This window comes from Acomys minous (assembly GCF_964271855.1).
Source record: "Acomys minous genome assembly, chromosome: 14".
In the NCBI taxonomy this organism is placed as follows: domain Eukaryota; kingdom Metazoa; phylum Chordata; class Mammalia; order Rodentia; family Muridae; genus Acomys; species Acomys minous.
This window is the reverse complement of record NC_140496.1, coordinates 101,183,556-101,255,644: the sequence shown is the minus strand read 5'-3', so window position 1 is coordinate 101,255,644 and position 72,089 is coordinate 101,183,556. Positions and strand designations below refer to the sequence as shown.

Here is a 72,089-nt window from a genome sequence, read left to right as displayed (position 1 = left end):
TATGATACACTGCACATATGATAAAACTGCACAGACTCAAAGTATACACTTGATAAATTTGGTGCATAACAGATATGAAGCCATTATGAAAGCCAAAACAATGTATATAAGCATCATGGACACACATTTATCAAGGTCAGTTATGACTCCCTTCTTTGTGTGTCTCATTACCCTTGGCGACCCTCCTTTCCCAGCGACCACCAAGCTTCTGTGATTGCTTTTCTCTGTTGTCAACTTGACACACATGGAAAGAAGAAATCTAAATTGAGGAATTGGCTGTGTCAGACTGGCCTTGAGTATTCTGTGGGGGTGTTCTAGATTATTAATTGATGGAGGAGAGCCCAGGCCACTATGGGCAGTGCCATGTCCAGGCAAAGCCTAGGTAATTAAGAAAGGTGATCCTTGGAGCAATCCAGTGAGCAGCCTTCCTCCACGGTTTCAACCTCAACTCCAGCTTGAGTCCCTGCCTTGTCTAAAGCAGAAGATGGACTGTAACCTGTCGGATGAAACAATCTCTCTACTCCTCAGGTTGCTTTCGGTCATGGTGTTTATCACAGTAATGGAAGCAAAATAAAACACCTCTCTATAGACCAGTTTGCATTTTCATGAGTTTATTTTTTTTCTCTGACATTACCACAATTAGAGGCTCGTTCATGTATTCACATTTATCATGTCACAAGTTTGAAGTTAACTTCCTTGAAATTTCACACCATGCAATGTATTGAGTTCATATTCATTCTTCATGTTTTCATCCACTTCCCACTCCTGGCAAATCCCCTCCTTCCCACCCTGTCCCTCTCCTACTTTCATTTGTTTTTAGTTACTGAGTAATGTTCAATTGTCTGGCTATACATATCCATTAATATGCTTAATGAATAGTTGAGTTCTTGTCAGACTTTGCCTACAACACATAAAACTGCCACTGTTTTCTGGCGCACTAGGTATGCATATGTTTAAATTTCTAAGGAACTGTCAAAGTGTTTATAAAAATAAATTGTCAATTTTACATCCTCACCAAAAATACACACATACATTCTGGTTGTTTTGTTTCTCACTAGTGTGTGATGTGATCAGAGAATTTTTTAAAAGTTTTTTTTAATGTTTAATTTATTACAATTTATTCAGATTACATCCTGATTGTTATCCCCTCACTTGTGTCTTCCCATTCTCACTCTCCCTACCTCTTCTTCCCTATTCTCCCTGCCCTCTTAGACCCCTTACAGAAGGGGACTTCTTCCCCGACCATATGACCACAGCCTATCAGGTCTTATCCAGATAGCCTGCTTCCCCTTTCTCTGTGTGCAGCCAGCCTTCCCAAGCAAGGGGAAGTGATCAATTCAGGGGCACCAGAGTTCATGTCAGAGGCTGTCCCCGCTCTCCCCACAATCGTGGGGAAAGAGCTGTCCATTGGCTAGATCAGAACAGGGAGTCTTGCTTTACTACATACATTGTCCTTGGTTGGTACAGTAGTTTGTGCAGGGCCCCTTGGGTCCAGATCAGCTGGCCTTGATGGTCTCCTTGTGGGGCTCCTGAACACTTTGGATCCTTCCATCTCCCTGTTCCCCACACCACTCTTGCCCAGAGTCCAGCAGTGAGTCCCAGCATCTATATAGATCCCCTGCTAGGTAGAGTCTCTCAGAGGACATCTATGTTGGGCTAACATCCACTTATAAGTGAGTATATACCATGCATGTCTTTCTAGGTCTGAGTTACCTTTCTCAGGTTGATCATTTCTAATTCCATCCATTTGCCTGCAAATTCCAAGATTTCCTTGTTTTTAATAGCTGAGTAGTATTCCATTGTGTAAATGTATCATAGTTTCTTTTGGTTGAGGGACATCTAGGTTTTTTCCAGATTGACTATTCTAATATGTATGTTATTTTCTTATTGGGATTCAATTCTCAGTTGCCTAAAAAGCTATAATATTAAACATGTTTATATGTTTACTTGATATTTACCTTTTTGATGGAATATTTATTCAAATTTTGCTTATTTTATCATTGAATTTTGAAATTTCTTCGTATATTTTAGATGTCTTCCATTGGATATGTGTGTTGCAAAAATTTTCTTCCCATATGTGCTTCTTGGTCTATAGCTTTCTCATGATGTGTTTGAATAGCATATCTTCATGTTTATGATTTAAGGAAATCATAAACATGAAAATCATAATGTTTCATGATTAAGGAAATCCAGTTAACCAGCCTGTTGCTTTATAAATCATGAATTTGATGCAGCACCTAAGGACCTTGCCTAACTTTAGGACAAAGATGTTTTTTCCTACATTTAAAGTTTTAAAGTCATGCTTCTGATACACTTTGAATTGATATTGTACATTGTACATGTATATAAGTATGAATCAAATCTCTCTCCCCACACCTCTCTCTCTCTGTGAGTGTGTGTGTGTGTGTGTGTGTGTGTGTGTGTGTGTGTGTGTGTGTGTGTGTGTGTGTGTTTGGCCCAGGAGTATACGGCTAGGAAATAATACAGGATTGCTTAAGGACACTTCACCACCTGAACTGCATTTATCTCTCCTTAAAGTAAATGTCTGCAAGGTGTGCTTTCTCAAACTCTTCCACAAGTCTCTGTGTCATTCCTCTGGCACAGGAAAGTCACCTCCGAAATGAATCTTGTCTTGTTTCAGACAGAGGGTCAGAAAGGGCCATGGTGTCAGGGTGATGTTTTCTGTAATGCCAAGACATATTTGGAATAACCTGTCCAGTAGCAGATTTGAGGTTACAGTTTCTGTGCTTTTGATCTTCACATTTGCACCTAAGCCAGTGGTTCTCAACCTTCGTAAAGCCATGACACTTTAATATAGCTCCTCATGTTGTGGTGACCCCAACCATAAAATTATTTTGCCGCTACTTCATGACTATAATTTGCTACTGTTATGAATTGTAAAAATAACTATCTGATATGTGGGATATCTGATATGTGATGGGGTCCTGACCCACAGGTTGAGAATCATTGCCCTAAGTGTTTCATCTGTCCTATACTGTTACTAATAAGGAGTTTTCAATATTTGTTTCTGTTGCTTGTTGATTCTACATAGAAGCAAACATGATTTTGTGTATTGTTCTTGTATCCTGTATTTTTGCTAGCTCTGTGCTTCAGTTCTAGTACAGCTGTGTCTTGTTCACCTCATTTCCTCATAGATAACTACATTGTAAGGTCCACACCTTCTTTTTCAGAATGGCTGCTTTTCTGGTCATTTTGTTGTTGTTGTTCTTTGTTTGTTTGTTTAATCTTGAGTCATTGGCTAGAAACCATAGATCAAGGGTGAGTGGAACTAGAGCCAGTAGCCACATGTGAGGACATTATCTGGTGCTGAGGGAAGGTCTTTATTCCAAGGACACAGATGTTACAGAATTCTGTCCACTTAGAATGTTAAAAACGCAAAGAGTAGAGACTTCATAATCCACGACAGGTGGAATAGAACACTCAGAAAACACGAGCAGAAGAAATAAAGGACAAATACCACCCTCATCTTGTCTAATAAATCTTAGGGAACCTGAGAAAATTAAACCATTGCAGGTAAATTAGCTCAACATATTGGATTTGTGAGGGCCCTAGGACTCTAGTCTGACAAGCATCTGGCAAGCTTAAGAGTGTCAACAGGTGGTGTTTGGGTGAGAGGCTAAAAAATATGAGAGAAAACATTGTAAAATCAGGGTAATTCAGATAATTTACAGTTCCACCATGTTCCCGACACAGCTGACGAATGTTGAGGAGGGCAGAGTGGCTGGACAGAAACTGCCAAAAGCTACAAGGGGGAGATCAGGGCAGGAGCGAGGAGCAGATAATGGGAGACCATGAAGGGTATTTTAAGATTTAATTTTAACTAATGTTGGAAGCCCTTAAGAGGTTTTGAGCAGAAAAGTAACTTCATCGGCCTTGAAGTAAAGGTTGGAGGTAATTATTTTTTTTTTTAAGCTGGGAAGTGCTTGTGGAAGAGCTGAGAGCAACACCAGGGCCCTTAGAATCCCTCTCATTCTGGATTTTGTCAAAGTTGAACTAACAGTGTTTGCTGATGGATCGGAAGGCCAGTGTGGAGTCTCACCAGAAAGCCGTTACATCCACTCCTATATGAACTGCAGGGCCATGTTTAAAAGAAAGAGGTGAGCGGCCCTAAGCTCAATGACACCCCTTTCCAGAAAAATTTAAAATGCCATTTTTAAAAGATGGTTAATACAGTTTTATAGCAGTTAAAGAGATAGAGAGCCCAAAGTTAACAACATAAACCCTTAGAGACTTTATTTTAAAAGATTCTAATTTAACCTCAGTGATTAGCACCACTTTACCTAAAGCAGAATGCAGTTGTTGATATGGGGGAGATTGAGGAAAAGAAACTAATAGTCCAAACCTTAGACACTGCTTTGTCCTTCCTTCTTACCAGCATCAGTATCTCAAATATTCAATTTTAATGACCTTTGTCCATGTTAAGGTTAAATGTGTCTCCTGGCTTCAGATACTGACCTTGACTTAAAATGAAGTCCCTGGGTGGAAGCCCTGAGTCCCAAGCGACTGCCTTCCAGAAGTTTCCTGGAAGGCTGGAGAACTTTCCCCTCGAGTTACAAGCTGCTTCTCAACCTCAAACAGCGTCTCCATTTGTAGACACTTGGGGGGACCCGAATATACCTCGTCGACTAGAAGGAGAAAGTGAAAGTCTTTCCTTTTTCTTTCCCAAGCATGTACCTTATCTTTGTCTCAGTTTTTAGAAAACCAAATATCATTTGGTCTCCAAAAATATTTATATTGGAGCTTGGAGGAAATTCCTAGCTGATGAGAAAGTGTTCTTCCGGAGAAGGCAGGGAATAAACCTCCCAACTGGGCAGACACTCTGAGCAACTTCAGACGTTCAGTTAGCAAAGGCAGACCTCAGCGTTCTGTTGCCTCTCCCATCTAACCGAAAGCCCTTGGGAGGAGATCTTACCTGGACGCATTCCAAGAGGAAGCCAAAAAAAGGCCCAGTGGGAGCTGCAACGGCCTATTTTCAATTACCAATCAAGCCGACACTCAGCCACTATATGCCAAAGGAGCCAGGAAAGTGGTGAACTGATATTTATTCCCACAAAATGTATACATACGCACTCTCTCTTGAAAGATTATTTGAAACCTGGTGGCCAATAAATAATTGTGAGAACCTCAAACTGTATTTTGACCCCCCCTAGTCGTCCTCGCCCTATGCTTGATGGTCACCCAAAGAACAAAAAGCTTTCCTGCTCTTGGGAGTAGAAATAGCTAAAATCTGGGTCTCTCACTTCCAGCCTGAACCTATCAAGTAGGATTCCTGAGACCTACAAATGTGTTGAGATTTTTTTCCCACTTTGTTCTTTATTCTATTCATTTGCAGTGGGCTTTTTTTTTCATGAGTTTGCTGTGAAGAGAAAACTTAATGGCCTTCCTCCTACGCCAGATTTTAGAAGTTAAATCCACAACCCATATATAACGCCAGCTGAAGTGGCTACAACCTAAACCTGAGCGATATGAATTGTTAAGTATTACAGCTCCGAGTGTTTAGTTATGGTTAATTTATAACTAAACACACTAGTATTTAGTGGAACAAAAAGGTCATTAGTGTCTTACTAGGAAGCAATTAAATTAACAGCTTAAAGCCATTCATCAAATCACAAAACAGATGCTGAACTTTTCTGTAGGAAATCAGATTCTATAATGCAAAAAGAGCTAAATTCAAAACACAGCAAAGCAATACCACCCCCTTCAGCTTGTCATTCATCTGTAGCCTAGAGCTGAGGGGGAGAGAGAGAGAGAGAGAGAGAGAGAGAGAGAGAGAGAGAGAGAGAGAGAGAGAGAGAGAGGCAGAAGAGCTAAAGGGGTCAACCAGAACAAGTCCCCAGACTTACCCACGAAGTCATATTTCCTGCCCCATACCACCCAGGGATGGAGGTCTGCTCATTCACTGTGTGCAAGTCTTTGTCTCTAATTCATGAGAAGTAGGATTATTGTCATGTAATAAAACAATATATTCAAACGATGTGACTATTTAAAAATGGGAGGTGATTCATAATAGCATGATACCCCAAAATTAGTAATAGTAGGCTTCCCATAGTCTATGGGTAGAAGGGAGGACACAGTTTCTAAATTCTAAGAGGCCACTGTAGATCAGGCTGCCTGACTGAAACTTGAAGTAGCCATTGTTGTTAATTCATGGTGATTATGTGCTTTCTCGATCTCCTGCCTGCCTTTCCCACTGACTGAATCCAACATTGTCTCTTACTATAGTGGCACATATCCAAGTACACAGAACCAGTGGGAAGAACGCTGAAAATAGGTCCCAAACAGGATGACAGTTGACTGACAACACAAATTATACAATCTGGGGTAGCTAACATTTGTCTTAATACCAAAGTTTCCAGTAACCAGGCTATGTGTTTAGTAGTATAAAGTTGTTTTAACACTTGGTAGTATAAAAAAGAGACAATCATTATTTCCAAACTATATAAAATACAAAGTAATATTGAATAATTTTAGAAGTTATTAAGGGCATGGACATTTTCTTCATACCCAGATTTAACTGCCAGGTTTATGCCCAGGCTCCTGCCTTGTCTCCTACAGTAGATAGCCACTCTTGATTAATGCTACTAAGGTCTCCTATAACATTTAATCTGGGCTTGCCACATCACACAGTCACTAGCTTTCTTGCAATAACCAAGCCATCACCTTTGGGTCTGAGCACGGGTTCACTGACTTGGATAAGTATTTAAGGAAGTCCTTAAGCCTGGCCACTCGCACTGTGGGGCCCCTTTTAAAATGCAATGTGGACTATGGGACTGCAGGTTATTGTTGAGGGCGGCTATTTCATCATAAGGTCCCCTTCCCTACTCTGCTGTCACCTCTGTATGACTGTGTAGCAAACCACTTAACCTTGCCTCCTTAGCTTGTCTCCTCACCAGTTAATGGGCAAAGCTGAGGAAGAAAAACAAAGTGGATACAACAGCCTCTAAAGTCCGCACTCCAAGTGTCCGCTTACGTCTATTATCAGCTTTTACAAGCTTTGAAAGAGTCACATTGCAAATAATCATGCAGCCATTTCTCAGAGCAGGTTTCCCCTGTCAAGAATCAAGCTTGACATTGATGAGAAGATAATATGTTTTCTAGTGCAACTCATTCACCAAGAGAAGCCTGTCCCAATATACATATCACACACAGTCAGAAACCAGCCAAGTCCCTGCCTATAATTGAAAGACAAGAAAGGAATTGTGAAAGGAAAATGAAAAACTAAATTTTCTAAGTGTTTAGGACATAGCAAATGTTGCATTAGGTGTGTATGTTTTCCATGACTCAGTCATGAGATAATTAAATGAAGAAACAGGCAAGCCATGCTAACTAGGTGTGGCTTTCTTTTCCCCTAACCAAGCCAATGTTAGGAGCCAACTGTCTGTGGAAGCTTCACACTCTATCATATGTTGTCAGAATAGTGTGGTTAGCTTATTTCTGCAAATGCCTCACTCTGGGTGACAGACAGGACAACTTCCAGCACAGAGGCTATAGGTGTTCACTGCTGGTTATAAAAAATTCTGGTTCTTCAGGTCCTCAGCTCTGACGCAGCCCTCTGTATGCACGCATGCCAGCCACTTGCACAGTCCTGACATTGTTCCCACATGCTGGAGGATCAGAGAAGAGAGTGGAGGAGATGAAGCCAATAGAATACTCATGCAGGAGGACATGGCAGAAAAATAAAGTCCTGTTTCTGACCCGGTGGTCTCATGGAAGTCACACATTCATGAAAAAAAAAAAAAGAGCAAACTCATTTGAAAGTGTAAGAGATCAAAAACATGGCCCTCAGAATTCATTTTTTCCCTTCTAGAACTTCTCACTATAAATAAACTTTATTTCAGAACTTTTGTTTTTTCTGACTCTGTCTTTGAAAAATATTTTAAGTGACATTTCTTAAAGTTTCTGTGTATAGCAATTAATTTAGAAAAACAGTATGTTTGGGATTGCAATATGAGATGAGAATTTGGCAGGAAAAACAAACAGACATTGACCACCCGGGCTGCATCAGGCTCTCATCTAAGTAGAATATAAGTGAAGTAAAAGTTTGTAAAAAACATACATAGTGAAAAATGAAGTTGTGATAAATATGAAGAAGGTGAAACAAGCAGAATGGAGATGCAAGTGGAGGGGACTGTCACTTTCAGTAGCATGGCCAGAAAGGACTCGGATCTAGAACTGAGCAGGAGAGCAGAACATGTGACTACCAAGATGAAAACAGTGGGTTAAGGAAGGGGAGGAAGCCTCAGTCCTAGGATGTGAGCAAGCTTAGCGTGGACTCATGCTGATGATCCGTGTAATGATCCTGGCAGCTGATCCTCCTAAAACTCAACTCTTCTGTATTGTCTTCCAATACACATGCAAGCACACATACGAGCACACACACACACACACACACACACACACACACACACACACACACAAATGCACACATGCACATACATATACATGCATACATATCACAAATATATACACATGTACACACAAATATACACATATACATACACACAAACAAACATAGATGCATATAAATATAGAGACATACACAGTTTCAAAACTTAACATACTAGTTTTAGTTATTGTTTTTGAGTGCATATCTGAGATATATTCAGGCAAGCAAATAATAGATTCATAAAATCTCCCTATTATTCTTTGACTCCAATGCTGCATTGAGCTTCTGTCAACTTTGTCCTTGTAGAATTGTATTGATAAACTCTGATATACCTTGTTAGTTTTCTTTAGGCTTAATTTAAATGAACCTCCTTTACTAGGTAACAGGAAGGGACAGTTTGAAGGAAAGGGTTCTGTTCTGAATGTGCTGTCCACATCTTGGAAATTATTTTTACTTAAGCTTTTTAGAATTTCACATCTGAGCACTATTTACACCATTTCCCCTGCTTCTTCCCCACTCCCTTCCAAGTTCATGACCTCCTTTTATTTTTTTCAAGACTACCAGAAACCTAAATGAGGTTGTATTTTTCACCGTTCATATAGTCTGTTGAGCTGACAGATGAAGTTTTGATAAGGGGAAATCTACGAAGAGGTGGAGGGAAAAGGAGAAAGAGTAGATGGAGGGGAAACTACGCTTGGGAAGTATTGTATGAGAGAAGAACCTATTTTCAATAATAAAATAAAATACTGAAAAATTAAATCTACTCAAATGTGGAGTAAAATAATCATTGCTTTGAATTGGTAATAGAAAATTTTCAGTACATCTGAAGAGCCAGCCAAGCTCTTTGGATCCTCTTTACTCTGGAAATGGGATATATGTAAAATATTTTCTATTGATTTAGGAGAGATGATTAAAATATGTGTCTATTAACGTCCTTCAAAGGAAAAAAACACAGGCTAAAGAGCAAAGAGAAGAAAATTCTGGTAAAGTTTATAAAAATATTTAGAAAAGTCTCTGGAGACTCTTGGCTCACACCAGATGTGGTTAAATTCATCTTCCACATGCAATGATAGAGTCTTAGAAATATCAGAAATCAGATTTTGTCAGAGTTTAAGCCAAAATAGCGAACATGCTCTGTGTAGCTTCTGGAGGGCCAATCAGAAACAAGGCTAAAGAGTTTAGCATTTAAGTCATGAAAATGTCTCTGTGTTTAAAGAAACACATCAGTCTGGTAAACGGCTGGCTTGAAATAACCTAGCCAGCTTCACCACCAATCTGTTTTCTATTAGACAGAGCAATATTAAGGCTTTTTGGCACAGACTTCTGCAGGAAGTAAATACACAATCTCCGTCAAGCAGCAATCGTAACTTCTTAGTAATTTTGAAGAAAAGTTGTACAACAGGAGTGTTCTATGTTGCCGTGCTCCGCCTAGAACTTGGCCAAGGCCATGGGACTATCACACAGGAATTTGATCACTGACCTCACGCCAACACGTTGGAGCAATTGGCAGCAGCGTCTGAGGTGTGCTCTGTTGTCACTCCCTAAAACTCTCTGGCTCCTATGCTGGGTTTCCCAATGTAAGAAGCCAGTTGGCTTAATGGTACTTAAAACCTCAGCATTAAAGATCCTAGAATTGGAGACTGTGGTGTCCATCATGCGCCTGTTGATTTACAAGCAAAGTTAAGAAAGGCTAGAATGAAGCAGTCAAGAGAGATGCTATCGCCAGCCGAGGGGGTCGGGGGTCCTCAAGTCTGGCTCCGCTATTTAGACAAGTTGTCTCCTTTGCTCCAATTTTCTCATTTAAGAAAGGGAAGGTGATCACCAAAACAGTGTCAAAAGATGAACTAATAGGATAGAAAGATTTAAGTTAGGGGCTTGTGTATAGCAGAGTAGGGTATAAGTGGGATCTAAAGATGATCAAATGAGTCCTTCTAAGTAGAAGTGAGAGTTCCCCCAGGCAGAAGAGAAGAAACACATACTATGAGAGTGACACAGTGCCATCAACCAACAGAAGTGGAACTTATCTTGCAAATCAAATATTACAGAGGGTGACATTGTGTCAGCTCCAAGAACAGGTCACCTTATGCTTCCATTTCCCCTCATTTACATATTTTTTTAGTTTAGTTTTGTTTTTAGTGTGTGTGCATGCACGTGAGCACATATGTGTAGATGCCTGTATGCATGTACATGCGTATGTCCATCTCTGTACATGCATGAGTAGGTTGGAGAACAGCCTCTGGCATTGCTCCTTAGATATGTCCACATTAGATTTTTGTGACCAAGTCTCAGACTGCCCTTACTCACCAGATCACTAAGCTTCCTAGTCAGTGAGGCCCCAGGGAGTCTCACATTTTATTAGTTCTGGGATTAGAGGAGTGTGTCACCCTGCCTGTCTTCTTTTTGCATGACTTTGTAGGGATCCAACTCATGCATGTATGGTGAACACTACCTACAGAGCCCATCTTCCCGTCTTTAGTTCCTTGGTTTGGGGCTATATGTAAGAAAGATATACCACAGACAATCTACTAGTAGTAGGACTATGAAGAAGTTGAGAGAAGATGTGAAGTAAACTGAGAACCCACTGCCAAACTTAAACAAGATGTGCACAAGTGAAAAACAAGGGACTTTTTCATTATCCAACCACAACTGGCTACTACTATTATTATTGAGATACTGGTGATAGATAGAAAAATTGAAGTAATGGGCTGTGTTTGTCTCTACCACCCTTCTAGAATGTCTAGGTGGTTAAAGTAGGATTATTTATTATTCAACTCACCTAAAAATGTGAGACACAATCTAAGCATCCCATCTCATGACATAAAACATAATGAGGAAGAGTAGCCTACTCATCTCTCCATTTAGAATGTGGTTCGAATGACTTAGTGACTGCCAACTCCTTTTAAGAAGCCAACGGTGTCAGAAATGATTCTAATACTCCCCTGGTATTCCAGTTGCTTTTATTTCCCCTTTACTAAATATGACTCTCTTCAAATTTCTTTACAGGTTGAAATCATGTCAAATTTATCATGAAAAAGATATGGTGGCTTCAGGTTTTCTAGACTGATAGATAAAAGTGCTGTGACTCATGTTTTATCTCAACCTGGCTAGGCTGCAATACTCAGTTATCAAGTAAGTTACTAGCATCAGTGGATTGTGAAACACATAAAGATATGGCTGCCACCCATGATCAGTCAGCTTTCAAAAAGAGTAACCTCGATTGTCAGTAGCCCTCATTCAGTCCATTGAGAAGCTTAAGAACAGTCACTGGACTTTACAAAGCAGTAGGAGTTCAGCCTTGGTGTATGAGTTCAAGCCCTGTTTAGTTCCTTGCCTCTGCTGTGCCTACATGTGTGAATCTCATAGTTCCCAAACTCAGTATCCAATTCCTGACTACAAGTCTCTTAAGGAGCATTAGTCAATGTGTACATCCTAATTATTAATTATGCATATGCTGATTCATTATGTATGTGATATATAGCAAGATATTTAAAGATTACATATGAATATACATGTAAGGTTCAAGTATGTGTGCATGTGCATGTGTGCGCTTGTTCATGTGTGTATGCATGTGAGGTTCAGCACTATTTCTCTGGAGATTCTTGACTTGTACAGTGGTTCAGTTTGTAGTAATGGGCAGCAAGCTCCCTTGGGGAAGGGAGACTGTGATTTTATTTTTGAGCAATACCAGAGAGCTGTAACACCTAGCTCGCTCTCTGGCAGTCATGAGTCGCCCAGCCCCCTCTTGTTTCTTGTTTCCCAATGTCAGAACACAACTATCCTACGTGTTTGTCCCCTGGATTTTGTTTTTGATTATAAAACAATACTAGGATCAGTAAGCACGTGTGCCTTCATCTAGAACTCTGTGTTGCTGTGGTCTTAGTTTACTTGTAACTTAGACACGTTGGGAATCTAATGAGTGCATGTGGTACTGCCTCTCAAAGATGACATACGTTAACATGATCTCAACAACTCAAGCATGAGGAGCAGCGCTTCGCTCACATCATGAGAACAGTGTTCTCCACTATCTTTTTTTTGTATTATCTCATAGAAAACTCTGTCTCCCCTGCATTGCGAATACTGTAGAGACTCTCAGAAACAGCACGAGCTTAAAGGCTTTTCTGTACGTGTCCCATCTCATTCTTGGTTTGCCTCTAAAGCACCATGAATTAGCTGGTGCTTGTCCAGCATCTCCATGAATGACCCAAGTGACAGCAGACACACTATGAACACAAGCCATCTACCCTCACAACTATTGTGATTACAGTCCCACGATTCCTAACTTCTACCTCTTTTTTGCTTTCTAAATGCTAACAGACAAGACCCTTCTTTGGATTCTGCAATTAGATGAAACCAGGCATGTTCAGGGTGGTGAAGTCATCTCTGCTGTTTCCAGATTCTGGTGTTCCATAGCGGAAATGGAAGAACTCTTTCACCATAACCATAATTACACTATTTGAGATCCCTGCCCCTCATATGTGCTCACCCTTTGTGTTTCCTGGTGCAGAGCCGGGTGGGGCTGGCGCACGCCTTTAATCCCAGCACTTGGGAGGCAGAGGCAGGCGGATCTCTGTGAGTTCAAGGCCAGCCTGTTCTACAAAGCAAGTCTAGGATAGTCAAAGCTACACAGAGAAATCCCATCTTGAAAAAAAGAAAAAGAAAAAGAGAAACAAAACAAAACAAAAAAAACCAAAATTTCCAATTTATGCTTTGTCTTTATTTCACACAAACTTTCTCTTCTTAACAAAACTGTTTTTAATCTAAGGAAATAGCCTTTGCTTCATACTTGCAAATGCCCCACATCAAATATGTAACTTGGATAAGAAAATAAACTTTTATTATTTGCTTTCTACTCATAGAATACATTGTAACAAATCAGAAAGGGGTCTCTGAGGCGAAACAGAGCAAGGAACAAGGTGGAGTAAATAGAACCCAGTGTTGCTTCTTACGGAGCCACAGACCAGGATGTAAAGCTTCCTGAATATTGTGTGGAGGGGGGGGGCGCTAAAATATTGCTTCCTATTCAAATGAATCAAACTCTACTCATACTACACCGAAAGGTGATCTTAATGTGATATCAGTCTCTCACCTGCCTTTAGAAATGCTGATAAATCCAAGAGCAACTTGAGAGGCCTCCTTCATAATCTTTTTTAAACTGCAACATTTATTTATTTATAATTTTAAAAAGTATTCACTTTACACCCCGATTGTAGCCTCCTCCCTTGTCTCCTATGATCCCACCCTCGCACCCTTTTCTCTTTTTCCCCCTCCCTAGTCTTGAAAAATGGGGAGCCCTCCTCTCCTACCACCTGTCAAGTCTAATTGGGACTGCCTGCATCCTCTTCCTCTGTGGCTTGGCAGGGCCACCCCACCAGGAGGAAGTGATCAATGAGTGGGCAACAGACTCCATGTCAGAGACAGCTCCTGCTTATATTTTTATATACATGTGTCTGTTACATATAATGACAATGATATATATCCATAACATATATGACAATAATAGTTAAAGAAGAGATCATAAATTTGAGAGGGAGTGGGAGCGGACACATACAATACTCATGTATGAAATAAAAATTACTTCTCTACATACAAGTGTTGGTGAGACGTAATTTTTAAAAATTCATGCTGTAGGCCCTTTGGAGGACTCATTGACTCTTTCTCTTCTCTTTTCTATCTATCATTTTATCTACCTATTTATCTATCTATATGAAGCTACATATATATGTGTGTGTGTAGATCTATATGTGTGTATATATATATATATAGGCATTGGTGGTATAGCGGTGAGCATAGCTGCCTTCTTTCATAATTTTAACCCAGCTGGCCTGAAGCACTCTCACGGTTACACAGGACATGACACCTGTCTTCCAGCCCAAAAGAATCCTCAGTCCCTACAATGGGCTGTTTGATTTCAGTGCTTGTAGATTTTTCTGGAATGTGAAGGCAAATCCCCAGAAAAGAAGCACAGTAGTAGATGCACTTTATCTAAGAGTTTTCTTTCAAATTCATATATTTTCAATGTTGTGAATATTAATGATGACAGAGGCTCCCTCTAACTGTGGTCTACTCTGTGTGGATTCTCAGTTTTTCCAAATTCTTTTAGACTCTTATGTTTTTATTTGTATGTATAGTTAATGTATAAGTTTGGTGTTCGTATGTGTGATCTATGCACAGGTACACTTAGGTACAGATATCTGTGCCTGTATACAAAATCCAGAGGGGAGGGTCAAACGTCCAAGTCTCTTATTCTCTACATTACTTATGTTAGGCAGGGGCTCTCACTGGGCCTGGAGTCCAGGCATTCATTAGGCTGAAAGTTAGCGCTAGAGCTCCACATGCCTCTCTTCAGCGCTAGAACAATAGCCACGGCCAACACCATGCTTGACGTGTTACCTGGACTCTGAACTCTGATTTCCCAATGCTCCTGTTTGTACAGTGAGCACTCTTAATTGATAAGCCATATCCAGAGCTCGTGGACTTATGATTGACAGAGAGAGGGAAGAAGTTCAGTGAAGTCTAATACTTCTATGTACTGGAACTATGCAGCCATTAAAAATGATACACATGGGTCATGATCAATACAGTAAAAAAGCTATATAATTTTATATTAAAATATCTAAATATGTATGTATATATTCTGTTAAAAGTAGGTTTTAAGTTCAAAACACTTTTAGAAGTTTCTAGTGATTGTATTGTCAATGTCTAGAATACCTTTTGCTGTTTGGGAGGTTGTTAGAACTGGGTTGAAGTGAACGGTCTGTGGATCTCTTTTCTTCTGATGTTTCCTAGCTCAAAATACAGAGATTCTCACCCTCTGTTTCCACAGCAAATGGATGATCTAGTAGTCTAGATGAACAAGTAGAGGAAGGAAGCACATTTACTTAGAAAGATCCCTCATGTAAATTGGGGGACAGGCCACCGTGTTGACATACGTTATAGCCATGTAAGCCATGCTTACAATCTTGAAATAAATATTGAATTTTCAACATGTGAAAAATAATTGAAGTAAGGAGGGTTCTCCCTGAGGGTCACAGGAACAAAAGATGTTCTGGATGAAACCGTGAAGCCTAAGAAGTGACCGCAGAAGGAGAGAAGAAAAGAAACACTTGCTACAAAAATACAGTGTGAGATGCTCTCCCTGCCCCCCCACCCCACCCCTTCCCCTGCAGTGGGATTGTGGCCCTCAGCATTCAATGATAAAAGAAATAGCGGCGAGGGTATCAGGAACTAAGAGGGCAGTGAGAACGCCAGAAATGACCTTCCAGGACCAGCTGCTGGGAGGGAGATGAGCTCTATTCCAGGGGTGAAGAGAATATATAGATCTTTGGGGAGGGATTGGGGAAGTCCAGAGTGGCTAAAGGCTGAGGGGCCTCGTTAGGATACGGTGGCATTCCAGGAATCCCAGGTGCTTGCTGAAACAGCTTATACAGGAGGAAGGGAGTTGAATCTATAATTTCCCTAAGGTGTACATGACATTCCTCAGGTGCAGGACTTTGGGTACTACTGTAACTGCACCTGCCTAAAGGTCAACCTTCCTGTGACCCCTCAACTTCCCCTTGAGATCCAGCCTCCACCCAACCTTCCTAAAGGTCAGCATTCCTGTGATCCACAACCCCCGCTTATGGTTTTCTCTTTTTATAAACCCATTGCTCTTGAAGCTCTGCACCACTCTCCTATCCTGTTGTGTCAGGAAGGATTGTGGTCTGAGCTCGAGCCCATAATACAGGACCCTGTGTATGTTGCATCGGTATTGAGTCCTGGTGATCTTTTTGGGGGTCTCGCGATCTGGGCGATCTGGGTATTACAACACCAGACTTTGACTTCAGCAGCAGGGTTTCCCAACCATATAGGGAGGTTATTTAAAAATAATTATATGTCCAATTTATCAAGCAAAGAAGAAACTAAAAGGAGATTTTGAGTTTATACATGTGAAGGTCCCTAGTGGCACAGAGCAGTTATCTTCAGCATGTTTGCCAAGAAATAACAGATCTAACTAAGAAGAGGGTATAGTGAATAAAGCATGAACCATTCAAGCATGAGAGTTTGGGTCTGGATCCTCAGCACACACATCTGCTGCAAACATCTAGTATCCCAGTGCTGGAGAACCAGCGACAGGTGGATGAGTCCATAGTGCTGGTTGTCAAACCGGCGTAGCCAAATCCATGAGTTCCAGGATCAGTGTGAGATCCTCTACCCCAAAGTCAGGTGTTAAAGGACACTCAACATCAACCTCTGGCATCTACATGCCTGATCATATATGAACAGCCCGTCAAAATACACAGGGGCACATACGTACTACACACAGAAAAAAGAATAAATTAAGAAGAAAGAAAGGATGAAGAACAAAGAATGACATGGGAGAGGTAGACCTATAACCCCATCTACTTACGAAGCTGAAGCAGGAGGATGACCAAGTTCAATCTGTGCTTGTAGAGCAGAATGAGTTCAAGGCCAACCTGGGCAACCTAGGGGGAAAAAAAACTATTATTCACATTTTACAACTTCATCCAGCTTATATGCTGCCTTCCTTTCCCTAATCAATCCATTAACAAACGTTTATTGAGCGGTTTCATTTCACAGAGCACATTAGTCAATGTGGGAATATACCCAGTTCAGGATGAGGCAAAATTCATTAAATATTTGAAAACCAACATAGCAGGGTGTTCGGTTCACATCCTCAGTTTAAAGAATGTCTTGTTCAATTATTTATAAGTCTATTAAATTTGTATTAATAAGAGTGAGCGAGTATTGGGTGATCACCACATGCTGGGAACCCCAAGGCTGAGCGCACCCTTTGTTTGTAGAAGTCTCCAGCATTCTACAGGATAGAGCTCAATTGTCACTTCTAAACTCCCATAACCCCCAGGCTATGGCATCTCCTTCCTCTGTTCTTACAAAGCCATTTGTACACTGCCTGTCTCCTAAAACCAAGCATTCACACAGTTCATTTTTACATTACAGGAGCTGAACAGTATTTTTTTTATGCTGTGTCAACAATGCCTAGGCGGTTGCCTAACATATGCTTAATAAATGTGTCCATCGGCTAATGCATTTGATGAACACAGCCCAGACGTACTCAGCTGGAATATGTTCACCTACAAAGACAGTATGTGTGTCTGGGGGCACCATGAGCTTTCTTTCCAGGAAAGCATATCTGATTTCTTTTCTCTTGAGGATTCCAGCACTTTCTTTTTGTCAGATCTCCTGAATTACTTTGTCGTCTTCATGGGAACTCAGTTCTCTTGCTTATTGACTGCCATCTTGTATTTCTAGCACATGATTGACAGAGCAACTGGAATCTATGAGCAGAAAATCAATAATGCAAGGCCCTCTGATGGTCCACGGATGCTCTTGAAGAAACTGGCTTCCTGGTCTCGGTGGCAACTACTGATCAGAAAATGTAAAACTAGCCAGCCATGAATAAAAGCGATGTAAAGTCAGCCCCTCTGTTTCTTTGCATGACAGCGTTCTTATATTGGTTTTCCTGTGTTTAAATTCTGTGATGTTTTCTGAGAGGGTGATGAAAAAGCTGGTGGGTGGAAGAAGAGGGAGAGGGAAAGAGAGTGAGCACTGAGTGAAAATCCTGAATTTGTACAGATTTGCACCTCTGTTTTTCTCTTAAGCACACTAACCTTCACTGGACCTTAAGCCTAAGGGATTCTAAACATAAAAATGTGTTCTTTAACATAACATTTTCCTTGTTCAAGTGTTAGAGACATTCCACTAGACATGAAAGAGTCCAGAGTTATTACTTGCAAGTTAGCATTTTACTGCTAATGTAGTCTGCCACCCTTTACCTCCTAGTTTTATGGTTGTTTAATTATAGCCGGCAGGCCTATGGTGGTCCTTTGCAACTTCAAGTAAAATCTGGCTTCCAGTGAAGGCTCCCATTAGGACCTCCTGCTGAGTTATTGATTATTAAGGTAATGCACTCTTAGGGTTGCATCCTTAACATGGAAATGTAAAAATGAATGGCTTACAAATGCTGGATTTAAGAAAAGAATCTTGCTTAACTGCAGTGTCCTCTTGCTACTTAAATAACTATTCATTTAAACACAGTAACAGAATATATAGCATGCTTTTCAGCGCAACTCTATTGAACGGCACCTTTTTTTTTCTTCTCAACTCTAAACAAATAGCATTTTTCTTGAGAAAAAATGGGAATATTTGTCTATGAAAAATGGAGGGAAGGAAGAAGGAAGAAGCAAGGAGGAAGGGGAATGGCTCGGGGAGGAGTGGGCAGGAAGGCAGGAAAAAAAGGAAAGGACATAGAACCTCACTCCTCTAATTTAACAGATTATTTATTGAAGACATGGACTACAAAGAGAAACCAAGACACAAGCAAACACGGTCCTCAGGTTCCCTATGGATAAAGCATTCTGATCATGGACCTGTTACTGAGTGGGGAACAAAGGAGAGAAAGAGAGAGAGTTGAGGCCTCTTCATTATTTAGATGGAAAGAAAAATATGAGTTTGGGTTCTAACAGGACAATCCTTTATGACAACCCTCCCAGGGAGCCCACACACAAGATGAATACTGGCAAATGGCACGCAGGAAATGGAGTCTGTTAGATAAATTGTCGGTGGGTGAGGCGTGGCGGGAGAGACCTCTTTTCTCTGCACAGGGAAGACACTTCCATTTGTAGTGAGGCTGTTCAGTGCTGCTGCCCACCGCTAAAGCTGTGGGCGCAGCCAGGGTGGCAGAGACGACTGGGAGGTGAGCAGTAAGGCACAGAGGATGGATTGGGCAGGTAGCCCGCCCAGAACAGGGGCCTCGATTCAGGTAAGTGCAGCCATCGGAGGCTGATGAATTCACTTGACTCGCAGAGAGGAAACAGAACCATCGATCACGCCTTAACCACAAAATCTATGGAAAATAGATCCAACAGTTATTCTCTGAGGCATGTATGATTAGTTTTTGAGGATGCAGGAATCCTACTGTCTTCGCATGCCTTAAAAAAAAAAAGATAAAATGCTGTTTGCATGAGAGTTATATAACGTATGCTCTGAAAGCATACTGAAAACTTACAAAACGTATCACTGCTGTTATTTTGTTCTTGATGAAAGCAACTCCTATCTGCAAATTTCAAAACAAAGTGAGTGCTAGTCCTCAGAGGCTGTCTGCCAACCATGTAATGATTTGGGTGGAGGCATTTGAATCCTAGATGGTCCAAAGAGGGCCAATTATCATTTCATGAGTACACGATCATTAGTATTATTCATTAGCCAGGTTCATCTGTAGATCTTAACTATCTTTGCCAAACAAGTAGCATTAAGCAGGCTTTATGGACGGGATCTCAGACGGAGGCCTAAAGGTCCCGAAACACAATAAACTCAGATCAGGGATGTGTTTCTGAGGAAGCTGGGGCCAACAAAATAAAGGATTCCGGTTTTGCCACATGCTAAGCACCCAATGGACCCCCAAAAGCAAATTAGGTGCTAACAACCATTAATTAACACAAGGGTGTATCCTCCTGTGGAAAGGTGCTGATTTTTTTTTTATTAGCAAAAGGACTATTTTTAATTGGATCTGATAATAACACCCTCTGAGCCATATAAACAACAGAACAGTTCTGAGACTTAAATTTAAAAATCTAAACCTGAGTCACCATGGGAAAAAAAAAAGAGAAACAAAATTGCTCTTCTCTAACAGAAAGACAGGCTAAAATGAAAGTGCCTCTCTCGAGGGGGCTTGCCTTAAAGGAGATGGTGTGAGTGCAGAAGGGAGCTGTGGTTGGGGAGCATTATCTTAAAGGCCCCCTGGAGACTTAGTGGACACCATCCTCCCCCACACACGCTAGAGGTCAGGCACACACTCCCAACGGATTTCAAATGCTTCTCCCTCATAGGTCCCTCCCCTGCCATCATCCCAGTACACACACACACACACACACACACACACACACACAGAGAGAGAGAGAGAGAGAGAGAGAGAGAGAGAGAGAGAGAGAGAGAGAGAGCTCTCCCTGGCTTTCCTTCTCTTCAACTGGAAAAGTTTCCCTAAAACAATCCCCTCACAATTTTATTTCTCTTTTAGGCATACTGCCGTCCATATGATGTAATTAAATTTCTTTTCTTTCTATTTTTTTCTTATTCTCCCTCTTTTTTCTTCATTTACTCTGCTGGATGGACAGTACCATAAATCTTGTGAATAAATGTTCAGGCTAAAGTCCTCTGTGTAAGCACCATAATTTAAGTATATTCATTCTCAGTTCATCTATTGGAGACATGATCTCATAGCATCTGCTCCGGACAAAGAAAACCACCCTGATTACCTGGGAGAACAGTTTATCCCAGATTACTGCAGATTGGTTCTTCTACTCAATGTAAGATTTACTATTTCTGTATTGTGCAAAATGCATGCATATGTATATGTATTCATGCTTGCATACTTATGTACACAAACACATTGTAAAAGAAATCTTTTAAAAATCGAAAGTGATTTGTTTGGCTGAAAATCAAACAAACAAACAACCCTGAGCTTGGGCTGGACACTTGGTTGCAGATGTAAACATCTCAGTAGTTTCACAGCCCTGCACTTGCCTTGCCTTCAAGAGGAGCCAAGATGCTTTGTTGTCCTCTTGTTGCTAGAAAAAATTTCAAGGTGGCAGTAGATGTGTGACTTTGCTTAGAAGGAAGTTCACTTGATTGATTGTGCTCTATTTTGACTGGCTAATTTCTTAAACATTTGTGTGTACGTGTGTGTGTGTGTGTGTGTGTGTGTGTGTGTAGGCCTAGATTTTTCAAATCCTACTTTATTTAGGGTTCTTAAACACTTAAAACTCACTTCTAACCCACCGACCAGAGGAAGGGGAGAAAGAATGTCAATAGGAAAAAGGGGTTGTAGACCAGCTTAGACATAGTTCCTTGGGCCAATTCCATCTTGCATTGTCAGGATACCACCAACAGTGCAGTCAGATAGTAAACACCAAACAGCAATAGGAATCCGTAGCAGTGGCAAGGTCCAGCAAAAACAGCAGGGCTCCACCGAATTGGCATGGCACAGGCAGTGGAAGCGTCAGAACCAGCCAGAGGATCATGAGAATGAAGCGTTGCACCGTGTAGCAATGCAAAAGCATCATCTAACTGTCTGTGGGGGTTCTATTTATATTCTTTCTAAATATCACCTGCCCTCTCATCTGTCTGCTTTTGGCAAAACATCACATGACACAACTGAAACTTACACTTCATGTGTATACAGGCATACATGTGCCACAGTATGTGTGTGTAGATGAAGGGATAATGTGTAGACATGGGTTTTCTCTTTCTACCAAGTGCACTATGTGGACAAACTCATGTGTCAACCTTAGAAGCTGGTGTCTTTATCCATGAAGTCATCTCGTAGGTCCCGATAAGCTCTTGTTATGAGCATGTCTGGAAGGTGAACAGTATACCACACTTTGTGCAGTTCGCTATGTCCATAGCAGTAAGGTCTATTTAGTCCCCAACATTCTGAACACAGTGAAACATCATGGCCTTGTGTAGCTGCTTTAGTCACACAGCTGCTTCCACCCACCGTTTCCTAAGGCCTTGTCCTGTTTGGTAAACATGCTGTTATTCACCCTGAGTTTTATAAGAAATGAGAAACAAAATACTTTGAACATCCTGCCTTTCTCCAGAGATGCCTCTATTCAGTATTATCCTAACCCTTTACCCACGTAAACTAAACTACGGTAGCTGGTCTTCTACTAATGCATAAGCTGATGATAGGAATGTTTTGCCAAAGGCAAGAGTCGTGTATCTAACTTTTATCTAAGAGGACTAGTTAACAGATGGAAATGATGGCTATGGATCACCCAAAGTTGCTGCAATGCTAGGCGCCCAGACAAGGTGGATTTCAACAGGGATAAATATAAATCAGCTCATGCCTGTTCCACAGACGCGCTACACAAACACAAAACAAAGAAGGGCTGGTCTGAGCATGAACATATGGGGCTGGGAATACACACACAGTGGGATAACATGTGCTTAGCTTGTGTGAGGCCATGGGTGTGGTCACAGGGATTCAATCCCCAACACCACACAACCGAAGAGAGGCATGCATGTGTTTAAGGAGGTTTATGCATTGGAAATGGCATCATCAACCTCCACAGAGTCTGTTGTATGAGACATGGATTGAAAAGTATGAGCTTGTTTTTCTTTCTTTCTTTCTTTCTTTCTTTCTTTCTTTCTTTCTTTTGTGTATGTGTGTTTGCCTTTAAAAATGATCATTCGAGGTGAAGACGCTGGAAGCACAGGGTACAGATGCAGACAAAGAACTTGATACCCCTAATCAGCAGGAAGTAGTCTACCTATATTGATGCTCCCTTGGCCCCTAACCTTCTTTCTCTCCTACCTAGTGTTGGGGGTTTGGAAGGGATGGGGGTGGTGTAGGGAGATAGTAAAAAGAACCCAGTAACTACATAAAGGGTCCGGCTACAGTTCCTTTATATGTAGCTGTGATAAAAATGCACAAGCAAAAGCAGCCTAAGAAATTACTTATTGTAGCTCACAGCTCTGCGCACAGTCCGTCACGGAGGGGAAGTCAAGCCTGGGGAGCTTGGGGTAGCTGGTCACACGACATCTGCAGTCAGAAGAGAGAAATGGGTGAGCCTAGTATCACGGTTCTGCTTCCTCTATTTACCTAGTTCAGGATTCCTGCCAGAAATGATACTACCCACTAACACTGGTCAGCTCTTCCCAGCTCAACACAGTCCAGATCACCCCTCACAGGCATCCCAGAGGCCCAGCCCCTTGGGTGATTCTGCACTGTCAGGATGGCAATGTCAACCTTCACGCCATCCTTCCTTTGCTGTTTTGTTCTGAGCCAGTACTGTGTATCTCCTGTGAGTTTCTCCCTCAGGCTTGTCTGGGTGGTGGTGGTGGTGGTGGTGGTGGTGGTGGTGGTGGTGGTACTAGTGGTGGTGAAAAATCTAAGACATTCATAGCATAAACCTACATTACATAGGTTATTAAAACTACAATGGCTTCCATTTTTACAATTCCTGAACCTGTAGTATCCAGGGACTTAATAAGTCCCTCAGTGAAAACTGTTTACCCATAAACACTTTCCTGAAGGCTGAGTGGCAATTAAGGTGATGGTTCTGGTGTAGGTAAAGGTAAATGACCTCGTTAAGGCCTTTGCCTAAATGGTGCCCTTGTGGCCTGGGACCATCAATAAGGAACAGTTTGCTCACACTCGTTATTGTGTTCACCACATCTCAAGTCCTCTATCATGACAGTGTTTGTGAGGTCTTCTTCATAGCATGACATGGGCATGTGGCAGTTGGGTTGGGATGCTGCAGGTGTTGATGTACCCAGGGTATTAGCACTCCTGCCTGGAAGCCTCCACATCCGGGACTGAAAGTTCAAGCACCTGGGTGACCGTCATCTCCTTTATTCTCAGGAATTAGCAGCACTAATCTTGGCTTAACCACACTCAGATCCTATAATCACCCAGCCACTGGTTTGCTTCAGCCAGTTTCATGAATCCACCTAAATCCTTTACCTACAGAGAGAGCTCGCAATTCTTGAAAAGTATTATTCACTTGACTACCCTGCTGGTGCTGTCATGAAATGCTGCTTAATTATTACTAACACCACAGCGTTTAGTGGATCTCCACTATGGGTATTCTAATCTCTGTGTGCGGTAGGCTCCTTGAAGGGAATATGTCATCTTCTGAGATGCTCAAGATTGTTAGTCACACAAGATCAGCAAGGTGGGTACCACCACACAGGGCCGAGAATACAGAGTGTCTCTTAGGGTTGTCCACACTGGCTACAGCAAAATCCAGGCCAACACATGCCTGGCAGAGACAACTGCCTATCCTGATGCTGTGACGAGTGGAACTGGTCGCTCCTGTAGCTCTGTACGAAACAAGAGAAAAGCAGAATACAAGGAGTAAAGAATCAACATGTTTCTCACCTACGTATTTCTACAAAAGTGCGTGAGCCTAGGGTGCCACCTGATACCCATGCATCAACGCAGCTGGTGTTTCTTTCCTGTTTTGTGAGATTTGTATGGCAGCATCTTGTGACTTTTGTTTTATTTGAGCTAATTTCCAATTCCATGGATGAAATGGAGAAAGCAGTGCTCTGTTCCCTCTGGCGAACTGCAACCTTGAACAACACAATGTGGGCTAGAAATGAGAAACTGGGTAAACCCTAGCAGAGAGTGGCACTGCCGATGTAAGCCTACCTACAACCCACTGCGTGGACAACCTGGTAAAATTTCTGATGACACTTCTGCCACTGAGGCAACGTGTGGGTTCCACTCCTTACCATCCCACTCCACATCCTACCTTATTTAAAACCTCTAAGAAGATCACCTGAGAGCTTCTAGGGAGCCACCTGTCTACACTTCCCCACTGGCCTTAGGTTCACTGGGGTTACAGATGTGAACCATCAGCTTTAGGTAGGCTCTAGGGATTTGAACTCTAGTCCTCACATTTGCAAAGTGGGTCATTGCCCACTGAGCAATCTTTCCAGCCATGTTCTTTTCATGTGTGTCAGATAGTCAAGTGCTAGTGCTCAAGAACCCTCTCTTGCACTAGAGTGTGTAGCATTTGCTCTGAAGTCACATTCCACTATTAGAACACATTGTTTCATCTTCCTTTATGTCCCAGGACTTAAACTCATCAACTAATTTAGGAAACAATCGGGGGACCAAAGAGCATTTTTCTCAGAGGCTGTACCCACAAATCTCTGCAATGCCATCCATAACTCTTCAAAGCGCCAGCAAATTGAAGCGAGAAGAGCATGCGTTTCCAATTAAGACTCAGATTTGTCTGAGTCACTCTTCAGGCATCAAAAGAGGGACGGCTGGCCAGAGCATTTCACTGCCATAAGAAAGAGGAAGGAAGGCCAGGAGACTGAGTCTAAAAAGTCATGAACAGTTTTTCAGAGTTGATGTTTGTGCGTGCGTGCGTGCGTGCCTGCATGCGTGCGCGCGTGCGCTAGTGCATATATTCACTTTAGTTCTTACTGCTTCATACAGGTGGCTTGGGGCATCTATTCACAAGAGACTGTAACCAGTGAGGCAAGAAAAGAATTAGTCTTGAACTCCATGAACTGCATGGCATCTTCTCAGATTAAAGGAGGCAGGTCACAGGTTGAAAGAAACTGGAAAGTTGAAGAGGTCCATTGGGAATGAGTTTATGGTGCCTCCTCTAGACTTGATTGTTGCCTGTTAGACTTCGCACCCCAGAGCAGAGGAAGAATGCCACCATATGATCTCTTCTGTTTTCTACGGCATTGGTGTTTTCTGAATTCACCCTTTGGAGTACCTGTTCTGCAGTGGGGCACAGGTTAGGACCATCCCCCATCCTCTACCCAGCTGCAAAGGGATAAAACCAAAGAGAAGTACCACACAGAGCTCAAGACAAGTAGTGAAAAATTAAAGACGACTGGGCCATATTGTGTGTGCAGCATGCAGACCCGCGCCTGCGCGAACATGCACACACACACACACACACACACACACACACACACACACACACACACACAGTAACCCATGCTGCTGTTGTATGACCAACTTCTAAAATTATATATGGATATATGCTGGAAGACATTTTCCTTATCTTTTCCTTTCTTTCTTTCTTTCTTTCTTTCTTTCTTTCTTTTTCATTTTTCACTTTTACTTTAGAGTCAAGAAGTGAAAACCATTCAGTTTTGCAGCCTAGCTGTTACGAATTGTGCTACTGAGGAAAATGTTGGAAGAGGTGTTTCCTGAATGGTTCATTTCACAAGCTCCAGCATACTCAGGTAGCAGCTGATGCCCCAGCACACAGCACCAGAGCCAAAACATGGCAGGAAGCAGATGGTGTCATATTGCCTGGGCCTCACTGTCCAGTTAAGTTGAATGTCTGCCAAGTACAAAATAAAACATCTCTCCTTTTGCAGGGCACCACACGCATGGCAAGCTGGGTTGGCTCCTGTGGCAGTGACAGCAAATTCTGAAGAAAGAGGCACAGGTGCATTCCTATGGAAGAGAGGAGGGCACAGGGTGGAACCGACAGCAGGGGGTCACTCTCTGCTCACACATTTAACAGACAGAGCAGAGTGGTTTGCAAGTCAGATGCTGAGGGGAGCAATGGAAATTCAGTCACAGCAAAAAAAAAGATCAACAGCCATGCAAATTCTGGAGCAGCCAGATGGACAGTTGGGTCACAGGTCATCAAATCAGTCATACAATGCCATATAAAGCAGCAGGCTGGCACTAACAAGGAAGACCCACCTGGCAGACTGGTAGACTGGCATACAGGCATACAAGAAATAGTCTAGCTACCTAGGAAGAGCCTGAGAGTTGGTGAGAAAGAGAAAACAGGATTTCACCCCAAACCCTATTGGCTTTGTCAAGCTCCTGATATGAGCATCTCTCATTTGTGTTGAGAGTGTGCCCACAAAGAATAAGTGTAACCTCCCATCTGGAATCTTACGTATATACTAGGCGTTCACTTCCTAAACACAGATGTTGCATCTTGGCTCATTAACATTCTACACCCAGAGAGAATCAGGCAGATACCCCAGCCATAAGCAAGATCCTGTTCTGCAATCCAGATGTGATAGAAAGCGTAAAGAAAAAGAAAACAACAACAACAACAACAACTCTTTCAAATTACTTACTGTCAGACATTTGCTCAAAGCAGTGAGGGGAATGACAGATATACTTTCTAAAGATCCCCAGTCCTGGGAACCTAAAATTCACATTTTTGTTCTTTCTCTCTGTCCATACTTCCTCAGCCAAAGCCTTCCCCTCTTCTTTTCTCCCAGTGTGTATCAGTAGGGATTGGCCATATTAAATGCCCACTGCTATAGGAGAAGATGCGGGTCTGACCTGGAGACCAGCAGACTTGGCACACTGCGCTTCCAAGTGAGAAGCTTGGCACACTAAGCCCCTGAAGCCAGATCACTGAATTCTGAAGTAGAGTAGGCAGGAGCTGGTCTGCACTCTGCATGTCTCCTTTCATGTGCTCCTTCTGCACAGGTACCCTGGCAGTGTGAGTGCTCACTGAGGTAATGTTCAAATCAATCCCAGCTGACAGGCTACTATATAAGTGGTTGCTCATTCCACTAAAATCAGGGAGAAGCCAAGGCTGTCCTCTCTCTCCATATCTACTTGATATGGTACTTGAAGTTCTGGCTAGAGCATTAAGGCAACAGAAGATCAAGGGGATACAAATTGGAAAGGAAGAAGTCAAAATATTTGTTATTTGCAGATAATATAATAGTATACATAAGTGACATAAAAAATACCACCAGGGAACTCCTACAGATGATAAACACTTTCAGCATAAGTAGCTGTATACAAAGTAAACTAAAATAAAAAATCAATATTCATCCTATATACAAATGACAAATGAACTGGGGAAAAATCAGGGAAATAACACCCTTCATAATGACCTCAAATAATATAAAATATCTTGGGGTAACTTTACCCAAGCAAGTGAAAGACGTGTATGACACAAACTTCAAGCTTTAAAGAGAGAAACTGAAGAAAATATAAGAAGATGGAAAGACTTCCCATGCTCATGGATCTGTAAATTTAACTTAGTAAAATTGGCCATCCTACCAAAAGCAATCTACAGATTCAAGGCAATAGCAACCAAAATTTCAACACAATTCTTTACAGGCCTTAAAAGAAAAGTTCTTAACTTCATGTGGAAAAACAAAAACCCAGAAGAGCAAAAACAATTTGAATAAAAAGAGATGTTGGAGGTAGTACTGTCTCTGATTTCAAGCTGTACCGCAGAGCTATAGTCATAAAAACCTCATGGTATTGACATAAAAATAGACACATTAATCAATCTAATTATATTGAAGAGACAAACATAACGCCACACATCTATGAACACCTGATTTTTTTAATAAGAAGCCAGAAATACAAACTAAGAAAGAAAGAAAGAAAGAAAGAAAGAAAGAAAGAAAGAAAGAAAGAAAGAAATCACCTTCAATAATGCAAGTGACAGCTCATGCTGGTGAGGATGTGGGGCAAGGGGACCACTCTTCCATTGCTGGTAGGAATGTGAAGTTGTACAGCCACTATGGAAATCAGGGTGGCGTTTTCTCAGAAAGTTGGGAATTGATCTACTTCAAGATCTAGCTATATCATTCTTGGACATATACCCTAACGATGCTCTATCCTACCAAAATGGCACTTCTTTAACTATGTTTACTGTGGCTATTTTCACAACAGCCCAAAACTGGAAACAACTTAGATGTCCCTCAACTGGAGTGGGTAAAGAAAATGCAGAATACTTACACAATGAAGTATTCCTCAGCGGTTAATGAAATAACATCATAAATTTTGCAGGCAAATGGATGCAACTAGCAAAAAAAAAATCATCCAGCATGAGATAACCCAGAACCAGAAAGAGAAATATGGTATATATTCACTTACAAGTGGACATTAGCTGTTAGGTAAGTGATAATCAAGCTACTGTCCACAGACCTAGAGAGGCTGGGCAAAGAGGAGGTTTATAGGGTGGAGGCACCGATTTCCTGGAAAGGGAAAAAGAATAGATTCTGTAGGTGGACTGGGGTGAGATGGAGGTGGGAAGACTAAGGTGAGGGTGGAGGGAGAGAGTACAGGGAGAGAGAAAAAGAAAATATGTAAAATTTTTTTGCTTTTTTGGTTTTCCAAGACAGGGTTTCTCTGTGCAGCCTTGGCTGTCTTGGACTCACTTTGTAGACCAGGCTGGCCTTAAACTCACAGCGATCTGCCTGCCTCTGCCTCCCAAGTGCTGGGATTAAAGGCGTGCGCTACCACGCCTGGCAGTATAATTTTTTTAAAAAAGTTGTTTCTCATGTGCAATAAAGTAGACACTGTTCCATAAAACCATATGGAGAGTGGTTCATCTTCTGCTCTTTTTTGACACACAGGAATTGATGTCTTGTTGAGGGACACATCAGTAATGGTGGCACACTGCCTCAACACCGTTAGCATACAAAACATTTGGGGTTTCTACTCAGGTGTGGGGCTGTGAGACCGCCAAGTAGTATGACTCTACCATCTGATTCTAAAATGAAAGAAAAATGAGAGGAAACTATGGCTCTGACTTTTGAAGCTTTCTTCCTCAACAGGACCCAGAGTAATACAAAAGATGGTTAAAATTCATCTACAACCATGTTCAGAAAGGGGGGTTTCTAGCCAAGGTTGGTGGCCTCTTCAAATTCTGATTTTTGCCCCTGCCCCTGCTTTGCTCTGTGCAAGGCAGAAAAAGGCAGAGAGGAGTTCACACTGAACATGTGGAATGACTGATTGTCTGCTGATGAGCTCCCCTCAGGCTCTCTGAAGAAGGTTTCCATTGTAAATGCACTATTTTGCAGAGACTTGAAGGCTTCTAATGGCACTTCATAAATATGCTTGTAGCAATTAAAAGTTAAAATAGCAGACACCCCATTTGGCTTCTTGGAGACTAGTTTCAAAGTTTCCAAAGCTCAGAGGGTCTTTCTGGGTAAAAACTAGAGCTAGGACTTCAATCTACCCACGTGCCTCTATGTCAACCTTGATACACACCCCTTGAGAACATATGTAAAGGCATACTCATGTGATGTGATAAAAAAGAACATGAGAGATACTGTATAAGACCTTATTTTAGCCCTTCTACTAAAACTTCAAGGGACTTGAGCAAACCACAAACAGTACCAATTTCTCATGCTTATCATTAGACATTGAAATGCACCATGACTGCAATGGTCTATTTTTATAGTTATAGATATAGGTGAGTATACTAATATTATATACAATAGATGTCTGGACAGGTGCGTGCATCAACCCAAAGGGTCATAACAATGAGAGTGACTCTCAAATGCTAGAGCATAGAACCATGCCTGTCTTCTTTACATCTCGTCCCAATGCATACAACCCAACACCGGGCATAAACCTAGGAGTTGGATGGATGTACACATACACAGATGTGAAGATGGATACATGGAAGCACAGAACAATGAGGGATGACTGAGAGTCGATGGATGTGCTCTGAAAGGTGAAGGATGGGCATGACTATGGAACAGTATCTAGGCAACGGAGTACAACAAATGGATACATTGACAAAAAAGAACCTGGGATTAAGACCTTCACTGCCTCAAGAATCATGTGTCACGCACATGACACCTTCTTCCATCCGTGCATGCCAGTGTGCATGAATTGTGCACACACACATAGCAAACTTTTGTCCTAGGAGCTTGAGTAATATGGCCACCGTATAGTGCAATCTTTCCTGCAAGTATCTCCTTTATATCAGCTTTAGGGAGGAGTTCATATTAATTCTTTTGTCTTACCACCTCAGTCCCCTCTAAACATTCTGAAAACGTGAGATGAGCACATCCAAGGTCATCCAGTCAAATTCAATGTGGGCTTAAGGAGGTCTACTCAGATCTCTTTGTGCAGCTCATGTTTAAATAACAGCCGCTTGACGGCGTAGGCATGAGAAGAGATCAGACTTTGTTTGCAGGTACCTGACTTCATTCATCCAGTCACTCATTTACCAGTTCTTTCAGCAGATGAGAAGGGAGACTCTGCTGTACCCTGAAGCCTATGGCGGAGAGTGGGAGGATGCAGCAGTGGGTGACACATTGCAGTGACGCCAATCTGCCCTATCCTTAGCCTTGTCCAGAGAGAGAATGCAATCAGACATCTCAATTTTCTTTCCTCACCTCTGGGATACATTTCCCTTCTACATGCTTTTTAGAGGCACTAGTGCATAAAGACAAAGGTGGGCCTTTTACAGATCCTTTCACATCCTCACTATCTGTCCTTCTCTCATAGTCAGGAAAGTTCTACACATACACTGGCTTCTGATGCAGTTTGCCAAAAGTCACACATACACATGAGTCTTTTTTAAAAACTTTTATTTTATTACACATGTATAAAACAAACTACATACAGCAGGGAGCACCATGTGACAATCATGAGAATAATGAGTTCTATACATGTTAAATTCATAGTGAATTGGCCATCTGCATTCGACTCGTTTGAAATAAGTGTCTTTCCTGTCTTGTTGGATCTAAATTTCTGAATGAGATTCAATATCTATTCTATCTCAACTCTAATACCTTAACTTCTTTATCTTGACCTAAAATGATCTTGTCCCCTAACCAAGAAAACTTGGTTGTAAAACTATACTATCTTGTCTTCGATGCTCCTCAGAGACTTGAGAAGGAATAAGACTTAAATTCCTGAATGAACCAGCAGTGCAGGTTAGCAGCTTCCAAAAAGAGTCTTTATCCTGTCGCACTGTAATGAAGGTAGTAACGAGCTCAAAATGTAAGTTTGAAAAATCCAGAGTCTAATGGTGAACAAGGCTATCTGATCCTTCAGAATTTAGCCAAGACTAAGCTGTAACAAAAACAGAGTAGAAGTTGAGAATATCTTAATATCCAGGCGCTCAGAGGATTTCTTCTAAAGCTATGCTGTTTACCCACTTAATACCATTGGTGATTCAAAATCAATGTAATACAAGCATTCACCAGAAACATGCCAAACACCCAACAGGAGATGTCGGGCCAGTGACACCTTCACTAATAAGGGATGACAATGAACAAGGAGTAAAACAGGCGTTAGGATCTGCAGACACTGTCACCCGAAGCATGTGGCCTCCCCTCCTTGGAGATGGTGCCGTTTTATCAGCAGAGGGAAATCAAAGGAAAAGGAGAATAATTCTAAGGTGTTCTTCCAGATGAGTAACCTAGAATAACACTGCTCAGCTGAGGATTGAAATGGAGAGCTGGGAAGGTCTTCTAGGGATGCTCGGCCCAGGACTGTAATTACTGATACCCACCAGCAAGATTAGCCTCAAGAATAAGAAGTGCCCACTCTGTGTGGGAGCCATGCTCCATGTGGGAGCCACGCTCTGTGTAGAAGCCACACTCTGTATGGGAGCCACACTCTGTGTGAGACATGCTCTATGTGAGAGATACGCTCTAGGTGGGAGCCACGCTCTGTGTGGAAGCCACACTCCGTATGGGAGCCACACTCTGTGTGAGACATGCTCTATGTGAGAGATACGCTCTAGGTGGGAGCCACGCTCTGCGTGGAAGCCAAGCCATCTTCTCATTTGCATGTTGCTCTCTCTGAGCCTTACCTGCTTGCCCTTTGAGTTAACAAGAATGCACACTGAAAGCCAAACACTACAGGACTCCAGGTCTTGGCACTGGCCAGCCCATTGGTCTGTAATGCTTTACTTCCAGAATGCCCAAGCTTGGCTCATTTCTTCAAATCTTGCTTCACTGGGAAGAGACCTTCCCTTCTGCCTTCTGTAACTGAGCAGCCTCAGTTACCTTTTCCAGAATCTTCTTTTCTTTCTGATACTTTTCAGCCTCCTCTGTCCATAGTTTCTTATCTGTGTCCCCAACTGGCTGGCGATTTTGCATGAAACAAGAGCTTTTTCTACATAGCCAGGTCCTTGACCCAAAGACCAGTGACCGGATTGAGCTCTGCTTGATGGAATGAATGGCTTTTGTAACGTCAAGGAAGGTAAAGTGCAACATCACCTGCAACAACAGCAAGTTGTGTATAAATAATTCTGGCAAAGTAGGAAGGAAATCTTGGTCTGGGTTTTATCATCCACAAAGTACAACAGTGACTTTGACATGCATTCTTGTGCTCCATATTTGACCACCTCCCCTTGGTGGGGAGGCCTGGTGGCACTCAAAAAAAGAATAAGCAGGCTACCAAGACAAGACTTGATAGCCTATGACCATATAGTGGGGGAGGAGGTCCCCCTCAGTCATAGACCTAAGGGAAGGGAATAGGGTGAAAGTGGAAGGGAGGGAGGAATGGGAGGATACAAGTGATGGGACGGCAATTGAGTTGCAATCTGAATAAATTAATAATTTTTTTAAATAAAAAAAAAAACAAAAACAAAAAAACAGTGAGGCAAAGAGGTTTGCCTTTGCCAGTTACCTGACTCCATGAGGAGAGACTTTGTCTCATTCTCTTGTCCTGTCACAATGGTCATGGTGACACAGTGATGTATCTGATTGATGACGTAGGACTCAGCTCTCTGCTTCAGTGCTGACTGGACTGTTACAAGAATTTTTCAGGTCTTTCCCAGGCCATCCATTAGTCTCATTAGTCTCTGTGATTCAATCTGGGCGCCTCCTGAAGGATACAGGTTTGCCTTAGCCAATTGTTGCCCATTACTCTAGATGGAGTAGGTTTTATTACAGGTTCTGCCTGTAAAAATATCTAGCATGGGCAGGGTCTAGTGATGAGAGCAGATAATCCAAGCTATTAGGAATGCTGAGTCATGAAGATTACAAATTAAAGGCCCACCTGGGTGACCGAGTAAATTAAAGGTCAGCCTGAGTAATTTAGTGAGATGCCATATCAAAAAAAATTGCAAATTTGGATAGAGATGAAGCTTAGTGACAGTGTTTGTTCAGCCACACGAAGCCCTGGGTCAACCCTGAGAAACACAAGAAGAAAGAGCAGGACAAGGCTCTGCTTCTGCTTCTTCTAGATCCACCCGCCCACCTTTATGAGAAATAAAATGATGCCCTGATTGCCATCTGCATATTCTTTTATCTCAAGTGGTTCAGCGATCCGATGGGGGAAAGAGGGGAATTCTTACTGATTTGCTCACATAACCAAAAAGGGAGATGACTGAAGTCTCCTCCAGAGGGCCACGTATTAAATAGATGTGCACCACCTGGTCTTTCATAAAGTCTGGCTGTATGTTTTCAGTGGGGATATAAATGAGTGAGCTCCTTCCTCGCAGAAGTATAAAGTAGACAGTATAACATCTATATGGGCCCAGAGGAAATTCTACTGTCTCTATCTCTATGCAGCAGTGGAAAGGATCCCTTGGTGAAAGGTGAAGGCTGGGGAAAACACTATAGAGGAATCCATGGCGTTTATAAAGGTTCTTAAGGCACCCTGCAAGGCAGAAGCCTTTGTGTTAAGTAAGTAGATAATACAGAGTTCAATGAATTCATCTACAACAAAATAAAATAAAAGCAAAAACAACAACAAAAACACCATATAGGAAATGGAGACAGTTCCTTACTGCAACTGCAGCAGGCAAAACTAGAGAAGAGAATACAATGATGGATTTATGTCCTGTCTATCTAACCAATATTTCAGGCTTCCAAAAAGGTGCCTTTGAAACCTGTAGTATAGAAATTGTACTCCATTGTTGCTTGGATACATGATGTCTTCCACTGGCTCAGCCTGTGGATACTGGCTTCCTATTTTAGAAGAGTGTAGAACGTTAGGAGTCGGAGCCTAGCAGAGTGAGGAGGCCACTGGTTCCTGGAACTGTCTGCATCCTGAACTGCCATGACAGAAAGAACATTCAATGTGTTCTACAAGTGACATGATCTCAGCTGATCTGCTAGGCATACCCTACCATGATGAACTGAAGCCATCTAAAATCAAGAGCCCAAAGAAGTCATCCTCCATTCAGGCGTTCCTTCTGGGTACAGTGGGTACAGCAAGGTGTTCCTGATGGGTGTTGCCAATGTAGTGACTGGAAAGTACTTTCTGAGTGCTCAATAGTACAGCCGTTTTCCAACTCTGATAAATCCAAACCTGAAAGGATTTATTCTATTTTAAGTGTGTGCATATGTGTGCATGTGTGAGTGCAGACTCCTGTGGAATGCCCTGGAGCTGGAGTTGCAGGCAGTAGGTGCTGGGAGCTGAGTCTGGTCCTCCAGAAGAGCAGTGGACACTCCTAACTACTAAGCCACCTCCCAAGCCCTTAACTTTGCCTCTTCCATATATGACTGCAAACATGTCTTTTAAAATATTTGTTTTGTTTTCTAATTGTGGGGGTGGGGGCAGGGGTTGTACCCATAAGTACAGGAGCCCACAGAGGCCAGAAACGGTCATCAGATTTCCTGGAGCTGGACTTACAGGCATTTCTCTAAATGAACTCAGTGTTCTGCAAGAACAGGATGCGCCAATAACTGCCGAGCCATTTCTCCAGCCGGCTATTGTATATTTCCTTTGTTTTGCATATTATAATTGCCAGTGACTGAGAAAAATCCATAACAGGTAAATCGGGAGAGGTAGAGGGGAGGGTCTCCATACCTGTGTTTCAGATGATGCTAAAGAAACTCAAGACCTGCAGAAGGTGGGCTTCATCATCCATTACAAAGCAAACCAGGGGCAAAGGAGACACTTTCATAAAGAAAAAGGTAGAAACACTTCTAGCATCCAAACGCAAGTTGACTTGATCAAGGAAAGAAAGCTAGAATTTGAGTATCAATTCACATTCTTTTTTCGTCCATCTTTCTACACAAAGCACTCCGTAATCCTGTGAGCTTTTTCCTTATGAAAAACAGAACATTTCTTTATTGTTTGAACACAGGGCTCCCACACGTTAGGCAAGTGCTTTTCCACTGAGCTACATTCTTTCCCTCCCTCCCTCCTTCCCTCTCTCCCTCCCTCCCTCTCCCCACCCCCACCCCCCACTCCCTCTCTTTGCCTCTCTCCATCGCTCCCTCTCCTGGCTGTCTCTTCTTTCTTTCCCTTCATTGCCCCTTCACCTCCCCCTCTCCCTTTCCTCCCTCTCCTTCCCATTAAAGACTAGAAGCTGAAGCTCCTGGTGCTAAATGATTTTCTGGAGAACACATGGGTTTAAAGTAGCAGCGCTTGCCTAGCTCTGTAACGCCTGTTTTCTCAGTCTTGTGTACACTATGGGAAATGCTAGCTTCACAGACCAGTTTAAACACCCAGAGGAGCTCAGTTCCTCTTCCATAGGTGTCCATTTCTCTATGAGTGCTTCTCTAACCAAGGCTGGCCGACATGCTTTAACACTCTCTGTTGAGTCTTAGTACAAATGAGCAATGATACAGAAGGAAAGTGAAAATCAATGCCACTGATTAAGAAACTGTCCTCTAATTTGCTGCTCGACACTCAGCCTTAAAGATTCATGACAGGAAAATCTGTATCTGGCTTGATTGCTTACAGAGAAATTCTTCTTATGGGTGGACAGGCCTTGAAGCTGTGAAGATAACAATAGTGCTTGGCTTTATGACACTTTATTGTGCTCAGCATGGAAATTCTCTTTAAATTTTTAATTGACATGCTATATTTGTGTGGAATAATAGAATAGTTTAATTCATGTGAAAGCTCTCTTATCTTCCAAATTGACTCAACATAAGATGAGTAAAGTCTCTACATCCACTTCACAAAGAACCGAGACACAGAGGATTCAGCAACTTACACTAAGATATCATGACACAAGACCATCGACTCTAGGCACAGCTCTAACTGGACTTTGCTCACTTCCATCTGTGGTCCAGCATCTCATATGGAATAGTTATCAGTCAAATCCCTTTACATCCCTAGCAAAAGGAAAATGCCCAAACTAAAGGTGAAATATAATTTTAAAGTTTTATGACTTCAAAACCTGGTGGAAGTTACGCATATATAAAGCTGGGAGACAGTTTCCTGTTAGTTCTCCATAAGTTTTATAATCGAGACTACTGAAATAAGTTGACAATGGAGAGACTAACCAAGAAAAAAGCTTATGAATCTATCATTTACACAGACACATCATAAATATCGAAAGTAAAAAAAAAAAAAAAAAAACCTCACAACCCAGTGGGAGAAAAATATGCACCTTCCTTACTGGGGAGAGAAAAGGATGATACAGAGCACTCTGGAGTGGGGAAAGTAATGGTTTTAGGGGAGATGACTTGTCCAATGAACAGACTGTGCCATTCACTCTTCCTTCAGAAGGGTCAGTGTCCACTGGATCCACCTGTATAGCTAAGGGAACTTCAGGGGATGGTCTGTCCAACCCCAAGTTTATGGGGTAGCAGAGAGTGGAGTAGGTTACAGAGGCCTTGTTTCCAAGACTGTTTGCTTACATTGAAGTATTAAACATATCAGAGTGATGTATATATCGAAGTATCGCTTTCAGAGCCCTATCAGTGCCCAGTGTTTATTCCTGACACCAGCCCCTAGCTACAGGGATTCCTCAGTGCAGCTCTGAAGGACATCTTGTCCTTACAGCTTCTGTTACAGCCCTATAGTTACGTACTTTGTTATTTTCCTATATCTCCTTGGGCTAGTCTTGGTAACCTTTTCAGTATAACTCTAAGCTTCTATTTAAACACATGTATGTATGTATGTATGTATGTATGTATGTATGTATGTATGTACGTATTTATTTATTTAATGTGTATATGTGTTGTTTCTGTGTGTATCTATGCCACATAAATGTGGGTACCCCCAGAGGCCAGAAAAAGCTGTCAGATTCTGTGGGTGTCGGAAACTGAACGTAAGTTCTTTGGGGGCCATCGCGCCAGCCCAACTTTACTTGGTTGAATGAAAAAGCCTTTTCCTCTTTCTACTCCAACATTTCTTTATATGTCCTTACATAGAGAAGTAACAATTAAATTCCAAATCAAAAGATGGGCACAGAATCCAGATAGCATGCAGTAAGTCGAAGGTTGTGAAAACAATTCTATAATCAACTCTGCTCACGACAAGACAATCTAAAGTAGTAAAATTATTGGGCTGTAGAACTTTGTAATTAATCAGAAACAGCTAACTGACAAACAGGAGCAAAAGATTATAAAAGTCATTCTACTAATAACTTCAATTTGAGATAATTATCTGGAGAGGAAACAAAAAAAATATCATGGACACTTGAGCTAATCAAGTTTTCAGAGTATTTCCTCCTAATGTTAATTCAAGTTTAGTGCTTCATCCTCCTTTATACTTAAAAAAAGAAAGCCAATTGTATGGGCTATATGAAAATTTCTATTGCTTTTAAATTTAAGGACCATGGTGTATTAGTTGTTTTCCTCAATTCTGAGATCAAATATCTAACAGAAGCAACTTAATGAGTGAAGGGATTATCTTGCCTTACAGTTCCACAGGGTAGTTTATCATGGCAGGAGACACAGTAGCAGGAATTTGAGGCAGTTGGTTGCATTGTACCTGCAGACCAGAAGCAGAGAGAGACGAATAAATATGAATGCCTCACATGCTTTCTCACGTAGTCAGCCCATGACCCCAGGCTGTGGAATACTGGGGACTGCAGTCCTGGTACATCTTTGTATGCATGCTAATGTAATCCAGAGTGCCCCACCCTCCCTAAGAGACTCTAGATTCTTTGAAGTTGATAATATTTGTCATCAGACACTGATATAGTTTTGTAGTGAACCAGTGAACAAATTAAATGAAACAACATACATAAAGATGGAGCAAGGGTGGTGGGGGGGCGACTAGGCAGTAAGTAAAAAGGATATTTTGAAGGAACCAGAAATTAGGAAGAACAAAGAACAATGTAATAAAATTTCAGGAGAAAACACTAGGTCAAGGGAAGCTAGGAAGAATTTCTTAAGAGTCCCACTTCTGATACCCTATGGGCATATACAGGGGGAGGAGGTCCCCCTCAGTCACAGTCATAGGGGAGGTGAGTAAGGGGAAAATGAGAGGGAGGGAGGAATGGGAGGATACAAGGATGGGATAACAATTGAGATGTAATATGAATAAATTAATAAAATATTTTTTTTTAAAAAAGAGTCCCACTTCTGACAACCCTTCCTATAATTCTAGGTTCAAAACCATATACAATTTCTTCTACTTTGTCACTTGATTGGTAGACATGTCTAGACTTGTATAAAAGTATACTCATGTTTTCCTTATTTTCTGAAATTTTTAGACACCAGCCTAGGAGCTTATCTAGAAATCATTTGTAACTATCTACGAGTAGAATTTTCTTTCTCTTCTTCCTCCGTACTCACTTTCTCTTTTATTACTTAATGAAGTGGATTTGTTGTTGTTGTTGCTGCTGCTCCTGCTGGAATTTTTGTTTGTTTGTTTGGTTTTGTCTGATTTGGCTTTTTGTACATCGGAAGCCTGGGTCATGCTGTACTGTGAGAACTTTTCCTATCTGAATAACTCATTTTTTTTTCTTTTAAAAGAGATGTGGCCCAAAGTCCCTGGATTTCAGAATATTTTATGAGCAATCTGTGCAACTTAATCAAAGGGAGATGTGGCTTCTCAGAAAGAAGTTACACTCCAGATATCTTTGAAAAATAATGTACTGCACGTTGGATGGGAGAGTCAAGACCCATCTTCTATATAATTTGCCATAAAACTGAAAAGCCTTTGTTTGAAAGGTGGTGATGGCAGGGAACTGAGCCAAACATGGACTCCTTTCAGGAACTGATCTTCTGAAGGTTTATCTACTGAAACAGGCAGAAGTAACAGTGGGGAATGCAGACAGAGAAGGAGGAATCAGCGGTGAGTGGCTGGTTGGGTATAGACAAATATCCAGATGCTGGTGCTGAGGCAGCAGAAGTATTGTAAGAACTGGAAGAGAGGAGAGGAGGATGAAGGAGAGGAGGTGCAGATTAAAGATGCTAATGTACATTTGTCAAGCAATTTGCACGAGGAACAATTCTGACTCCTTTGTCTTTTAATCAAAGCTGATTACAAATCCCACTGAGTGACAAGAGCATCGTAAGTATTATGTGCACATAAATGCTAATATAAAAATCCTTATATTCACGTGTAAAATACCATATAGTGGGTAGCAAAGGGTATCTCTGACATTCAAATATATACACAGCTATATTCAAGTTTAGTCTATTAGTTGGTTAGAAGAAAACATACCGTGCCTGTACAGCCTAGCTTAGAAGGCCTTTGGAAGAATTGGGAGAATGACTAAAAACAAGAGAAACAATAAACAGCCTCTGCTTTGACAGTAAGAGCTGAAGAGGTAGAGTCTCATGGAGAAATCTCTGGAGAAGACGGTGATACTGCCAACTCTGGAATAAAATGGCTATGCCCTTGGCACAACTCTGATCCATGTAAACTTCACTGTCCTCCCTCATAAAATAGTAAAGACGCTCCCCCCTGTTAACACACAGTGGGATAACGATCATCAACATTTTATTAATGCAGCATCAAGGATTAAACAGAATTTGGGATCTTAAGAAGAACTTGACATTAAAGTCACCTCCGATGTTTGCAAGAAAAGATGACTATGTTGTGTACTGCAATTGTATGACAGGGACGTTCTGGGCATTTGTTTGCAGAGGTAAATCACATTTAAGGAATGTATTTCTTAGACTCTTTAGGTCTGTGTCATCTATAGTCTATCAGCAATACTACGAGCAAACGAGGGAATAAGCTGCAGTCAGCCAGAATTTCCCCCCATGTTACCTTAAGGAGGTTCTTCGGGATTATTTTTCCTGTTCAATGTGAAAAAAAAAAATACAGAGCCATCTACAGAGATGTTTGGATGCAAAATATTTATCCTCCAGGAAATTTTATAGCCTCTTTTTCTGCCCATCTTCTTCCCATCATGCAGGCCTCCTCACTGCCTCTTCCATTAGCGCCCCCACCCGTACTCAGCCACCATTTATTAAAAAGAATCAGCTATGATATGGATTGAGAATTAAATGGACCACTGTGTAAGTAGCTGCAAGTTTAATGGGAAAGATGAAAAAGCTGGAAATCAATACAAGTGTATGATAATGCATTCATGAAACAGATTTGTCTTCCCTCCCGAAGAATTCACTAAAGGCTGGTATGAGACTGGCTGCTTTTCTGCTTTGGGCTTTTTATAAGAAAGGCCAAACCACCCAAAGCACTATGTGAGAAACTACCTCCCAATTAAGCGATGGGATCTGTGTTATAAGTGTGCAATTCTTCTTCTAAAATAGCACAGGAATGTTTGCCCTCAAGGATGTGGTCAAGAAAGTAGCCTTAGACCCTGACCATCACCTTGCAAAGAACAATCTATTGGCAGGCTACTGGTTCCACTTGAAAGGTCACTTCACCCCAAGTGCAGCTTCTAAACCTTTCCATAACAGCATTGTAGTGGTTTATGTATCTGTAGCGATCCTGACTCATTGACAATACCAATTATACCAGAGAGAGCAGAGCTGGAATTTCATAGTCATAGAGGAGGAACCCCTGAGACTCTCTGAACAATGAATTCCATCACTCCATAGCTTCATGGTCACATTTGTAATTTACTGTCAATGAGACAGGCCCAGATGTACAACCATCGATGGTTTTCTCTATTCCACTGTCTGCAGCCCCTCACAAAACCCACCACTGTTGATTCTTCTGCACTCCTGTGGCCTGTAGGATCAATTTTCTTAACAAATATATTTTATTACGACCTTATTATCCGAGAGTGCACTTATCTAAACAATAGGAAAAGAAGATTAAAGAATACAATAATGAAACTGTAAGGATATCAGTTCCGAGGAACAATTCTGGCACAATTAGCAGGATTTCTTTTGCTGGAGCCTGGAGCAACCAGAACCTGGAACCTCACCTGGAGCCTGGAGCCCCGAAGCCTTCCCTCGAGCGGTTCTCTCTAGGAGCATCTTGAAGTGGAGTGATGGAAAGTCAAAACTATCCCAAGTCTCCAAAGGCCCCGCCTCTTGTATTTGGCTCACATTTATACCTCCTCTTAGAAGTTGTTTAAGGATATTTTTCAGCTGCTTAATAACCAATCTCTCCCACATGGTGGTTCAACTTCTAAGGGGATAAATATCACCTGCTCTCTCACAAGTCTTTTTCTCATCCCCCACTTGTGATCTAAACAAACAAAAAAAAACCATGTTTATCTCTCCTTCACCTGCCCTTTATGCATTGTCATCACGTGTCCGTGATGTAGCTGTGCTTCTATGACTACATGGTCTCTATGGGTTCTTGAAGTAAAATACTAGACTTTTTGGCTACTGTATCTCTAGTGCCAGGACATGTCTGACACATGTTATGTATCCAGGAAGAAGAAGAACAACAAAGCTCAGCATCACAGCAGACTTTTTAAAATGAAATTTGAATACAGAACTATAGCTCTTGTGCCATCCTTACATCAGTTAGAGAAGTTTGGAGTGTTGTTTATTCTTGGATATCATATTTTAGAGCTTCGAGAAGTTCAAACACGTTCACCACTGGAGAACAAGATGGGCAGCAGAAGGGAAATGCTTGGCAGGACCAGGAAACCATGTCAAATGAGGAACAAATGAGAGAACTGGGGATGATTAACTCTACCAAAAGAAGGCAAACGAAAGACATGGTTACTCTCCTCAGATATTCAAAAATCCGTCAAGTGGAAAAAGTAGCTAGATTTGTTCTACATTACCCTGGAAGGCAAACGAAGGTCAGTTATTAAAAAGTAGAGTGGAAAAAGATATAAGCTCCCCCAAAGAAATTTCCAGAACCCATCAGAAACAGTGGGAGGTGAGGGAACCCAATGTCTTTGACAAAATCAAAATGGTCTCCTTCCAACAGAAGACATCCTTATTCTCTGTATCATCCATGCTGACACCACTGGAACCATGGGATGACTCATACGGAGAACCACATGGCAGACAGCTCAATTCTTAGCCTGACTTTATTAAGAGGGAGGGCAGAGTGGACACATGGAGATCCTACAGAGTGAAAGAAGGAGAGGAAAAGTTTCTAAAAGGCAAGAGAAGACAGAATGCAGAGAAAGACACGCTTTGTGGCCGTTTTGACTGCGTGCTGCCCCTGCTTATCAATGCAAACAGCTAACTGGAACAAGAAGGATAATTTTATCAAAATAATAATTATCAGAAGTATTTGGAGTCCTAGGAAAAGACAGATCTTTTTGAGAGTTGATAGTTCAAAAGAGCTGCAATCACACATCTGTTTTCTTGTTTGGTTCACAATTGAGGCAATGGAAACAGAGGACTCCGTGAAATTGAATGACACTTCACATTGATAAGCATTTCTGAAACAATATGGTAGCAATTTGAGAAACACATTATACTCTCAAGCTGTAGAAAGAATGAGCAGAGAACATACCCTTTAATGCTTAATTTTTTATAATAATCTTACTTGTTACAAATACAGCATTTCACAATGAAAGCCTAACTGTGTTTCGGTTCAGTAATACGATAAGACACAGCTTGTAAAAATAAGAATTGAGTTTTACCCTGTTCTCGTATTTTATTTTCCATTTATCATGTGAATTGCTTCTAAATAAGATTGTGTTACATTATTAATTTGCATAATTGCTGAAATATAGCATGTGATTCCAAATAACTAACTCTTGATCATATCGCTTCAGATTCATTTTGACATTGTTTTGAAACTGACAACAATGGCACACAATGAAGATGAAAGCACATATGCGTGTTTTGTTGGCTTCAAGTCTTCAAAATGTAAGAGCGTGAGAAAGAGAGAGAGGTTATGAGGGTCAAACAATGATTTCAGGTGCTGAACAGCTTGGAAACAAAAAAAAACCAGTACATACTATAATATTTTAGTATAACAATAACTCTGTTTTTGACCAACCAGGCACCAGGTGGAGGTTTGTTTTATGAGAGGGGGTTGTTGTTTTGTTTTTGAGGTTTTTGTTTTGTTTGTTTTTTGTTGTTCTTAGTTGAATCGAGTCTTAAAGAGAGATGTGAGAAGACTCTCATAAAGATCTAAAAATACTTGCTCAAACATATTTCCATTTTTCAAGTAGCACCCTATCCTGAACTTAACAGTCTCTAGTGTCAACCAGGAGTTTCTCCAAGTGCAAACACTTCATTCATCAAAGTTCCAAAATATGGGTAAGGCAGAAAAACGTGGATGTGGAAAAAAGCTGCAAGCCATCAGTTGGCTACCAGACACTGGGCATGAAGTCAATGTTACTCTGAAATGGAGGCCGCTGGAGCACAAAGCCCCTAGAAAAATAAAGCTTATTGTCTGTCTCAGGGATCTTGATAAAGAAATAAGCCAATTGACGAAGGATATTTTTCAGTGTGTGTGTGTGTGTGTGTGTGTGTGTGTGTGTGTGTGTGTACATATGTATGTCAGTGCATGTGTACATTTTGTGTATATGTCGGTGGAGAGCAGAGGAAACCTCAGGTGTCACACATGTGCTCAGTGCTATGACTAAAATCACATACCACCATGTCTGACTCTTTTTATAAGGGTTCTGAGAACTGAACTCAGAACTTGATGCTTGCACCACAAGCCTTCTACCAAGTGTCTCCAAGCCCTGAAGTGCCTTTCCTAAGCAGCACAGAGATAGCAAAAGAAAAGCAGAAGAAAAAAACTATACTTCCTCCTGCCTCCTATGACCCCTTTATTCATCATTTCAAACTGAAAGCTTTGTAACAGCAATCCAACTGCAAATATTTCTTGTTTACCCAAAGTGACTCCCTGGAAACAGAAAGCGCTGGCTAACAATCCTACCCCCTTGCTTTGAGTCATCAATGAGTAAATCGTGATTTTTCACGATAAGGCAGTGCCATGACTGAGGGATGCTGCATCGTGTAAAAAATGTTTGTGTCTTATGCAGCATCTTACTTCATTTTCTAGTAATCAAATGGCATTGATTTAACAAAAATCTTAGCATTGTTTTACTCACCCTGGCCCCCCAGGCTCTAACCAGATGAAGAAACTTATTTGTCTGTTATTGGGTCAAAAGATGTTCCCCACAGCTGTTGGGAGTCTCACTGCCTGGGTAAAATAACAGGGCATATTTTACAGGAGCTATTAATATAGGCTGCAAGCTTGTTGTACGGCACAAGGCCAACAGCTGGATGGGAACGGTAGGTTCTGAGCCAGCTGAAACTGCTTTCAAGTTTTGCCTGTTTCACACACACACACACACACACGCACGCACACACATAAACACACATGTACACCCACCACCAGCTTGGGAATGTTAAACAGATCCAGATTTATTTTTTAATATAAATGAAAATGTCTAGTGTGGCCTACAGATTTGGCAGAATCAGGCCAGCCCACTCCTTCCCACCACAGGCGGGAGGCTTTGGGCCCCAGCCTGGAAACTGGCACACGTGGAGGAGGAAGTATAGAGCATGTCCTATTATCAGACTGATGCAGGAAGAAAGAAAAACACAAAGCAACTGCAGAATGATTACACAGTCATGGCCCCTCCTTGAAAGAAAAGGAAGATGAACCCCAAGACACAGAGAGCCAAGGTAGGACGGAGGCCTAGACAGGAATGGGATCAGGCCCTGAGATATTCTAGTGAAGGACTATAATGACCTCTTTAACTCATCACGCACTCGCACGCACACGCGCGCGCGCGCGCGCACACACACACACACACACACACACACACACACACACACAAAGTGAAACAAATACAATGCAGTGCTACTACTAACACACAGACGCCCAAGACATTTCACCCATAATGTGTTTGTGGGTACATGTCACATCCAATAGTCTCAGAAGCATGTTCTGCTGCCTGTTTCAGTCTGGCCTGAGAGTTCTTGGGGGTCTAAGCTCAATGTGGCTATTGAAAATGCAACTTTCCCCCTGGCCCCAGGGCTAAGAGCTTCCCATGCTTCTAGAAGTCTCTTCCATCTTCCCATGAGCCATAGGCCACTTGGGCTGGCTGGTCTCCTGCTTGGGGCTGTATCAGTGCACTGGCATCCCTGTGAGCTGGGGAAAGACTGCATCCATGTTAGGTCTGACAGTTAGTCATGGGTTGCTACTGGGAAACATCTGAAGAGCAGTGAAGAACTGCGTAGGGTTGTTTTCTGACTCTAGGCAAGGACTTTACTGAGTTAATTTGAAATCTGTGGCTTCTAGCTGGTGGCATTGTGTACTAAGCCTTTGGACAAAGGCTTCAAACGAAGAAATTTGTTGATCTTGCTTGCCGTCCTTACGTCCCAACTTTAATTTAGGCACCAGTATAATAAATACCTATCTATTGTCATGATGTAGACCAGAGGCTTCAAATATCTCCAGGTAAAATACATATGTATGAGTCATCAGCCTAGGGTACAGGTATGTTATGTTCCGGTTATGTGTTAAGAGGCTGTTGTTGTGTCATAATCATCCCACTAGATAAGAGAAGTGGCTTTTGCTAGCTTATTGTCTAGTTCCGTGCCAGTCCTGCCCAGTCAGCCTTGGAGGCAGTTACAAACCAATGGATGCTTTCCAGAGGTGGCATGCTGATTATTGGTGAACAGGATTTCTTTCTCTACTAGAGTAATAAAATCGAAAACCTTAACAATATACTCTACAAACACTATGTTATGCTCATTTATCTCTAGAGTTCAGGCAAATATATTCATTTAAAAAGCGCAGCTGCACTTTCCTTCATTTGCTTGTTCCTCTTGTTTACTGTATATAAGTATTTACCAACAGTTATTCAGCCATTTGATAAGTGAAGCTTGTCAAGATATTAAAATTTAATTCACAAAGTCAAGAGGTTGGATATAAGCTCATCTTGAATTATCAGTTATACTCACTCAGCAAATATTTCCAAGGACCATTCTGTGGTCTTCTGGCACTGGGGGTGAAAATTAAAATGTGCCATGATCTCTGGCTCTAAATGGCTTTTAGTCCAAGGAAGATAAAAGCCAGAAGTATATATCAAAGGCATATGCTCATGGCCCTAGTCTAGACAAGAAATATTGGAGACACAGGAAATAATGAGTGCATAGAGAAGGATAACGGGGTCCAAGCAATGATGCTGGCTAAAGACCTCCAGAAGATAAGATGTAGCCAAAAGTTTGGTGGGTGAAAGGACAGTTGCTACACCAAAGAGCAAAAGGATTTATAGAGAAATGTAGAATAAACAAAATCAGGAATATGAGTTTCACCCATATGGACAGTCTGGAATGAAACTCAGTTGAGTCTCTGAGCCACAAATGACGGTAGATGCAGGACCTTGGCCACAAGAGACCCTCCTTGCCATGGGAAGGAAGATGAGTTTTTCCCCTTCTGAAGGACACAGATTGGGCAGAAGTGGCTGTTCTCTATCATAAAGGAGTAGCGTTTCCTACAGTGATTTTCCTGTCACACAACGCTCTATATGACAACAGTTGTCTTTGGACCTCTCTAACATATGTCTCTGTGGACTGTAAAGTTTAGAGCCAAACCTCAGTAACTTTGGCAACAATGCAAGCCATCTCCGAACTCAGCACCCTAACCATTGTAGTACCACCTCACTTGTGGTAAGCACTCAAACACTCTGTCCCTCTAAAGCCTTGGGGAATTAGTACAGAACCTGTCTGGCTGCTATGGGCAGCTTTGAACCAGTCACTGCATCAATACAAAGAGAATTATGTTTGTCTTCAAAGCAGTAGACTGTGTAGAAGCAGATGCAACTTTAATTCTCACCTTTTTTACGGCTGTTCTGTCAATAGATATTAAACTATATATGATCTGTGTAAATCACCATTGTGCTAACTATAGCACCAACCAAGGACAATACGTTCAGTAAACATTGAACCCCTACCCAGATCTAGCCAAGGGCCAGGTCATTCTCTATAGATGAGTGAAGAATGGGAACTGACTTTCACATAAACTCTGGTGCCTCATGTCCCCTTGATGGGGAGGCCCAGTGGCACTCATGGGAAGGATGGTAGGCTACCAAGAAGAGACTTTATATCCTATGATCATATACAGGGGGAGGAGGTCCCCCTCAGTCACAGTCATAGGGGAGGGGAATAGTGTGAAAGTGGAAGGGAGGGAGCTAAAGGTCAGGTGCTGCAAAAAAGGTGAGTTTTTAAGTCATGTTTACCATTTAAAGTTTAAAAGGAAATAAGATGACATTTCAGCCAGGGCCATTCTTGATTAGCAACTTAGGTTTAGTCAAAAAGCAAAAAAGTCTGGAAGAAAAACAACTGGGTATAGGGTAAGGTGATCCGGGTCTACACAGAGCCAATCAGTGGCTTGTTATCTGACTCATCCACTTGTTTTTGTCTGAAAATAAGACGAAGAATTCGATGACTTTTCAAAACACAATGAGTTACATAACTTTGTAGTTGCATTTTAGAAAAGCAAGATAACTTGGAAAATTAGATGCTAACACGGAGTTTCGATGAATATGATGCTGAAGAGGGGGCCAAACCATTAGTAGAAGGTGAAGATGATTGTATGGAGTTCAGGGATCAATGGGAAACCACTTCTGGTCCTCAAGTGAAAATGACAAGATGAAAATATTTCTGAAATGTGATCAATGAAAACTGATCAAAAAAACTTTCAACTTACCCATGTTCAATCCCAGACTGTTTCAAGGTTAAAATTTGATCTATGCCCATGCAAATGGCATAAATTAGCATCTGCTAAATTGTTCTCCAGGCACTGGTGACAGATCAGATGTTAATTTTATCCCATGGATCTACTAGAAGTATTTGGAAAATAAAGCAAACATGATTCTTTGGTTATTTAAGGTGATTTTTTTTTTAATTTGCTGGTTGTTTTTATGTTTAATATTGCTTCTGTGGTGGTTAATATCGATTGTCAATTTAATAAGCTCTAGAATCACCCAGGAGACAAACCTTAGATCATGTCTTCAAAGAATATCTTGACTGAATTGGAAAACCTACCTTAATTGTGAGCCAAACCAACCTTGGGCTGGATTCCCTAATTGAGTCAAAGGGAGAAAGCAAAGGGAACAGCCCTACTCACGTCTCTCTGGTTCCTGCTGCTTCTAGCTCCTGCCACAATAATGTTCCTGCCCTGCTTGACGTTGAACTCAAGCTAAAATAAACCCTTCCTCCTGTAACTCACTTCTCTTGAGTCGTTTTCCAGCTAGGGAAGGAATATCTAATTTTCCTTGAACTTTTTAAAACTTATCTAGGGTAAAACTTTAGTTTTAATTGTAGTTGTTTGTTATAAACTTCTTAGGAACTAATTGAAATTAGCCTGGTTGTTTCAAAAGCCAGAACCTAGCTTTGATTAGTTTATAAACATATTAAGTGCTAAATACATTTTCTCACTTTGGTGTACAGTCTCATTTTCAGCCTTGATTTTTATAAAAGACTCTTGAATATGGACCCTCCAGTGAGACATGCTCACGTTTCTAAACATTCATATCCCAATACGCCTGATAGTCTGAAGGCACATTATATGTTTTATTCATGGACTCGTAATACTTTCAATCTTACATCATAATTGTTATGGATATGGGGCCCAAAGGGCCTGAAATGTCTGATCTAAAAGCCTCTTTCCTGAAGACTAGCTTTCATGTTACCAGAAGGCAGAAGGCATCAACCAAGCCTCCAGTGAAGGAATGTACCCAATAGTCTTACCCAGCTACGCTACCTATGAATCTCAATAATGACCAGCATGCCATGAGAGCCCCCAAGGGTGCAGTAGTGCCGCATATGCCTTTGTGGTAAGCAACAACTCAAAAAGAGGGGAATGATGCCTAATGCTGAAATCCCAGCCAGCCACCCAGAGCTGGTAAGGTCAGGGACCTTGGAGAAGAACCTACAGTCACCACTTTAATAAAACACCATAGTTCCGAACCACATTCTAAATATATATCCTATACCCACAAATACAAGTAACCCATACTCCTCATGAAGAAAACTTCCATTTGCAGGAAGCCACAACCTATCAAAACGCAGAGTTCCTGAGGCCACTTCCAACTAATAGCTCTACAGCACAACTCCTGTACCCAGAGAGGCTTAAAGAAAGAGCTACAGAGTGGAGGCAGGTGGGGTTGCTCCAGCTAGGTCCTTCAAAGTTTTCTTCCAGAAGAAATATTCTCCAACTTCTCAAAGCTCATAGTCAAACTATTTTCTTAAATGTATATACATATACTTACACACACACACACACACACACACACACACACACACACACACATACACACACACACACACACACTTTTCTCTAGTTCTAGAGTTACTGTGTTCTTCTCATGGAACCGAAGCTCAGGCTAATGTACTCTATGGATAAAAAATGAGCCCAAGGCTGCTTGAATGAGGTGGAAATTTAAAAGCTCCAGATCAAAGCTTCAGGACTTACCGCAGTAGCGAATATTTGTGAAACAGAAATACTACGCAGATGGCAGACACCCTCACACCCTCCCTCCTGTCCCCCATTTTCTTCACCTCTCACAGACTCACATCAGCCCTGAAGTGAGCCACCTCATAGTCACCCCGTGAAAACATGCTAAGTAACGCATGAACTTTCGTGTGGACACGACATAACTATCTTTTACTACGCTTTGGTTTGAAATAAGGAAGAAGAGGGTTTACCTTTTTGAGAGGTTTTGCTGTTCCTTTTGTCTTTCCAAATGAGGTCTTCTAGATAGTGCATGCTTCCAATCTTACACATATTCTCAAAACGAACAAACAAGGAAAGGTATAGAACAGATTCAATGCAATCCCTATCAAAATACCTACACAATTTTTTAAAGACACTGAAAGTTCAATTCTGAACTTCATATGGAAAAACAAAAAACCCAGAATAGCTAAAACAATCTTGTACAATAAAAGGTGCTCCGGAGGAGTCTCCATACCTGATCTCAAACTGTACTATAAAGCAATAGTAATTAAAACAGCATGGTACGGGCACAGCAACAGGCTGGTTGATCAGTGGAATCGAATCGAAGACCCAGATATGAATCCACACACATATGGTCATTTGATTTTCGACAAAGAAGCCAAATCCATTCGATGGAAAAGGGATAGCATCTTCAACAAATGGTGCTGGTCTAACTGGATGTCTATGTGTAAAAAAATGCAACTGGACCCATATTTGTCACCTTGTACAAAACTCAAATCCAAGTGGATTAAAGACCTCAACATAAAACCAGAGACACTAAGTCACTTAGAAGAAAAAATGGGAAAGAGCCTGGAACATATTGGCACAGGAGACAACTTCCTGAACAGAACACCAACAGCCCAGGCATTAATGTCAACAATTAATAAATGGGACCTCATGAGGCTGAGAAGCTTCTGTAAGGCAGGAGACACTCTCAAAAGAACAAAGCGACAGCCTACAGACTGGGAAAAGATCTTCACCAACCCTACATCTGACAAAGGTCTAATATCCAAAATATATAAAGAACTCAAGAAATTAAACACCACCAAACCAAATAACCCAATTGAGAAATGGGGCTTGGAACTAAACAGAGAATTCTCAACAGAGGAATATCAAATGGCTGAGAAACACTTAAAGAAATGCTCAACCTCCTTAATCATCAGGGAAATGCAAATCAAAACAACTCTGAGATTCCATCTTATACCCATCAGAATGGCTAAGATCAAAAACTCAAGCGACACCACATGCTGGCGAGGATGTGGGGAGAGAGGAACACTCCTTCATTGCTGGTGGGAATGCAAACTAGTACAACTACTTTGGAAATCTATCTGGTGCTATCTCAGAAAAATGGGAATAGGGCTTCCTCAAGACCCAGCTATTCCACTCCTTGGAATATACCCAGAAGATGCTCCAGCACACAACAAGAAAATTTGCTCAACCATGTTCATAGCAGCCTTATTCATAATAGCCAGAACATGGAAATAGCCTAAGTGTCCCTCAATAGAAGAATGGATAAAGAAACTGTGGTACATATACACTATGGAATACTATTCAGCTATTAAAAACAAGGAATTCCCGAAATTTGTGGATAAATGGATTGAGCTAGAAATGATCATAATGAGTGAGTTAACCCAGAAGCAGAAAGACTCAAATGGTATATACTCACTTATATCTGCATATTAGCCCAAGGGGCATGTCCCACGAAAGCCTTCACTTACCAGGAAACTGAGACAGAGGGGAGGACATCCTATTGGGACTCTAGATGAGAGAAGCATGGGAGAATGGCAAAGTAGAAAGATCCAGAGGGTCCTAGAAGCCTACAAGTAGAACATTATGATAGGCAGATTTGGGCACAGGGGTCCCGCTCAAACTAAGGCGCCAGCCAAGGACAATACAGGCAGTAAACCTTAAACCCCTACCCAGATCTAGCCAATGGACAGAACACTCTCCACAGTAGAGTGGAGAGTGGGATATTACTTTCTCACATACTCTGGTGCCTCACCTTTGACCATGTCCCCTGGAGGGGGAGACCTGGTGGCACTCAGAGGAAGGACAGCAGGTTACCAAGAAGAGACTTGATACCCTATGAACATATACAGGGGGAGGTAATCCCCCTCAGGAACAGTCATAAGGGAGGGGAATAAGGGGAAAATGGGAGGGAGAGAAGAATGGGAGGATATAAGGGATGGGATGACCATTGAGATGTAACAAGAATAAATTAATAAAGGAGAAAAAAATGAAAAAAAAAAGAAAAGTATCTTTCCTAAAATAATATAAAATCCAATCAAATATGTAACAGACTTTTCATTTACCCAAAAGCTTTTGATGCCCCTTGAAAAACTGGCAACCTCCTATGTTCCTTTCCCAGTTTGGCTCCTTCATCTAAAAATCTTTTATTTTTAGCTCACTGAACTGTAATTACTTTCCTCCTTCTCTTCAGGGGTACTTCCCTTTCATTCTTGGTTGTTCTTTGTAACTCATCCTTTACCCTCCTTACACAGTCACGTTTTATAGTCCCTCAGTTTCACATTCCTAGCCATTCATGTGAAACAAGTCTCCTCAAAGTCCTAGAGAATATAGTGTTTAATCCTATGGTGCTTTAAGGCCTTCATTTTATTTTATTTTATTTACACATTTTTTAACTGAAAAATAAAATAATTCATAACACATCTCATTTGCTATCCCATCCCATGCATCCTCCCTTCCTCCCGCTTTTACCCATTCCCCTTCCCTATGACTGTGACTGAGGGGGACCTCGTCCCCTTGAATATGATACTAGGCTATCAAGTCTCTTCTTGGTAGTCTGCTATCCTTCCTCTGAGTGCCATTGGGCCTCCCCATCCAAGGCACATGAAGGCCTTCATTTTTAAAACAAGATGCCTACCAAGGGCTTCTGCAAATCTAGGTGAGGCAGCTGCAAAGCACCCAACCCAAACCTAAGGAGTAGAATAAAATATGCCAGCACATTGACTTGGCAGGTGGCCTCAAGACAGACGTGAAGACTGACTTTCCTTCCTCAGCCTAAAGTCTCATCTAGATAGAGCAGTGTCATCACAGCCATGTACTAAGTTACTGTTTGTGAGGTGGTACTGCATTGGAGTATTTAGGAGGCCTCAATGATACAGCTAAAAGTTCTTTTCTCTCTAGATTATGCATACTGTTCATTCTCATGTGGCCTCTGACCATTTCTTTACAAATGCCCCCTTTGACCTAAATGTGATTTGTGTCGTCTTCTTCTTCTCCTCCTCCTCCTCCTCCTGCTCCTCCTCCTCCTTCTCTTCCTCCTCCTCCTCCTCCTCCTTCTTCTTCTTCTTCCTCTCTCTCTCTTTCTCTCTCTCTCTCACTCTTTTTCTCTCTCTTCTACCTCAGTAGTCAGTGATTATTTTATTTCTACTCTACCAATCAGCTTAGGCCATTTCTCTGAACATATACTTTTTATTTTCCACCATGCAGGGCATCCCTGTGCTAAGTGAGCCTTGAAGGCTACACATCCCTCCATTTCTGTTGCTGTTTGCTCTATTGCACTAGTGATTTCTTTTATTCCTTTGTGAAGACATGCTGGCCTGTTTTCACATCCTCCACAGCCCAGCACAGCTGTTAATAAACCATCTCCAAATGTTAAACAAGGAAAATATTTTTAAGAATGAATGTATTTTGGTCTCAGTGTTTCCATTCCTTTCTTAACAATTTTTTCCTGGCACTTGGTACCCTGTAGGGTCTTGGTAGATTCAAAAAGTACATAGAGCTTGTGCTGTTTTGCTGTTGCTTTATTTGATTTTTTTTGTCAACTTGACACAAACCTAGACATTTATTAAAAGAAGGAATCTCAGTTGAGGTGTTGCCTCCAACAAATTGGCCCATCAGCAAGTCCTTGGGGGGCATTTGTTTGATTAGTGATTGGTATGGGAGGGCTTGGCTCTCTGTGGGTGGTGCCATCCTGTCAGGCAGCCCTGAGTTGTGAAAAAAAAAAAAAAGGCCAAGTAAGCCATGAGTAAACCTTTAGGCCAGTAGTTGTCAACTTGTAGGTCATGACTGCCTGTGGAGGCTGCATATCAGATTTTTAACTATGGTTCATAACTAGCGAAAATTATAGTCATGAAATAGCAGTGAAATAACTATGCTTTGGAATCATCACAACATGAGGAACCATGTTAAAGGGTCACAGCATTAGGAAAGCTGAGAATCGCTGCATTAAGCAGTGCTCACTCCTGGGTTTTGCTTCAGTTCCTGCCTCTAGGTTCCTGCATTGAGGTCCTTCCTTGACTTCCCTCAACCAAGAACTCTGATGAGGAAGTGTAAAATAAAATATCCCTTTACTTCCTCAAGTTTCTTCTGGCTATAGTCTTTGTCAAAGCATCAGAAAGCAAACCAAGACAGCTACAGAGATGGGAGAATGTGATTGATGTCTTTCTTCATTTGTCAGAAGGGTCACGGTTTATGACATTCTTATAACAAACAATAAATTAGCAAGAGAAAAAATGCAATAAATTAATTTACTCAAAATGAATGATTTTATATGAAGGAGCACACTTCAGATTGGAGATTCCAATCCAGGTGTCTATGTGGGTCCTTTGGTTTGATGATAAATAGACAGTATCTAGAAGGGTGGTCCTACAAAAGTTGTACAATTACTATTTAATAGTAGACCGCAGAGGGCAAAAATCAGTAAAGACAGATTGTTCCAGTTGTTCCTAGCCTCTCTATGTAATTTTCTTTCCCCACAGATATTGGTAGAGCCACTCTAGCAGAAAGAGTCTCAAGGAAGAAAGAGTGACCTTTATGGGTTTTATCGATTACTTTGGAGAAGTGAGATTCTAGTATCTATAACTTGGCTTGGAGAGGAATGGTTTCTATGACCATTTTTGGGTGCAAAAGGGAGGTAGCAGATAGGAGGGCAGCAGCAGGCCAGAGTTGCTGTCCTTCAAAGCCCTCCATGCTCCAGCTCACAGTAAGCATGTCAAAGCACCACCTTTAGGTAATCATTGTCAAAGCCACATGCCTGCCGGAAAAGGTGCAACAGGGGCAAATTGCGTGTTGCTGCAGTGCAGGGAAATATCCTCCAAGAAATACAGGAAACAAAAGCTGAGAGGAGACCCTCCAGAAGCTGAGCCATCACTGTTATTATAAAATACCAGAAAGGAATTTGGCAGAAGCCTTGAATCGAAAGAGAAAAAAATCAAAGACTGTGGGATGGTATAACGGTGGATCTTCTCCTATGCCTCTATGAACTGTTCTGTTCATCCAGTTTGTAAAAAGCAGCACCACGAAGACAGAGCGAAAACCTGAGGTTAATGAACTCTGGAGAAAAGCCAGGAAGCAGATAAAAAGGGACTGTCTGGGAATGCAGAGAGCAAACAAGCTCTCCTTCCATTTCTCTTTTCTGTGGAACATAGAACACTCACCGATCTCTGAGTTTTTCAGTTACTCTCCTTTTGTGCCCGGGGAACAATGACTTTATTCAGAAGGAATTTTCAACCATGTGCACACACGGATGTACCAGACACTCTCAGCAGCCAGTGTGACTGGAGGCCCCCATGCTGGGTGGGTTCTATGGCTGAACTGCATGCTGGAAACAGAAACAAAATCAGGTACAAGAGCCAGGGCTGGTTCACACACATCACAAAACTGTTTCACATGGTGTGCAGACCTCTGGGCTGCCCTAAGAAGTTCAAAAGCATGTGAAAATCATCCCATGTCCCAAGGGTAAGATACACAGTAACATTAGGTTGTACAAAACAGATGTAATAAAAGGGAGCAGCGGCATTAAAATGTACTTAGGGTTATGGGATGCAATGTTTGCATCTCACTCGGTCAGAAGTCACTGGCTTTGGAAGCAGAAGCCGCACACTGGCCTCCGAGGCCTTTTCTCACACTGGATTCCAGTCTCTACGGAATTGGTACTATTCTTCCCTGAATATGCTTGGCCCATCCCAGAGGACTCTGTGCTCACTGCTTGATTCGCCTCCTCCCACTTTTTCATTCTGGTTCAAACATCAGTCTTTGCTGACTCACTCAGCATCTCCTTGAATTCCCAACACAATCAGAATTTACCATGTTTATCGAAATTGCATCCACTAGGCATGAAGATCTTAATTCAATGACCATGCAGTTTCATTTCTGTACCTTGGCCTTTGGCACCATATCTGAAACATGGTAAGCTCTCATTAAATGTATGCTGGATAAATGAATTCATTTAATTACGCTAGTGTTTCAAATGAAGAATGTAATGTCAACACCACCTGTCTCCAAGGCATCTTCTATCCCTGACATATTAGAATTCTACAAAGCCCTCTCTCCAAGTTACGGAGACAGAAACTTAACATTTGTAGATTGAAAAAAAGACACAGATGTTGAGCACAGCAATCTAATCTGATATCATCGAACCACTTTCTACTGCTGTTTCATACTTCTTCCTTTTTGCTTTACTCCCAAGTCAGAATCTTCCCAAAGAATTCCTAACCTCAAAAAGAAACACATCTTTCTCAAATGATATTTCCAATGAAAACTACCTTTGGGCTGGTAAAACGACTCAGTAAAAACTTACCACCAAGCCTGATGACCTAAGTCTGATCCCCAAGATGTCCTTCGAGGTATGCATTGATTTCCACATATACTCCCTGGCGTGTGTGTTCATCCCTACAAACACACAGATAAATGCTTCAGGGTTATTCTGTATGTGGATTTTCCCTCAGACACCAGTTACAGTAGTTACTATTAGCTGTCAACGTCACAGGCTCTAGAGTCACTTACGACACCAACCTGTGAGACTATCTGTGAGGCGGTGTCTGCAGTGAGATAAATGTGGTTGTAAGAACCAACCTAAATGCGCGTGGCACCATTTCATGAGTTTGGGTATTGGCCTGAAAAGCAAAAGTGAATATAGGTAAACATCAGCATTATCTCTCTCTGTGCTTTGGTTGACATGATATAATAAGATGTTTATGGTCCTGCCACCATGCCTTCCCTCCCACTGTAAACTCAAATATAATCTGCTTCCTTGAGTTGCATTCTTCAGAGCTTCTGTCATAGCAGCCAAAGAAGTAACTATTATATTGGTAGTGACAAGGGTCAGGCCATGTGTAGTTCACACTCATATAACATGGCATCTCCATGCTATAGATGTGTGCTGTGGAGGGAGCTGAGGGGCACATTAATCAGAGTCAAATAGATATGGTTCCCATGTGGGGTCTACTACTACTTTACAGTGTGTCTTTCAACTGTCCTTAGCTAGGTCTAAGTCTCTTAGCAAAATCGGGCCATTACTAGCTTCTTTCCTTGGTTTGTTTTTAAGGAGGATATGAAGCTATAAGCCAAATTCTTAGCATAGCATAGACTTTTTTTTAGCATCTGTGGCCTTTCATTAAATGGCACATTCATTTTAGACATCATCTCCTAACCTGTTCCTTTGTGTTAAACAGGAGCCATCCGAGTAGCACCAAGCCATGGAGATGTTCCTCAGCTCACACAGCTCCTCATTGGCTGGACACAGAGTCCCACACCAGGCTTTCTCTGGTTCTGAAAGTCTCTAGGAAGGTCCTTCTTGGGCTAATCCTTCCATCTCATGTCAGATCCAAGTATCAGACTCTGCGGTGTGCATTGGAAGCATGCTGTCATGGACCACAAGGAGATGGTCACAGCACATCTATCCCAAAGGCCCTTGAGGGAAACTGGGAATTGCGCATTATTGCCAGTTCCTTTCCAACTCTAAACAAGCTCATTCTGGTTTGGAACGTGCTCGGAAGTCCAACTCTGTCAAGATGAGCATGGAGATAACCCACCTGTTTCCATCACTCCCACAGGTTTTCCAACTACTCTCTTAGGCTGCTAATGGCCACAGACTAAAGGTTTTGTTCACTGGAATCTCTACATCTTGTTTGAAGAAAGATTCTTTGCAAATATCAGATCCTGAAATACAGGGCTCATTCTGGATTCTCTGTGGCCCCTTACAACAGTAACTTTTTTCTTGTTGCTATGACAAAACATCCGAGAAAAGCAAATTAAAGAGGGATGCTTGTTTTGTCTCACTGTTCAAGGTTACAGTACATCATGCTGGGGAGGTTGTGGCGGCAGGAGATTGCAGCAGATGGCCTGACTGTGTCCATAACAGTGAGAGAGATGAACGATAGTGCTCAGCTTGCTTTCTCCTTTGTATTCAGTCCAGAGTCCCCACCCCATGTAAGGATGCTTCACACACTACTGGAAAGATCTATACTGTAGCACACGTGAGCCTCATGAGTGCCCAGCCATGTAAGGATTCTGCACATAGTGCTGGCAAGATCTATGCTGTAATGTATGTGAGCCTCCTGGATACTATATTAAGTGAAAGAAGCCGGCCACAAACACCACATGCTCTATAATTCAGTTCATATGGAAGTTCAGAATGGGGAGAGAGAGAATATAATAGAGAACTCTAAACACTAAAAATAGATGAGCAATTATTTGGGGATAAAGACAGAATGGAGAGTGGTAGCTAAGTGTATGGAATTTCATTTAGAATTGATGAAAATGTTCCATAATTTACCACAATGATGGTTTCACGAATATGTGAATAAAAGTCATTGAGTTCTATACCTAAATGTTCTCTTGTAAAGGTTTGTCTATTCAAATTGTTGTGAATAGAAGTATTTTGCCAGATGCTCCTCAAGGCCAGAAGAGGGTGTCAAATCCTCTGGAATTGGAGGAACAGGTGGTTGTGAGGTGCCATGTGGATGTGAGGAACTGAATTCAGGTCCACTGCAAGAGTATCAAGTGTTCTTAACCCTGTTCCATATCTCTAGTCCTTAATTTCATACTTTAATCTGTGGTTTTACAATAGGTGAGGTGGGTAGAGCCACACTTATTTCTTTTATAGCAACCTTGCAAGAAATACCAATGCTCTATCTTTATCCCTGCACATCTTCTGCAAGGATAAAGATAGAGCACATAGAGCAGTGATTGAGGGAATATCCAACCAATGCCAGACTCAACCCAAGACCCACCCCATGTAAAGGGAGTCCGTCCCTGACACTATTAACAAAACTCTGCTATGCTTGCAGACAGAAGCCTAGCAGAGTTGTCCTCTGAGAGGTTCTACCCAGCAGCCCTTCAAAACAGATGCTGAGACTCACAGCAAAATACTGGGCCATACAGAGGGAGTCTGGTGGAAAAGTGAGAGGAAGGAAAAAAAGACCTGGAGGTAACAGCAATTCCACAAGAAGACCAACAGAGCCAACTAACCAGTACTCAGAGGGACTTGCTGTGACTGAAGCACCAATAAAGATCCATGCATGGACTGAACCTAGGCCACCAACACAGATGTAGCCAATGGGCAGGTCAGGTTTCATGTGGGTCCTCTAATAATGGGAACAGGATCTGTCTCTGACCTGGACTCTGTTGCCAGATTTTGGATCACTTCCCCCTGATAGGACAGCCTTGCCAGGCCACAGGGGAAGAGGACACATTCAGTCCTAATGTTACTTGATGAGCTGGGGTGTCTGGGAATGGGGGCTCCCCTTTTCTGAGGAATAGGGAAAGGGTGTGGGAGAGAGGAATGGAGGGTGAGACTGGGAGGATTGTCAGAATGGGGCTACAACCAGGAACTAAAATGAATACCCTAAAACAAAAAAAGAATGTAAAAGAAAGAAAAGAAAGACCAATAGATCACACAAATGACTGTAGATTCCCAGTTCTTAAAGTCTTCCTTCCAGACAACCCATTAAAAGTTCCACTACTATGAGGATTGAGCTTTTACCACAAGACCCTTTGGGGAAGACAACTAAAACATGCAGAAATCTTTGCCTCTGTCCCAGTTGTGCCTCAAGGAAACGCATCTGCTCTTAGGAAAACACTGGTGCTTCAAAGCCAGTATGCCCAGAAATGAACTCAGAACTAAACCAGAAGATGGGCATCATGTTGAATTCTGCCCCTCTGTCCACAACACTAACAGCAAACCATCACCAAGTCCTGTCAACCACTTAGCATATAAATTTCCCTTTCTATTTTCTACCAGCAAGATCTCCCAATGATCTCCAGTCTAAGCAATCTGAATTATTTTAAAGATTTCCCTCCCTCTCCTACCACCAGCAACCAGAAGGCCCTTTACACAGTATCAATGGGACCATATCACAGTCTCCTTTCTAAGAAGGAGACCATGGCCTGCAATTGTCTTTCTAACTTCTCTAGCTTCTACACTGGTTATTTCAGAAACAGCCCTTTCTATTTCCCATTGTCCTAACTCCTGTCTTCTTGATTGCCATGGAGTTCTTTTTGGGTCCCCCAGGCTTTCCTCTCCAGCCTCTAGAAGACCTTTCTTTGTCTTAAATACTCATGGCTCCTCTCACTTCCCCAGCCTCTAGTCTGGGTCCAGTCGAGCCTCCGTCTGGCTGACTTGTCCTTGTACCAGTTTAATGTCACTTCACTGGGCTAGTTTTCTAAGTAATCCACTTTTAATCCATTTTCACTACTGCTGCAGATCAATTGATGGCTGTTACCAGCATCTAAAAGCAGCAGAATACTTAATACATTGTATCATCATTGACCGTCCATGTTTCTGTGCTTTTATATTTTGGGTTGTGAGTCTAGCCTTTAACAGCAGAGCCATCTCTCCAGCCCATTTTTGTGGTTTTTTTGGTAACATAGAACCCATAACAAAAAAATCATTTCTCTTATTCTTGTGTTTCTCCGTCTAATAAGAGCCCCAAAATACAGTAAGCTACTCAAAAAGCAATGATGATATCAAGAGCCTTTTTAAAATTATAAATAGATTCTTCTCTTATACAGTAATTCTGACCAGTTTTGCCTCCCCGCCATTTCTCCCAGCTCTTCCCCACCTCCCCTTTCCTCAGTGTCACATCCCCGCTCAGATGGAAAGGTATTCTAGGACTCAGGAGCCCAGGAGCCACACAGCTCTGAGAGGAAGCTTCCTCAGCAGAGGCATTGTGTCCCTGAGGAGGGAATATACCTGACTGTGCTGAAGTTTCTACAGTGTAACAGCTCTCCTCTGCTGCTCCTCTTCTTCGGTGGTGCATCTCTGAGGGCAGGATATCCCCAACTGAGCTCAGGAGCTCAGCGCCTCAGTCCCGCCCTATTTCTTCGCTTCTTCTCTTCTTCACTTTTTGGCTTCTTCTGATGAGAGTGAGTCACACCAGCCAGCGTATCTCATAAAAGAGATTTATTAGGAGAAACGAATCCAGATTTTGGAAGGATGAATCCAAGGATGACTGCCTCTGCTCCTGAGAAAAGACAGTAGGGTTTATATAGGACTTCTTGAGGAGAGGAGCTTTCCAGGACAGAGATTTCCAGTTTGAAGATTGGTGGGGTTTCAATTCCTGAGCTTGAGGGAGCTCAGGGATTGGTGGGTTTCCTTGTTCAGGGATTGGTGGGATTTTTCTTGCAAGGTAGCATCTGGGTACCCTCCCACCTTGGGGCTGGGAATGACAGTTACAGCCTTAGAAAATGACTGCTGGTCTATTAGGGAAGTGTGTGGGCGGCGCCTGGCTGCTGGAGCTCCTCAGGCAGGGCCTGGGCACTTCCTTGCTTGAGGGCTTACAAGGGAGTCCACGGCAGAAAAGACTCCCTGCTGCTTGGGTCAGTGTGCCGAGCCAACAGTCAGGATACACTCCGCCTTCCATCTCTCTTTAGAAAACAGATGTTGTCTCTAAGAGACAATAACTGAACTGTACTAAACAAACTACAGTAAGACAAGGCAAAAACCTCACACCAAAACTGGACAAAGCAACACTACAAGAGGGAAAGACTCCCAAGAACAGACAAACTAGTCAAAGACAAACCTGTTCACACTGCTAGGAGTCCCACAAAAACACCAAGCTGGTACAGACCCGTGGAGGCCCTGTGCTTGCTGCTTCAGTCTTTGTGAGTCCACGTGATCCCTGGTTAGTTAATTCAGAGAACCACGCTCTCTGGCATCCTCCATGCCTTATGACTCCTACAATCTTTCTTCCTCCTCTTTCGCGGGATTCCCTGAGCTTCAAGGAAAGACCCAGTGGAGATCTCCAATTTAGACTCTCCGCATAACGTCTGGTTTTGGGTTTCTGCATCCACTCTCATCAGTTCCCAGGCGAAGCCTTTCTGATGATGACTGTACAAGGCACTAATCTGTGAGTATAGCAGAAGATCATTAGGAATCATTTTGTTGATTACCTTTCAAAGACCAGTCCTGTTTGGTTCTATCCTAAGGCTAGCGAGTCTCCGGTTCCTGGCCATGCAAACAGTGTGGGGCATGGGCTCTCAATTAGGTCATGGACCTCAAGTTAAATTGGACATTGGTCGGCCACTCCCACAAGTTCTGCTTCACCATTGTCCCAGCACATCTTGTAGGCCGGCAGATTGTCTGTCAAAGTTTCTGATACCTATCTGTACAGAACAACAAAGTGAAAGTAATATGGAAAGCCTAGCCTCATTAATGGAGTTCATAAACCCCACTAATACGGTAACTCAAGAGGAGAGAAAGCAGGCTTCATAAAGAGAATTAGTCCATTTAAATTTAATTTTTAATTATATATATAATTACAAGCCTCATACAAAATGCACAGTCTAAGTGTACTCAATTTAATTTCAATTTCACAACAAAGGCATCCAATGTAGTTAAATAATCGCATAGCATTTCTTCCTTGATAATATCTCAGAGACTGTGTAGCAAACTTCAAGGAAGAAAAAAAAATCCCCTTATTGATTTCTGTCATGTGTGTGTTTTAAGAGGCAGCAGTGACTGACACCACGGGGCAGTGCATTAACACTTGGGGGAGGACAATGAGGGATCTTTCATGGGCAGAGTCCTGAGTTACTTATTACAGAATTGAATTTCTAAGCACATTGCTCCTTGGTGATTTCTGGCTTTTAATGTATTGACTTTCTGCTTGGGCCAGAGTTGGAAGCATTCCACTCCACCTAGCACCGTACCAAGTTACCCTTAATACAAGTCTATGTGGCAATGCTTCCGATGAGAGGACTAACAGGGCAATGAGCACCTGCTTGTAGGCTATGTCTGCTGGAAATGGATTCTTCAAACAGAAAACGGGCTATGCTAGCAATCTGCAACTACAAAATATAGCTTAATGACCATGATATAACATGTTTTGTGAAAAGTGGGCTAATGCGCCTACAGATAAGGCTTAGCTGGCTGCGTAGCTGGTACGGACAGGCAGGTTTGTGAGTTGAACAGATGTCTGAGTGGAAACTTTGGCTCTGACCTTGTAGCTCAAGCTTGCAGAGGTCAACACTCAGGTCCTCAGTTTCCTTGACCGCAAAGTGATGAGGATGAGGGTTACTAAGTGCAGTTCTGAGATGAGGTAACAACTTAGCCAATGTGGTGTCTCTGTCAAGAGTTCGACTCCAGAGTACTTGCTAAAAGTTATACATAAGTGTCTTCCAGCCACACAGATTTGAGACAATTAAATACTTGAAAATGTGTTTGCAACAGTCGTAGGATTTCAGAGGAGCTAGAAAATCTCCCAGCCCACGTCCCATCTTATGTGATATAAGGGCGAGCAAGCCAAGTTCTCTGACAGCACAGATGCCTCACATGTTAAGTAGCACTATGAACTGCCTCCCCACATCTGATCAATTATGGGTGGGAAGAGGAGCATTCAGAGAAAGTTTCATTCACAAAGACAGACATTGTAAGCAGCTGCTGCAGCCAAAGAAAAAACATCTACCAAGATCAAAATAATGCACACTAGGAAGTTACTTTTAAGTATAAATATTCACGAAGGACAGTTATCAAAATTACTCAGGAAGGTGACTTCCATGTGAGCTATATGACTCTTGTATGTAAATATATGTGTGCTAGCCCTCCACTAAAAATAATTAAAAGAAAATATGACTTTGTTTCAGAGTTATCATAAGCAGTGAAGGATTAAAAAGTGAAGATAGTTTTACTTTCGTCTTTCTAACTAGGTTTTGCAGTTTTAAATTGGACATGGTAGGGCAATTTGTTTGTTTGTTTGTTTGTTTTCTGCCCTTGTTTTATTTGTTTGTTTTTAGGTTTTTTAACTTTTAACTTTAATTGTTAACTTTACATCCTGGTTGTAGCCCCCCTCCCTCATCTCCTCTTGATCCTACCCTCCCTCCCTCATCCCTCCCCTCCCCTAGTCCTCGGAAAGGGAAAGCCCTCCTCTCCTATTATCTGGCCTCAGCCTATCAAGTCTCACCTGGATTGCATCTTCTTCCTCTGTGGCCTGACAAGGCTGTCCCACCAGGGAGAAGTAATCAACGAGTGGGCCCTAGAGTCCATGTCAGAGGCTGACCTACTCCCTATATTACGGGACCCATAAGGAGACTATGCCGCCTAAGGACCACATCTGAGCAGGAGCTCTAGATCCTCCCCATGATTGGTCCTTGGTTGGTGCATCAGTTTCTGCAGCACATCCTATCCTAGCCAGGATTTGTTAGCTCCATTGGTCTCCTTGTAGAGTTCCTATGCCCTCCAGGTCCCTCTATGCCCCAAATCTTCCTTAAGACTCCCTGTGCTCCACCCCAAAGTTTGGCCTGTGCATCTCAGCATCCTTAAATAACAGTCATTCTTGTTGTTTTTGATGACCACTTTTAACTTACTGACTATTTTTCTTACCATTTTGACTTAATACTCCATCCTGATATAGTGGGTGACAGTGGATAACCTTTTTTCTCAGCACGTATTTTTAGACTGAAAAATCCACCTGCAGAAGTTTCTACTGAAGTCCTGGTCAGCCACACTGTTGTCTTAAGAAATAATGACTTTGCTTGAATCCTCCATTCAATGGTACCATGCTGAATATAGTCTGTGTTTTGCAAACACTTAATCCTTTATTTTTAATGTTAAAAAGTCAGTCATATCAAATATAAGAATCGATCAACATCTCCCAGTAAACAAACAAGAGATGACATTCATTCCATATCACCACACCCTGGAAAAAATTCTTTTCTTAAAAATTTCAGGCATGGTCACTGACAGTTACAACATGGAAACATTATAAAGGCAGACAGGCTTAACAACACATGAACCCACAGATCAGAGTTAACATGAGCTAAAGATGGGGAGAGGGACCAGAGGTGTCTACTGATGTGTGAGAGAAGAATGTGTCACACAACCCAGGATATGCTTCTGCCAAAGCATGCAACCTGAGGCTCATCACATCTCACTAGCTCCAGTTTCCAAAAATAGAGAGGGAGGGATAGAGGGAAGGAGGGAGGAGAGGACAAAGCTGCAAAGAAATTCAGGATATGGTGGTTTAAGGTTTTATCTGCAGTCACAAGGAAGAATATTTCTTGAAAACAAATGCATCACCTTGTGGTTTGAACATTCCCTCTAAAACCTTTTGTTGAAATGCAGTCCTCATTGTTAAAGTACTAACAAGTGAAACCAAGTTAGATGTCTAAAAGATAGCCAAGATTCAAAAATATGTGAAGGATGTGGTTCTTTGATTTGTGCTACTAACTTTATGCAAATGGGAAGAAAACCCTAAGCTGGCAGTTTCTAGCTTCTTATATGATACTCCACCCTGGCTGGGGACTCTATAGAGCCCCATCAGGATGAAGGGGCTTTAGTCCACAGTCTTCTGACTGTGGACTTCTTAGTCCTCAGGACCATGAGCCAAAAAACCTTTATTCTATACCAAAGACTCAGTCTTGGTATCCAGCTTCTGCAGCAGCAAGTACGTTAAGTCAGCATTGTTTTTCCAAGTGTGAAGTTTTAAAACGGGGCTGTGGTAGACTAAAATAAATACTTATAAAAACTTCAGGGGACAGTGTGATGTTTCAACTGGTACAGACACTTACTGCTAAGCATGACAACCTGAGTTTATTCCCAGGACCCACACGGTAGAAGGAAAGAACTAACTTCCAGAGGCTGTCTTCTGATCTCCAGGCACAGTAACACAAAGTAAAGGTAACTTTCAAAAACTCCAACCATATGCAGTATGTGAGCCTAGTCTCCATTCCAACTTAAATGGTACTATCTATCCAGGAAGTTGAAGTATCAACTGAAAACGTAATCAGAGTAATGTGACGTGGTTTGGGTTTGATAATGTGTTACATGGTATAATGGACTTCTTACTATTTTCTGAGTAGCTTCATATGAACTTCTTCAAAAGATACAAAGGGAACTGGGCCTGGGCCTACAGGTCTGTGTTGTCAGTCCCTTAACAGGCTAAGCAAGAACGTAAGAGTTTCAATGGCTTCTTACTACTGAGTAAGTCAAGGCCAGCCTGGGCAACCTAGTGAGATCCTGTCTCAAAAGAAAAAAAGTAAAAGGTGTTTTGGGGACCTAGATCAGTATAACACTTGTCTATCACACAGGAGGCCCTGGGTTCAATTTCTAGTGAAGGGGTGGGGGCGTGAGAAAGTACAAACAAACAATCATCTTTCTGTATTGAATCTGTATGTTGGGAGTTTGGAAACTTTTCATATTAAATATAAGTAAAAGACTGAAAAGAAGCCAGTACCGGGGACACATGTCCCCTCTTACTCAATCCTTCCCACAGGGCAAATATTCAGTTGTAAACAATCCTTTCTGTAGCTATATCAAAGGCATGCTTTGGACACATATTAGATATATTATATGTGCAAGTACATATACAACACACATGGTCATGAAGATAAAAGATGCACTTTTGGAAATATTTCTCGTTCTCTGGCTTGCCTCTCCAATGCTCCCAATATTCCATGGGCAGACAAATGGTTCGTCCACAAAATGTCAGAAGAAGTTGCTTTCCTTTGCAGTCATTTCCAGCTTCTACTCAGTGCAAAAATGCAAGAGGGTGCTAAAAAGGAAATGTTTTGTGACAAGTTCAGACAAGACAGATGAGAAATATGGCTCGTGGTGAAAAACTAGCAGGTGCATGCTTTATTGGTATGATAAATGTAGAAAATCCAGATGTGGAATCCTATATAACACCACGTTAAACGTTTAGAGTATTATCTTTCCCCCAAGGAAGCGTCATAGTTTCCTCTTCTTTTCTTTACTTTTTCCCCCTTTAGCCCTTATTCTAGTCATTCTGACTGTGACTTCGGCAAGCCTCTTAGGGATCAGAACAAAAGAGTTTATGGAGATTCTATTTTTACATGAGAAGAAGAAAACCCTGTAGTGGAACCCATGTTTAAGCCAGAAAGCCTCTTTATTTTAGTCGTATGAAGAAGCAAAATTCTGACAAATGCCACCAGGGGCTTCTCTGTGGGTCATGAGCATGTGTGGGCCATCTAATAAGCACCATGCTAAAGAAAGACAAATGTCCCTCACCCTCACCGTAACTAAAGAAAAGTGATGGACGCACTGTGCAGTCGAGATGGGAGGCCTTTGTTATTTCTCATTTATTTTTGTACCTGTCCTTGGCTCCTAGGACACATTAGTAATGTGAAGAATCAAGTTAGAAATCATTCTACAAATAGATACACATGTTACAACAACATGTTGTACAAGAGAAATTTGAACGATGTTTATTAGTAAAGTGAAAATAAGCTTTAAAAAATAATCAACAAAATGTGTCAAGGGACCTCATAGTCTATGTATGAAGTTCCAGGGTCAGAATCGTGAGGTGTGAGATCCTCTAGGGCTAAACATTGATTTCCAGCCACGGTTTTGCCTCCAGTTCCCTAAACAGAGCTTGTTGCATTGCTACTCAACACAGGTTAAACTATGTGATAAGACCAAGAAAAAAAAAAGGGGGCTATTAGGTTATCCCCATAGATGGAGTGCAGGAAGATGACATCAGAAGCTTCTTTGCCTCCCATGCTCCACCTGGTGCTCTCTAAGCCTTCATCCACTCTCCTCAACAAGTCTACAAAGTGACACACTACCCAGGCATCTCTTCTTCCACTGGCTCCCATGATAGCTCATTGTATATGTTAACTTGATTAGGTGAAGACTACAGTTGTTATGTGGAACACCAGCTTTGCTGTGGTTGCAAAAGTGCCTTTAATAAGAAGTTAGCCTTCAAGAAAAACAGATCACTCTTTATCCTACATAACAATGGCTTTAAGAAAAAAGCAATTGTAACTGTGGTCCCCCAACTGGAGGGAATCTACTCCCAGGCTGTCTTTGAACTCAGCTTCAACCTCAGCTCCTCCCTGAGGACCACTTGCTGGTCCGTCAAATAGGTTTAAACCTGCCATCTCTCATCATGCAACCCAATTCCTTAAAGCAAGCAAGTCAATCAATCCCTTTCCCCATCCCCTGATCGCTTTCTCTTAAAGTTGGTCCTCTTTTTCTGGAGAACACTGGCACACTGAAGGCTACTGCTAATGTCTGCCATTCTCCCATGGAATCTACTGTTCACCCAAGTCAGAGGGAGTGTGTGTCTGAAACACCATCTCCAATCATCTGAACCTCCTGTAACACTTGTCAGTGGTCCTCCAGCACCACTGCAGATTTCACTGCTCCCCTTATCCATGTAAATTAACCCTCAATTCTTATTTGAACTCTCTCTATAGACCCTACATGACTCAAATTAAAGCATATCCTTAGGATTGTAGTACTTCATTGGCTCACTCTGTGATCCCTGTCCCTATCACATCTCCATATGGTACAAATGATCTCTGCTGACTGAGGCTTACCAAAAAGAAAAAAAAAAAAGGCTAGCCAAGATTACTTCAATATATGCTCATATGTTTCTCTAACAAATGAGCTGGCATATCACAGATGTCTCTGGAGCCTGAGGATATTAGATTGCTATCTTTAAGGGGACAAAATTAAGCTGACTATAGTAATATTGGGGAAATCCTGCAATATTAAATTTTTAAAGGATCCTGCTAGGATTAATTTTCATCAAGACCCAGTAAACATGTACTTGAGTTTGTGTGTTCATCATATTTGTCAGTACTGATAGACTGAAAATCTACCAGCTAGTAAATTAGCCTGTTCACAGGACCCTGAGACGTGAAGCTGTCTTGGCATTTGCAGAGTGGGCCACACATGCCTGTCAGGCAGATATGATCGCCCTGGTTTGCTGCCCTGGCTGATCTCCACAGTCACAGGGTCGGAGGCCCAGCCACAGCCTCTCACTGGGAAGGGGCAAGCACAGCAGATGGAGCCAGCCCCACAAGCTTCCGACTGTGACTAGAAGAAAGATGACAACAGCAGCTAAGGGCCCGCACAATATTACCCCTGCTCTCCAAAATGATACTCCTGGAAGCCTGGAGAATCTTCTTACTTTAATCCTCCCTACAAATTGCCCTCAGTTAAACTGCTTATAGTAACAACCTACTTAAGGGCTCCAACGCTCCGCCTAATGACAGAATAAAGCCCCATGCTTCTTGGGCTGATAGGCAAGACTTTGCTTTCTTCTCTGACAGAATTGTAAACTTTCTTTCCTAGCCCTGATTATATTCCTTATTCAAGACTTTACTTCCTCTCCAAGAAGCTCTTCAGTTATTCAGGTCAATGCTGTTGCCTTGTCTCAGGAAATCTGCTGCATTTTGTATCATAAAAAAAAAAACACATAATTGCACACTGTCACACTATGTTTAGCTGACTAATGTGCATGTGCATGCATGTCTTAATAACATCTAAATCATAAACTCCTTGAGGGCAAAGGTCTCAGTCAAAAGAATACCATATTAAGAATCAACCTATCCCAGCTCTGCACTTATTTATGCAGTACCCTTGGGCGATTTCCTTGAAACATATTTTAGTTATGTGGAAATATCATGTATGTCCTGAAAACCTCTGAGAGTTTCTAAGGCTCCAGCTACTTTTTCTTCAAGTGTTAGAATAGTTTACTAATCAAAAAGTTATGCATTTTTGTGATGTACTAGTGTTAAGAGCATTGAGAGAAAATTGCTAATACTATCTGCCTTATATAGATACAGGGCTACATAAACTTGTAAAGTCATACGTGCATCTAATATGTGCACTTACTGAGATATATAAAATATAAGCAATCTACCTGGAGCCTGGTTTTAGATGAGTCAAGTGAGGGACAGAGAGATGGCTCAGTGGTTAAGAGCACTACTACTCTTTTGGAGGAGCTGGGTTTGTTTCCAGCACCCACATCAGGCAGCTCACAACTGCCTGAAACCCCAGCTCGGAGGCATCACACCCTTTTCTGGATTTCTTCAGGCACTCACATACACAATGCTATACACATAAATAAACAAATAATTACGTTTTAAACTTAGCCACATGTTGTTCTACTTTTCTGGCTTGGTAGCTGGAAAATATCTTGAACATCATCAGTTACTTTTTGAAAGGTTAGGAGCTACTAGTACTTTAAGTAGTGGGTCCCTGATAACTATTCAATGAGTAAACAAATAGAAGAATTCAGAAAGAAAAATAATTTATTGCATTTATATACCATGATATAAAACCATAAAAATGACAGGTAGGCTTAAAAAATTCTAAGCTACCCTGCAGAATGTAAAGCACCTAAGTCAAATTATGGAAGAAGCTAACATAATATGCATCTGGCACCAAGAAAAGCCAATATCATTGCAAGAAATAGAAAATTAAATTGTCACCACTCTCACTTCCAAGAGAAAGCAATGGAAGATTATGTGTTACATTCAAAACAGAAAACTGTATCAGTACCACATGGTGCCCTTTGGGGGAAATGGCTGACAAAGCTTAGTGTCAAAGTGACTTTCATCTCCAGACTCAGTTAAAGGTCAGGAACATACAGCTTGTGTTCAACATGGACTCTGACAATGGGACTGGATGCTCCCGCAGACGGAGCACATAGCTTCTTCAACAATCTCATCAGGAATCCCACAGTGCCATTGTTCACATCAAACACAAAGTTGGAAATGGCATCCATGTGGCCCTAGAGTAAGATCTGATCTCATTCAATTAAGAAGAAATAGAAATGAGAGCCTGTGCCTGTGACACATGCAGAAAGATGGACGTGAGAGAAAGACCCTAGAAGTCCTGGAGAACCAACCGCATGAAGGCAGAAGTCCTAAAGCCCCTGTACAGGAAACATTTCCAGTAAAACAAATACTGTTGATGGACAAAAGGCCAAATACTGCAAACAAAAATGATGCCAATCCATTCAGTTGACTAGAGAAGTTCTGTCTGCACACAAACACAAAACATTAGTCAGATCTCTTGTATTAAAAATATTAGTCATGGGGCTGGGCAGATGGATCTGCAGTGAAGAGTGTTTGGTGCTCTTTCAGAACACTTGAGTTCAGTTCCTACCACCCAAGGCAAGTGTCTCAGAACTGCCTGTGACTCCAAATCCAGTGAACCAGATACCCTCTACTTTCTTCTGAAAACACCCACAGATACATAACACACACACACACGAATACACATAGATACACAGACACACAAAGCTACACATGCACATGAACATAAATCATTTGTAAGTGCTAGTTCCCATATAGAGATAAAGGTTCTGAGCCTTGCAGGAGGTTAAGACTCCTAGCAGAGACGACACCAGGGACGCTGTCTCAGGCTGACCGAGGAAAAACTAGAAACATAGATTTTTTAGCCTTGCAAAGGATGCTGCTGCCAAGATCTCCCTGAGCTTCCCTGTGGGGACCACCAGCAGAAAGCCATAGATTTTTATAGCCATCTGGTTACAGACCGACTTTATATTTGAATTTAGTGGGCACATGCTGAGTGCCAAGCACCATGCTGGCTGTAGCCATTAGTACTTATTTATCTTTTCTAGCTCACAGACTCAATGACCAAGATTACAGATCAGTTGAGGAAACCAATTGCAAACAAACAAGCAGCATGTTACAAGTAATTGTGGTATAGTATAACTTATCTGATACACCAAGACTTGGAAAATGGGATTTGTTCCATTCCACAGAGTAGAAAATTGTAGCCCAATGACATAAGTGCCTGTCCAAGAAAAGCCAGTGACATCATAGCAAAGCCAGATTTTCAGTAGGTTCCTTGACTCAATTTCAGAATGTTTTCATTGTAAGAACTCTTCCACATAGCAAATAACCAACTTTTCAGTGACTTCCCTCTGGGCTTATTTTTGGTGCTTTTATTACCTTTAGTTGTCATAGTAAAGAGAACAGGATGATTAGACAATAGGAGTTCATTGTCTCATAGTCTTGGAA

General features: G+C 41.7%; 1 long non-coding RNA gene across 6 annotated transcripts; it reads right to left on the bottom strand.

Annotated features, from left to right (window-relative positions):
* Positions 1-31,279: 31,279 nt before the first annotated feature.
* Positions 31,280-61,376, bottom strand: LOC311582957. 6 transcript variants are annotated; one of them, XR_014774324.1, is made up of 7 exons: positions 61,042-61,376; positions 56,862-56,962; positions 56,647-56,738; positions 55,505-55,668; positions 38,207-38,282; positions 33,288-33,485; positions 31,280-32,875 (listed from the first exon to the last, which is right to left on the bottom strand). It is a non-coding gene; the product is annotated as an uncharacterized lncRNA (long non-coding RNA). The 6 variants fall into 6 exon arrangements; XR_014774325.1 differs by lacking the exon at positions 56,862-56,962 and adding an exon at positions 50,315-50,396; XR_014774326.1 differs by lacking the exon at positions 56,862-56,962 and adding an exon at positions 50,315-50,396 and having other exon boundaries at positions 38,212-38,282.
* Between the last annotated feature and the right edge of the window lie 10,713 nt (positions 61,377-72,089).